Here is a 72,089-nt window from a genome sequence, read left to right as displayed (position 1 = left end):
CCGGGCCGACAACAACCCGGGCCGACAACAACCCGGGCCGACAACAACCCGGGCCGACAACAACCCGGGCCGACAACAACCCGGGCCGACAACAACCCGGGCCGACAACAACCCGGGCCGACAACAACCCGGGCCGACAACAACCCGGGCCGACAACAACCCGGGCCGACAACAACCCGGGCCGACAACAACCCGGGCCGACAACAACCCGGGCCGACAACAACCCGGGCCGACAACAACCCGGGCCGACAACAACCCGGGCCGACAACAACCCGGGCCGACAACAACCCGGGCCGACAACAACCCGGGCCGACAACAACCCGGGCCGACAACAACCCGGGCCGACAACAACCCGGGCCGACAACAACCCGGGCCGACAACAACCCGGGCCGACAACAACCCGGGCCGACAACAACCCGGGCCGACAACAACCCGGGCCGACAACAACCCGGGCCGACAACAACCCGGGCCGACAACAACCCGGGCCGACAACAACCCGGGCCGACAACAACCCGGGCCGACAACAACCCGGGCCGACAACAACCCGGGCCGACAACAACCCGGGCCGACAACAACCCGGGCCGACAACAACCCGGGCCGACAACAACCCGGGCCGACAACAACCCGGGCCGACAACAACCCGGGCCGACAACAACCCGGGCCGACAACAACCCGGGCCGACAACAACCCGGGCCGACAACAACCCGGGCCGACAACAACCCGGGCCGACAACAACCCGGGCCGACAACAACCCGGGCCGACAACAACCCGGGCCGACAACAACCCGGGCCGACAACAACCCGGGCCGACAACAACCCGGGCCGACAACAACCCGGGCCGACAACAACCCGGGCCGACAACAACCCGGGCCGACAACAACCCGGGCCGACAACAACCCGGGCCGACAACAACCCGGGCCGACAACAACCCGGGCCGACAACAACCCGGGCCGACAACAACCCGGGCCGACAACAACCCGGGCCGACAACAACCCGGGCCGACAACAACCCGGGCCGACAACAACCCGGGCCGACAACAACCCGGGCCGACAACAACCCGGGCCGACAACAACCCGGGCCGACAACAACCCGGGCCGACAACAACCCGGGCCGACAACAACCCGGGCCGACAACAACCCGGGCCGACAACAACCCGGGCCGACAACAACCCGGGCCGACAACAACCCGGGCCGACAACAACCCGGGCCGACAACAACCCGGGCCGACAACAACCCGGGCCGACAACAACCCGGGCCGACAACAACCCGGGCCGACAACAACCCGGGCCGACAACAACCCGGGCCGACAACAACCCGGGCCGACAACAACCCGGGCCGACAACAACCCGGGCCGACAACAACCCGGGCCGACAACAACCCGGGCCGACAACAACCCGGGCCGACAACAACCCGGGCCGACAACAACCCGGGCCGACAACAACCCGGGCCGACAACAACCCGGGCCGACAACAACCCGGGCCGACAACAACCCGGGCCGACAACAACCCGGGCCGACAACAACCCGGGCCGACAACAACCCGGGCCGACAACAACCCGGGCCGACAACAACCCGGGCCGACAACAACCCGGGCCGACAACAACCCGGGCCGACAACAACCCGGGCCGACAACAACCCGGGCCGACAACAACCCGGGCCGACAACAACCCGGGCCGACAACAACCCGGGCCGACAACAACCCGGGCCGACAACAACCCGGGCCGACAACAACCCGGGCCGACAACAACCCGGGCCGACAACAACCCGGGCCGACAACAACCCGGGCCGACAACAACCCGGGCCGACAACAACCCGGGCCGACAACAACCCGGGCCGACAACAACCCGGGCCGACAACAACCCGGGCCGACAACAACCCGGGCCGACAACAACCCGGGCCGACAACAACCCGGGCCGACAACAACCCGGGCCGACAACAACCCGGGCCGACAACAACCCGGGCCGACAACAACCCGGGCCGACAACAACCCGGGCCGACAACAACCCGGGCCGACAACAACCCGGGCCGACAACAACCCGGGCCGACAACAACCCGGGCCGACAACAACCCGGGCCGACAACAACCCGGGCCGACAACAACCCGGGCCGACAACAACCCGGGCCGACAACAACCCGGGCCGACAACAACCCGGGCCGACAACAACCCGGGCCGACAACAACCCGGGCCGACAACAACCCGGGCCGACAACAACCCGGGCCGACAACAACCCGGGCCGACAACAACCCGGGCCGACAACAACCCGGGCCGACAACAACCCGGGCCGACAACAACCCGGGCCGACAACAACCCGGGCCGACAACAACCCGGGCCGACAACAACCCGGGCCGACAACAACCCGGGCCGACAACAACCCGGGCCGACAACAACCCGGGCCGACAACAACCCGGGCCGACAACAACCCGGGCCGACAACAACCCGGGCCGACAACAACCCGGGCCGACAACAACCCGGGCCGACAACAACCCGGGCCGACAACAACCCGGGCCGACAACAACCCGGGCCGACAACAACCCGGGCCGACAACAACCCGGGCCGACAACAACCCGGGCCGACAACAACCCGGGCCGACAACAACCCGGGCCGACAACAACCCGGGCCGACAACAACCCGGGCCGACAACAACCCGGGCCGACAACAACCCGGGCCGACAACAACCCGGGCCGACAACAACCCGGGCCGACAACAACCCGGGCCGACAACAACCCGGGCCGACAACAACCCGGGCCGACAACAACCCGGGCCGACAACAACCCGGGCCGACAACAACCCGGGCCGACAACAACCCGGGCCGACAACAACCCGGGCCGACAACAACCCGGGCCGACAACAACCCGGGCCGACAACAACCCGGGCCGACAACAACCCGGGCCGACAACAACCCGGGCCGACAACAACCCGGGCCGACAACAACCCGGGCCGACAACAACCCGGGCCGACAACAACCCGGGCCGACAACAACCCGGGCCGACAACAACCCGGGCCGACAACAACCCGGGCCGACAACAACCCGGGCCGACAACAACCCGGGCCGACAACAACCCGGGCCGACAACAACCCGGGCCGACAACAACCCGGGCCGACAACAACCCGGGCCGACAACAACCCGGGCCGACAACAACCCGGGCCGACAACAACCCGGGCCGACAACAACCCGGGCCGACAACAACCCGGGCCGACAACAACCCGGGCCGACAACAACCCGGGCCGACAACAACCCGGGCCGACAGACAACCCGGGCCGACAACAACCCGGGCCGACAACAACCCGGGCCGACAACAACCCGGGCCGACAACAACCCGGGCCGACAACAACCCGGGCCGACAACAACCCGGGCCGACAACAACCCGGGCCGACAACAACCCGGGCCGACAACAACCCGGGCCGACAACAACCCGGGCCGACAACAACCCGGGCCGACAACAACCCGGGCCGACAACAACCCGGGCCGACAACAACCCGGGCCGACAACAACCCGGGCCGACAACAACCCGGGCCGACAACAACCCGGGCCGACAACAACCCGGGCCGACAACAACCCGGGCCGACAACAACCCGGGCCGACAACAACCCGGGCCGACAACAACCCGGGCCGACAACAACCCGGGCCGACAACAACCCGGGCCGACAACAACCCGGGCCGACAACAACCCGGGCCGACAACAACCCGGGCCGACAACAACCCGGGCCGACAACAACCCGGGCCGACAACAACCCGGGCCGACAACAACCCGGGCCGACAACAACCCGGGCCGACAACAACCCGGGCCGACAACAACCCGGGCCGACAACAACCCGGGCCGACAACAACCCGGGCCGACAACAACCCGGGCCGACAACAACCCGGGCCGACAACAACCCGGGCCGACAACAACCCGGGCCGACAACAACCCGGGCCGACAACAACCCGGGCCGACAACAACCCGGGCCGACAACAACCCGGGCCGACAACAACCCGGGCCGACAACAACCCGGGCCGACAACAACCCGGGCCGACAACAACCCGGGCCGACAACAACCCGGGCCGACAACAACCCGGGCCGACAACAACCCGGGCCGACAACAACCCGGGCCGACAACAACCCGGGCCGACAACAACCCGGGCCGACAACAACCCGGGCCGACAACAACCCGGGCCGACAACAACCCGGGCCGACAACAACCCGGGCCGACAACAACCCGGGCCGACAACAACCCGGGCCGACAACAACCCGGGCCGACAACAACCCGGGCCGACAACAACCCGGGCCGACAACAACCCGGGCCGACAACAACCCGGGCCGACAACAACCCGGGCCGACAACAACCCGGGCCGACAACAACCCGGGCCGACAACAACCCGGGCCGACAACAACCCGGGCCGACAACAACCCGGGCCGACAACAACCCGGGCCGACAACAACCCGGGCCGACAACAACCCGGGCCGACAACAACCCGGGCCGACAACAACCCGGGCCGACAACAACCCGGGCCGACAACAACCCGGGCCGACAACAACCCGGGCCGACAACAACCCGGGCCGACAACAACCCGGGCCGACAACAACCCGGGCCGACAACAACCCGGGCCGACAACAACCCGGGCCGACAACAACCCGGGCCGACAACAACCCGGGCCGACAACAACCCGGGCCGACAACAACCCGGGCCGACAACAACCCGGGCCGACAACAACCCGGGCCGACAACAACCCGGGCCGACAACAACCCGGGCCGACAACAACCCGGGCCGACAACAACCCGGGCCGACAACAACCCGGGCCGACAACAACCCGGGCCGACAACAACCCGGGCCGACAACAACCCGGGCCGACAACAACCCGGGCCGACAACAACCCGGGCCGACAACAACCCGGGCCGACAACAACCCGGGCCGACAACAACCCGGGCCGACAACAACCCGGGCCGACAACAACCCGGGCCGACAACAACCCGGGCCGACAACAACCCGGGCCGACAACAACCCGGGCCGACAACAACCCGGGCCGACAACAACCCGGGCCGACAACAACCCGGGCCGACAACAACCCGGGCCGACAACAACCCGGGCCGACAACAACCCGGGCCGACAACAACCCGGGCCGACAACAACCCGGGCCGACAACAACCCGGGCCGACAACAACCCGGGCCGACAACAACCCGGGCCGACAACAACCCGGGCCGACAACAACCCGGGCCGACAACAACCCGGGCCGACAACAACCCGGGCCGACAACAACCCGGGCCGACAACAACCCGGGCCGACAACAACCCGGGCCGACAACAACCCGGGCCGACAACAACCCGGGCCGACAACAACCCGGGCCGACAACAACCCGGGCCGACAACAACCCGGGCCGACAACAACCCGGGCCGACAACAACCCGGGCCGACAACAACCCGGGCCGACAACAACCCGGGCCGACAACAACCCGGGCCGACAACAACCCGGGCCGACAACAACCCGGGCCGACAACAACCCGGGCCGACAACAACCCGGGCCGACAACAACCCGGGCCGACAACAACCCGGGCCGACAACAACCCGGGCCGACAACAACCCGGGCCGACAACAACCCGGGCCGACAACAACCCGGGCCGACAACAACCCGGGCCGACAACAACCCGGGCCGACAACAACCCGGGCCGACAACAACCCGGGCCGACAACAACCCGGGCCGACAACAACCCGGGCCGACAACAACCCGGGCCGACAACAACCCGGGCCGACAACAACCCGGGCCGACAACAACCCGGGCCGACAACAACCCGGGCCGACAACAACCCGGGCCGACAACAACCCGGGCCGACAACAACCCGGGCCGACAACAACCCGGGCCGACAACAACCCGGGCCGACAACAACCCGGGCCGACAACAACCCGGGCCGACAACAACCCGGGCCGACAACAACCCGGGCCGACAACAACCCGGGCCGACAACAACCCGGGCCGACAACAACCCGGGCCGACAACAACCCGGGCCGACAACAACCCGGGCCGACAACAACCCGGGCCGACAACAACCCGGGCCGACAACAACCCGGGCCGACAACAACCCGGGCCGACAACAACCCGGGCCGACAACAACCCGGGCCGACAACAACCCGGGCCGACAACAACCCGGGCCGACAACAACCCGGGCCGACAACAACCCGGGCCGACAACAACCCGGGCCGACAACAACCCGGGCCGACAACAACCCGGGCCGACAACAACCCGGGCCGACAACAACCCGGGCCGACAACAACCCGGGCCGACAACAACCCGGGCCGACAACAACCCGGGCCGACAACAACCCGGGCCGACAACAACCCGGGCCGACAACAACCCGGGCCGACAACAACCCGGGCCGACAACAACCCGGGCCGACAACAACCCGGGCCGACAACAACCCGGGCCGACAACAACCCGGGCCGACAACAACCCGGGCCGACAACAACCCGGGCCGACAACAACCCGGGCCGACAACAACCCGGGCCGACAACAACCCGGGCCGACAACAACCCGGGCCGACAACAACCCGGGCCGACAACAACCCGGGCCGACAACAACCCGGGCCGACAACAACCCGGGCCGACAACAACCCGGGCCGACAACAACCCGGGCCGACAACAACCCGGGCCGACAACAACCCGGGCCGACAACAACCCGGGCCGACAACAACCCGGGCCGACAACAACCCGGGCCGACAACAACCCGGGCCGACAACAACCCGGGCCGACAACAACCCGGGCCGACAACAACCCGGGCCGACAACAACCCGGGCCGACAACAACCCGGGCCGACAACAACCCGGGCCGACAACAACCCGGGCCGACAACAACCCGGGCCGACAACAACCCGGGCCGACAACAACCCGGGCCGACAACAACCCGGGCCGACAACAACCCGGGCCGACAACAACCCGGGCCGACAACAACCCGGGCCGACAACAACCCGGGCCGACAACAACCCGGGCCGACAACAACCCGGGCCGACAACAACCCGGGCCGACAACAACCCGGGCCGACAACAACCCGGGCCGACAACAACCCGGGCCGACAACAACCCGGGCCGACAACAACCCGGGCCGACAACAACCCGGGCCGACAACAACCCGGGCCGACAACAACCCGGGCCGACAACAACCCGGGCCGACAACAACCCGGGCCGACAACAACCCGGGCCGACAACAACCCGGGCCGACAACAACCCGGGCCGACAACAACCCGGGCCGACAACAACCCGGGCCGACAACAACCCGGGCCGACAACAACCCGGGCCGACAACAACCCGGGCCGACAACAACCCGGGCCGACAACAACCCGGGCCGACAACAACCCGGGCCGACAACAACCCGGGCCGACAACAACCCGGGCCGACAACAACCCGGGCCGACAACAACCCGGGCCGACAACAACCCGGGCCGACAACAACCCGGGCCGACAACAACCCGGGCCGACAACAACCCGGGCCGACAACAACCCGGGCCGACAACAACCCGGGCCGACAACAACCCGGGCCGACAACAACCCGGGCCGACAACAACCCGGGCCGACAACAACCCGGGCCGACAACAACCCGGGCCGACAACAACCCGGGCCGACAACAACCCGGGCCGACAACAACCCGGGCCGACAACAACCCGGGCCGACAACAACCCGGGCCGACAACAACCCGGGCCGACAACAACCCGGGCCGACAACAACCCGGGCCGACAACAACCCGGGCCGACAACAACCCGGGCCGACAACAACCCGGGCCGACAACAACCCGGGCCGACAACAACCCGGGCCGACAACAACCCGGGCCGACAACAACCCGGGCCGACAACAACCCGGGCCGACAACAACCCGGGCCGACAACAACCCGGGCCGACAACAACCCGGGCCGACAACAACCCGGGCCGACAACAACCCGGGCCGACAACAACCCGGGCCGACAACAACCCGGGCCGACAACAACCCGGGCCGACAACAACCCGGGCCGACAACAACCCGGGCCGACAACAACCCGGGCCGACAACAACCCGGGCCGACAACAACCCGGGCCGACAACAACCCGGGCCGACAACAACCCGGGCCGACAACAACCCGGGCCGACAACAACCCGGGCCGACAACAACCCGGGCCGACAACAACCCGGGCCGACAACAACCCGGGCCGACAACAACCCGGGCCGACAACAACCCGGGCCGACAACAACCCGGGCCGACAACAACCCGGGCCGACAACAACCCGGGCCGACAACAACCCGGGCCGACAACAACCCGGGCCGACAACAACCCGGGCCGACAACAACCCGGGCCGACAACAACCCGGGCCGACAACAACCCGGGCCGACAACAACCCGGGCCGACAACAACCCGGGCCGACAACAACCCGGGCCGACAACAACCCGGGCCGACAACAACCCGGGCCGACAACAACCCGGGCCGACAACAACCCGGGCCGACAACAACCCGGGCCGACAACAACCCGGGCCGACAACAACCCGGGCCGACAACAACCCGGGCCGACAACAACCCGGGCCGACAACAACCCGGGCCGACAACAACCCGGGCCGACAACAACCCGGGCCGACAACAACCCGGGCCGACAACAACCCGGGCCGACAACAACCCGGGCCGACAACAACCCGGGCCGACAACAACCCGGGCCGACAACAACCCGGGCCGACAACAACCCGGGCCGACAACAACCCGGGCCGACAACAACCCGGGCCGACAACAACCCGGGCCGACAACAACCCGGGCCGACAACAACCCGGGCCGACAACAACCCGGGCCGACAACAACCCGGGCCGACAACAACCCGGGCCGACAACAACCCGGGCCGACAACAACCCGGGCCGACAACAACCCGGGCCGACAACAACCCGGGCCGACAACAACCCGGGCCGACAACAACCCGGGCCGACAACAACCCGGGCCGACAACAACCCGGGCCGACAACAACCCGGGCCGACAACAACCCGGGCCGACAACAACCCGGGCCGACAACAACCCGGGCCGACAACAACCCGGGCCGACAACAACCCGGGCCGACAACAACCCGGGCCGACAACAACCCGGGCCGACAACAACCCGGGCCGACAACAACCCGGGCCGACAACAACCCGGGCCGACAACAACCCGGGCCGACAACAACCCGGGCCGACAACAACCCGGGCCGACAACAACCCGGGCCGACAACAACCCGGGCCGACAACAACCCGGGCCGACAACAACCCGGGCCGACAACAACCCGGGCCGACAACAACCCGGGCCGACAACAACCCGGGCCGACAACAACCCGGGCCGACAACAACCCGGGCCGACAACAACCCGGGCCGACAACAACCCGGGCCGACAACAACCCGGGCCGACAACAACCCGGGCCGACAACAACCCGGGCCGACAACAACCCGGGCCGACAACAACCCGGGCCGACAACAACCCGGGCCGACAACAACCCGGGCCGACAACAACCCGGGCCGACAACAACCCGGGCCGACAACAACCCGGGCCGACAACAACCCGGGCCGACAACAACCCGGGCCGACAACAACCCGGGCCGACAACAACCCGGGCCGACAACAACCCGGGCCGACAACAACCCGGGCCGACAACAACCCGGGCCGACAACAACCCGGGCCGACAACAACCCGGGCCGACAACAACCCGGGCCGACAACAACCCGGGCCGACAACAACCCGGGCCGACAACAACCCGGGCCGACAACAACCCGGGCCGACAACAACCCGGGCCGACAACAACCCGGGCCGACAACAACCCGGGCCGACAACAACCCGGGCCGACAACAACCCGGGCCGACAACAACCCGGGCCGACAACAACCCGGGCCGACAACAACCCGGGCCGACAACAACCCGGGCCGACAACAACCCGGGCCGACAACAACCCGGGCCGACAACAACCCGGGCCGACAACAACCCGGGCCGACAACAACCCGGGCCGACAACAACCCGGGCCGACAACAACCCGGGCCGACAACAACCCGGGCCGACAACAACCCGGGCCGACAACAACCCGGGCCGACAACAACCCGGGCCGACAACAACCCGGGCCGACAACAACCCGGGCCGACAACAACCCGGGCCGACAACAACCCGGGCCGACAACAACCCGGGCCGACAACAACCCGGGCCGACAACAACCCGGGCCGACAACAACCCGGGCCGACAACAACCCGGGCCGACAACAACCCGGGCCGACAACAACCCGGGCCGACAACAACCCGGGCCGACAACAACCCGGGCCGACAACAACCCGGGCCGACAACAACCCGGGCCGACAACAACCCGGGCCGACAACAACCCGGGCCGACAACAACCCGGGCCGACAACAACCCGGGCCGACAACAACCCGGGCCGACAACAACCCGGGCCGACAACAACCCGGGCCGACAACAACCCGGGCCGACAACAACCCGGGCCGACAACAACCCGGGCCGACAACAACCCGGGCCGACAACAACCCGGGCCGACAACAACCCGGGCCGACAACAACCCGGGCCGACAACAACCCGGGCCGACAACAACCCGGGCCGACAACAACCCGGGCCGACAACAACCCGGGCCGACAACAACCCGGGCCGACAACAACCCGGGCCGACAACAACCCGGGCCGACAACAACCCGGGCCGACAACAACCCGGGCCGACAACAACCCGGGCCGACAACAACCCGGGCCGACAACAACCCGGGCCGACAACAACCCGGGCCGACAACAACCCGGGCCGACAACAACCCGGGCCGACAACAACCCGGGCCGACAACAACCCGGGCCGACAACAACCCGGGCCGACAACAACCCGGGCCGACAACAACCCGGGCCGACAACAACCCGGGCCGACAACAACCCGGGCCGACAACAACCCGGGCCGACAACAACCCGGGCCGACAACAACCCGGGCCGACAACAACCCGGGCCGACAACAACCCGGGCCGACAACAACCCGGGCCGACAACAACCCGGGCCGACAACAACCCGGGCCGACAACAACCCGGGCCGACAACAACCCGGGCCGACAACAACCCGGGCCGACAACAACCCGGGCCGACAACAACCCGGGCCGACAACAACCCGGGCCGACAACAACCCGGGCCGACAACAACCCGGGCCGACAACAACCCGGGCCGACAACAACCCGGGCCGACAACAACCCGGGCCGACAACAACCCGGGCCGACAACAACCCGGGCCGACAACAACCCGGGCCGACAACAACCCGGGCCGACAACAACCCGGGCCGACAACAACCCGGGCCGACAACAACCCGGGCCGACAACAACCCGGGCCGACAACAACCCGGGCCGACAACAACCCGGGCCGACAACAACCCGGGCCGACAACAACCCGGGCCGACAACAACCCGGGCCGACAACAACCCGGGCCGACAACAACCCGGGCCGACAACAACCCGGGCCGACAACAACCCGGGCCGACAACAACCCGGGCCGACAACAACCCGGGCCGACAACAACCCGGGCCGACAACAACCCGGGCCGACAACAACCCGGGCCGACAACAACCCGGGCCGACAACAACCCGGGCCGACAACAACCCGGGCCGACAACAACCCGGGCCGACAACAACCCGGGCCGACAACAACCCGGGCCGACAACAACCCGGGCCGACAACAACCCGGGCCGACAACAACCCGGGCCGACAACAACCCGGGCCGACAACAACCCGGGCCGACAACAACCCGGGCCGACAACAACCCGGGCCGACAACAACCCGGGCCGACAACAACCCGGGCCGACAACAACCCGGGCCGACAACAACCCGGGCCGACAACAACCCGGGCCGACAACAACCCGGGCCGACAACAACCCGGGCCGACAACAACCCGGGCCGACAACAACCCGGGCCGACAACAACCCGGGCCGACAACAACCCGGGCCGACAACAACCCGGGCCGACAACAACCCGGGCCGACAACAACCCGGGCCGACAACAACCCGGGCCGACAACAACCCGGGCCGACAACAACCCGGGCCGACAACAACCCGGGCCGACAACAACCCGGGCCGACAACAACCCGGGCCGACAACAACCCGGGCCGACAACAACCCGGGCCGACAACAACCCGGGCCGACAACAACCCGGGCCGACAACAACCCGGGCCGACAACAACCCGGGCCGACAACAACCCGGGCCGACAACAACCCGGGCCGACAACAACCCGGGCCGACAACAACCCGGGCCGACAACAACCCGGGCCGACAACAACCCGGGCCGACAACAACCCGGGCCGACAACAACCCGGGCCGACAACAACCCGGGCCGACAACAACCCGGGCCGACAACAACCCGGGCCGACAACAACCCGGGCCGACAACAACCCGGGCCGACAACAACCCGGGCCGACAACAACCCGGGCCGACAACAACCCGGGCCGACAACAACCCGGGCCGACAACAACCCGGGCCGACAACAACCCGGGCCGACAACAACCCGGGCCGACAACAACCCGGGCCGACAACAACCCGGGCCGACAACAACCCGGGCCGACAACAACCCGGGCCGACAACAACCCGGGCCGACAACAACCCGGGCCGACAACAACCCGGGCCGACAACAACCCGGGCCGACAACAACCCGGGCCGACAACAACCCGGGCCGACAACAACCCGGGCCGACAACAACCCGGGCCGACAACAACCCGGGCCGACAACAACCCGGGCCGACAACAACCCGGGCCAACAACAACCCGGGCCGACAACAACCCGGGCCGACAACAACCCGGGCCGACAACAACCCGGGCCGACAACAACCCGGGCCGACGTCATGTCACCTGCTGCCGCCTGACGTCACGAGGGACCAGGAAGTTGCCGCTCGGCCCGTGCACTGAAATCCGAGGTGAGAAATTCTCATCGCGGTTGTGGTGGTGGTTATATTCTTAGGTTTTTTCGGTAAAGTCACGTAGGTAAAACATTAAAATTAATAAAATAAAATAAAAATCACGACGTTTCGGAGGCAACACAAGCCTCCGTCTTCAGGTGGAACCGTCACAGCCACGACAGCTGTATCTAGTAAATGAGAGATTGCAGAAGCTACCACTCCGTTTATATAATGGTTGGAGAGGGGGGGAAGGGCCAAGTACAGAATAAAAAGTGTGCTGTACTTGGCCCTTCCCCGAAACGTCGTGATTTTTATTTTATTTTACTTTTATTAATTTTAATGTTTTACCTACGTGACTTTACCGAAAAAAACTAAGAATATGAATCCTTGCAGTCACGAAAGCTTCAAATCTAGAAGTGGTGGTGGTTGTTGTGGTTGTGGTGGTGGTTGTGGTGGTTGTTGTTTACCGAGGTAGAGCCTCGCTCTCTCTCTCGTAGGGATGTCAATTGAGTAGCAGCGAGCATGGAAGCGATGTCCAGGTTGGAACTTTACAACGCGGGGCCTTGCCTCCTGCCCTCGCCTGGTCGCGTTCGCTTCAATTCTCTCGCTTAAGTTGAATTTGTCTTCACCCGGCTCGCCACTTTGTAACTTTGTTTTACTTTAAACATTAACACAGTTTTTATTTTTACCAGGCCACGCCCGCTTGAGCTGCTGTACCGCTCTTGTTTTCACAAGAGACCTGCCAACAACAACAACAAGGTGAGGCTCGTCAACAGCGTGGCGGTGTTCACTCTGGACGCGTGGCGGTGTTCACTCTGGACGCGTGGCGGTGTTCACTCTGGACGCGTGGCGGTGTTCACTCTAGACGCGTGGTGGTGTTCACTCTAGACGCGTGGTGGTGTTCACTCTAGACACATGGCGGTGTTCACTCTAGACGCGTGGTGGTGTTCACTCTAGACGCGTGGTGGTGTTCACTCTAGACGCGTGGTGGTGTTCACTCTAGACGCGTGGTGGTGTTCACTCTAGACGCGTGGCGGTGTTCACTCTGGACGCGTGGCGGTGTTCACTCTGGACGCGTGGTGGTGTTCACTCTAGACGCGTGGCGGTGTTCACTCTAGACACATGGCGGTGTTCACTCTAGACGCGTGGCGGTGTTCACTCTAGACGCGTGGCGGTGTTCACTCTAGACGCGTGGTGGTGTTCACTCTAGAGGCGTGGTGGTGTTCACTCTAGACACATGGCGGTGTTCACTCTAGACGCGTGGTGGTATTCACTCTAGACGCGTGGCGGTGTTCACTCTAGACGCGTGGCGGTGTTCACTCTAGACGCGTGGCGGTGTTCACTCTAGACGCGTGGTGGTGTTCATTCTAGACACATGGCGGTGTTCACTCTAGACGCGTGGCGGTGTTCACTCTGGACGCGTGGCGGTGTTCACTCTGAACGCGTGGCGGTGTTCACTCTGGACGCGTGGCGGTGTTCACTCTAGACGCGTGGCGGTGTTCGCTCTAGACGCGTGGCGGTGTTCGCTCTAGACGTGTGGCGGTGTTCACTCTAGACGCGTGGCGGTGTTCACTCTAGACACGTGGCGGTGTTCGCTCTGGACGCGTGGTGGTGTTCACTCTAGACGCGTGGTGGTGTTCACTCTAGACGCGTGGCGGTGTTCGCTCTAGACGCGTGGCGGTGTTCACTCTAGATACGTGGCGGTGTTCACTCTAGACGCGTGGCGGTGTTCACTCTAGACACGTGGCGGTGTTCGCTCTGGACGCGTGGTGGTGTTCACTCTAGACGCGTGGCGGTGTTCGCTCTAGACGTGTGGCGGTGTTCGCTCTAGATGTGTGGCGGTGTTCACTCTAGACGCGTGGCGGTGTTCACTCTAGACACGTGGTGGTGTTCACTCTAGACGCGTGGTGGTGTTCACTCTAGACACATGGCGGTGTTCACTCTAGACGCGTGGCGGTGTTCACTCTGGACGCGTGGCGGTGTTCACTCTGAACGCGTGGCGGTGTTCACTCTGGACGCGTGGCGGTGTTCACTCTAGACGCGTGGCGGTGTTCGCTCTAGACGCGTGGCGGTGTTCGCTCTAGACGTGTGGCGGTGTTCACTCTAGACGCGTGGCGGTGTTCACTCTAGACACGTGGCGGTGTTCGCTCTGGACGCGTGGTGGTGTTCACTCTAGACGCGTGGCGGTGTTCGCTCTAGACGCGTGGCGGTGTTCACTCTAGATACGTGGCGGTGTTCACTCTAGACGCGTGGCGGTGTTCACTCTAGACACGTGGCGGTGTTCGCTCTGGACGCGTGGTGGTGTTCACTCTAGACGCTTGGCGGTGTTCGCTCTAGACGTGTGGCGGTGTTCGCTCTAGATGTGTGGCGGTGTTCACTCTAGACGCGTGGCGGTGTTCACTCTAGACACGTGGCGGTGTTCGCTCTGGACACGTGGTGGTGTTCACTCTAGACGCGTGGCGGTGTTCGCTCTAGACGTGTGGCGGTGTTCACTCTAGATACGTGGCGGTGTTCGCTCTAGACGCGTGGCGGTGTTCACTCTCTACATGTGGAGGGGAAACCCGGGGATCGGGAAGGAAATCCATGCGACCACGGGGAGAGAGAGAGACACGTAAACTACAAATATACAGCAGGCGTCAGGGTCGGGATCGAACCCACGACTTCCTGTATTCCAGGACAGGTAGTGAACATCTCACCACAGAGAGACACGCAGCCTCGGTTGTGTTGGTTGATCCTCAATGATGCTGCATGATGCTGCATGATGCTGCATGATGCTGCATGATGCTGCATGATGCTGCATGATGATGCTGCATGATGATGCTGCATGATGCTGCATGATGCTGCATGATGATGCTGCATGATGATGCTGCATGATGATGCTGCATGATGATGCTGCATGATGATGCTGCATGATGATGCTGCATGATGATGCTGCATGATGATGCTGCATGATGATGCTGCATGATGATGCTGCATGATGATGCTGCATGATGATGCTGCATGATGATGCTGCATGATGATGCTGCATGATGATGCTGCATGATGATGCTGCATGATGATGCTGCGTGATGCTGCGTGATGCTGCGTGATGCTCCGTGATGCTGCGTGATGCTGCGTGATGCTGCATGATGATGCTGCATGATGCTGCATGATGCTGCATGATGCTGCATGATGCTGCATGATGATGCTGCATGATGCTGCATGATGATGCTGCATGATGCTGCATGATGATGCTGCATGATGCTGCATGATGATGCTGCATGATGATGCTGCATGATGATGCTGCATGATGAGGCTGCATGATGATGCTGCATGATGATGCTGCATGATGATGCTGCATGATGATGCTGCATGATGATGCTGCATGATGATGCTGCATGATGCTGCATGATGATGCTGCATGATGCTGCATGATGCTGCATGATGATGCTGCATGATGCTGCATGATGCTGCATGATGATGCTGCATGATGCTGCATGATGATGCTGCATGATGATGCTGCATGATGATGCTGCATGATGATGCTGCATGATGATGCTGCATGATGATGCTGCATGATGCTGCATGATGCTGCATGATGCTGCATGATGATGCTGCATGATGATGCTGCATGATGATGCTGCATGATGCTGCATGATGCTGCATGATGATGCTGCATGATGCTGCATGATGCTGCATGATGCTGCATGATGCTGCATGATGCTGCATGATGCTGCATGATGCTGCATGATGATGCTGCATGATGATGCTGCATGATGATGCTGCATGATGATGCTGCATGATGCTGCATGATGCTGCATGATGTGAAATATGAGGAAGTGAAGGTGAAATGTGAAGAAGTGATGGTGAAGAGCAAAGACGTGAAGGTAAAATGTGAAGATGAGTCAATTCCAAAATCGGACCACAGCGATGGAGGCAACGTGAAGCAGGAGGAGAATTCTGACTGTGAGGCAGAGCAAGGCAAGTCCCAGCAGTTTGTGGAAGTGGAGGTGTGGGTGGACTTCCTCTTGAGACTACAAAGTCAAATTAAGACCTGGGAGATGTGTAAGTTTGAGACGATGTCGCTCCAATAGATGCTCCTTTGTCACAGGCCTTTAATGACAAGAATGTGAAGTTTAACACTCAATTCCTCCGTTCTACCTGCTGAGTAAGAGCGGCCAGTCTTTGTGGACCTGTGGGTTGGGTAGATCTCTAACCAGGAGCGAGAGCCAATAAGCTCCCAAGCATTCACTATGTTAGCATAATTTCATTTATATTGTGCTTGCTTAATTGCCTCGGCAATTCGGATTTTTGCATCATATCTCGTCTCAAACACTCGAAGAGCATCCCCAAGTAGCAGCTGCCCCTGTGCCACAAGCCGAGGTCGCAAACGGGTTTTGATTCTGTACCCGTACCCGGCCGCTCCAGGCTCGCAAACAGTACCCGTACCCTACCCAATACCCGGCTACCTGTACCTGGCCAGGTATCGTGTACGGTACAGAGACGGGTACCCGATTGCGACCTCTGGGATGAAGCCATGTTGCAGGCGCGGTTGGGTTTATTCTAGGAACTTGAATTGTGAGAAGAGACGAGACGTTGGGAAATGAGTGACAAACGGTTACTCGCCAGTGACTCACGGCCTACCCATAACCGGCCGCACCAGGGTCGCAAACGGGTACCCGTACCCGGCCGGGTAGACGGGTATCGGGTAGGGTACGGGAATCGGGTACCCGATTGCGACCTCTGGTCACAAGGTGGTGGCCCTGCACTGGCCTGCATGTGGACTAGAGCCGGGCAGTAGGGGGCGATGATTGATGTGGCATCTCAGTTGTGTAGTTTGTAGATAATGTTTAGAATTTGCTCAATTTTGACCCAGACGCCAGCATGCAATGGCCTACTCGTTTTGAATGGTGCATTAGTATGTTGTACATATACTGTTAAGCAGACGATGCTGTTTTTTTTAATATAGCTTGTTAATGCGATGTAACCTGATGCAGTATATTTCAGTGCAGTAATTACATTTTGTTAATATGCCTGTCACTAATTTAGAATGAATACTTGTCTGATGGTGTGCGTAAATGTAACCTTTTGTCTATAAGGGTCAAACATTGAATACGTGATGTTTTGAAAGTAACCTGGACAGATAACTCAGGTGAGACTCATTGTTCTTGTGATGCAGGTCAAAAGTAGTTGTGTTTTCAAGAAGCATCTCCATCTGGAGCAACTCATTGTCTTTGAAATAGGGAGCACACTCGATCATTCATCAATTACAAGGCATACCACTCAAAAGTTACACGTAGTGGAGATACATTCTCTACAACACGAAATATAATTTGCTATTACGTGTTGACACAAATTTCGTCTAAGACTAGAAATGCTCCTTACAGATTAACGTGTGGATGTTTGAAGCTATCGGTTGAAACAAGCCTGGCTGCTGTTGAGACTCTGTGCACCAATCGGGGTGCACATGTGGCTTGCACTGAAGCAATGATGCACTCCCAGAAGGCTGCTAGTTATAGTTTGTATAAAACATTCCTTTGCTTCGTGGAGAGATCGATAAATGAAAGATTTCGTGTCTGCTGATCTGCTTCATAGCAAGGAGGTAATTTTAAGAGCACATTTGGAATGCATTTTTGGTACAGATTTGTATTCGGTTACAAGGCAGAGCACATCTCGTATATACATTCTCCACAACAACACTCATTTGAATTTTGCATGACGTCTTATATGTTGGCGAACTAGGACAAGAAATGGTCATTGCCGATTAACGTCTGGATGTTGACAACCATGGGTTGAAGCAAGCCTGACTGCATGCAGCGCCCCTGGCAACCATTTTCGGCTTTCAGCCAGGAAAGTCACGAAAAAACTTTCAGACGAACGACGCATTCACGCCAGGACCTGATGCTCCGTTTTGAAGTTTTAAAATGAAACAACTTTGAACTGTTATTTTTTAATTAGATAAATGTATTCATTAAAAGCTTATCTCAGTGTGTGAGAAAACGTTTGCACGGTTATCTTCTCTTAAAAATCACCAGAGAACACACACGGGAGAGAAACCCTTCAAGTGCAGTGTGTGTGGGAAAACGTTTGCACGGTCATCTACTCTTGTAAAACACCAGAGAACACACGGGAGAGAAACCCTTCAAGTGCAGTGTGTGGGAAGGCGTTTGCACGTTCATCTACTCTTAAAAATCACCTGAGAACACACGGGAGAGAAACCCTTCAGTTGCAGTGTGTGTGGGAAGGCGTTTGCAGGGTCATCTACTCTTCATGTACACAAAAGAACACACACCGGAGAGAAACCCTTCAAGTGCAGTGTGTGGGAAGGCGTTTGCAAATTCATCTGCTCTTATCACACACCAGAAAACACACGGGAGAGAAACCCTTCAAGTGCAGTGTGTGTGGGAAGGCGTTTGCACATTCATCTACTCTTGTAGAACACCAGAGAACACACACAGGAGAGAAACCCTTTGAAAGCACTCCGTGCGGGATGATGTTTGCACATTCATCAAATCTTCACAGACACCAGAGAACACATGCATCAGAAGATCCACAAGGAATGGAGTCTGAAGTCAGCTTGTGAAAGCCAAAGTGCTGCAATGAGCCCATCCCTCATGAAACAAGAACTGGAAAAAAATCCCAGCTTGGACACTTAACGGTAATGAGGTGAAATATGAAGAGGTGAAGGTGAAATGTGAAGAAGTGATGGTGAAGAGTGAAGAAGTGAAGGTAAAATGTGAAGATGAAGATTCAACCCCAATATCGGACCTTCAAATCGATGGAGGCAACTTGAAGCAGGAGGAGAATTCTGACTGAGTCAGAGCGAGGCAACTCCCAGAAGTTTGTGGAAGTGAAGGTGTGGGTGGACTTCCTCCGAGACAATACAAAGTCAAATGGAGAGCCGGTACATGTGTAAGCTTGAGATGATGTTGCTCCAATAGATGCACCTTTGTCACAGTGTTGTATATGCCGGATTATGAAAATTTGATGAAAATATTATTTTAAATAAACATAGAAAAAGGCATAATTCGCATGAATTATGTTAACATATAATTATGTGCATAAATTATGCTAATCACTGATATATTCGTATTAATGTATGCAAATGCTTGTGCTTATGTTAGTGTTCAGTTATGATAACTAGGCTTAGTTTCGTTATCCAGAGTTGTATCAATCGGGATAAACGATTATCTTTGATTAAACATTTATTGATTATCTTAGTGTGTTTATGTTATGTTAGGTCTCCAAATTCACATCTCATCGCAGGTTACAGTTCTTATGATTAAGACAGTTTTGCATGGACTTGGAAAGAAGCACTCGAACACTTGGTGTTAAGCAATTTTAATTCTAAACGAACATATGACACTCTATTATGCAAAGGCAAAAGTATATGTCAATAGATTCATCGGCATGATTATGCAATTAACGAAAATAAATGACGAAAACATTTCTTATTCATGTAACTCGACGGCAGCAACTGCTTTGCACGATCAGTTGATATTGAACGCACCACCTTGAAATGGCAACCCTTTTTGAAACACAAAGATAACTTTTTGAAAGTCTTATTCGTGCGCGTGTTGTGTGTGCGTTGTCCCCTTTGTAAGATTAATTAGAAAAACTTTTTTTTATAGCCGAGAGTTGTGTCGGAGCTTGTGGGGTGGGGGAGGGGATATACAAACAGCAGCCAGAGAGGTTCTCGCTGGCTTGGGCATGGCCGCAGCGAGCCCATCCTGCTTTCTCGCTCCACTGCTAGATTGAGCGGCGTTGGCACGATGTTCCTTGAAGAAACTTGCTTGCTTGGCGCTTGATGGTTCCGGGGGCTTGGTGCTGCTCGTGCACTCTCTCTCCGCTGCTAGATTGAGTGGCGTCGGCACAACGCTTGCCGTCGTGGTGCACGATGATTCCGTTGTCGGATAGCACGCAGCTCCTCCACCGCTGGATGACGAGTCGGCACGACGTTCGCCGTCGTGGTGCGCGATTATTCCGTCGTCGCTGCTGGACGTCTTGTCTGTTCTCACTGGGTGTTGGTCGGTGTGTGTGTGTATCAAACACACGGCGCATTCGACGGCGCTCTCTCTCTTGGTGGCAGCTCCAGTCTTCTCCACTGCTGGATGATTGTTGAGTCGGCACGATGCTCGCCTTCGGCGGTGCCCAACAGCGCTTGCAGCTCATCCGCAGGTCGTCAGTGCTGACACTCTTTCTCCCTTGGCGTGCAGCTACCAGCTTCACGCGGGTACTCACTGATGCCTCTCCCGCCCTCACTTCAGGGGTTTCGTTGGTTCAGGCTCTCTCACGAGAATGATAGCTGGAATTTCGCAAGCTTCACTCGCACTTAACCACACCTCGCCACTTCGTTCTGCGAGAAGCGATACCGGCCATCGGTATCAGACTTCTGCGACTCCAACGACCCCTCCTCGTTCCATCTCTCCTCGAGGCACGACGCGCCCCAACTCCCCTTGCGAGCCCTGTCGCAACGCTGCGTCGCAAGCCGAGTCCCGAGACTGAGCGCGACTCAAATCAGACTGCTCACAGACTTCTGCGCGTTTTTGCTTAAACTCAAAAACGTGAACACCCTCTCCTCTCTTGCGAGAGAGACAACCAACCGAAAAAAAAACCAGACACCCTCCCGACCCCTCCTCGCGACCCTTTCTAACCCCCTAAGTATTTATGGTGCCATCTGTTTGTGCTGGACCGTTGGAGACAAAGGTGGCTGAGGTGATTTTTGCAATACATTTATGTGGTCCTGTGTGTTACATTTATTCTTGATATTTCTTATGAGTTCCCTCGGTCTTAGTATATCGTGGTTATTATTCGGTCTATGTTTAATGAATATTCGTAATGATCCTTGTTACATCATTATTTTGAGGGCTTTGCCAAGTTTGGTTATGCGTTTGTCTCCAGGGATTGGTGTTTTATTCTGAGTTATATTTTAATGTCCTGAGGTTAAGTGTAACTAAGTTTCCACTTAAGCTTTCTGGAATTCGTATTCTTTAGTTGTTGGTAAGGTCATGTAGATAGAAACATACAATACAAAATAATATATATGCGGTGAATACAAGTAAAATAAGGGAATTACTAATAAAAAGCCCCTATTGTAGGCTGCAGTCTTATACTGTTGGTTGATTTTTTTTTGTTAAGTTTCTACTTTTCGTTAAGGAAAACGTTAAAGAAAACGCGAGTTGCAACAGTTGTTTTTCTCTGCTCTGGACGTCTTGGGAAGGTTAGGCCATCGACCTTTTGTCCATCTGGATGTCTCTGACCTCTTTGTGCTCTGAAGTCTTACTGTTTAATGGCCCTCCCCGTTTCACAGATTCCTGGTGTGCTTGTGAGGAGTAGGGGCTGTTTTCATTATTTAATTAAAATATATAGATATAAAAAAAAAATTTGGCCTAATTATTCTTGATATTAATTTTTGGAAAACGGCATAGATACAACAATCCGCCCTTTTAAAAATTATCAGTGTCGATTTGGCGACTGGCGAATTTTTAAACAAAGTAAATGCCCCTTTTTTCCCGTTATGAACCCATCACCCGCCCTCGTGTTTCGGTAAATTTTTTTTCCAACGCGCGCGTCGTATCACAATCTTAGCATGGTTACATTTTAAATAAGCAAAGAAAAGAAAACAAAATGTTAAACATCGATGCCACATGTTACATCGGTTCTTATCCATCATAACTACGACGAATATTAATTTTTTTTGTTAAATCCTGGGAAACGCTAGATAGCGGTTTCGAACGAATTTATGCGTTATTTTCCTCCTGTTACCTCCTTGCCATATTTTTACCCAGTTATCATCTGGTGGCCAGCAGGTGGAAGCACAGAAATATATTCTTGAATGTATCCAGTGGAAGGTTTGAGTGTCACCCACCGCTATGCATTGTGGGTTTTCTCCAGTTTCCTCACACAGGAAGCCAAACTCTCATTATTGGAATTCGCCATACACCGCAATGTGGCAGTGCCACCCTGAAAACGAGTTTTGCGACTCAGTGGGTCTCCCCAAGAGAAAAAGCATCGTTATTATTTCAAAGTGCATAGAACACAAACTCTGGTTCTTTCGGCAATGTCACGTGACTTTACCGAAAGAACCAAAGAGTATGGATTCCTGCAGTCACGAAAGCTTCAAGTCAAGATTGCATATAACACATTAAGGCAATATGGCGCATTATGCATTACATGATTAGGGTTCTCAGATTGTCAATCTACCGTTGGATGCAGGCCTCCTCACGCCGTTCTGGCCATGGTGATTGTTTGAACATACGTCCCCACGCCAGGCAGTGTGGGTTGGTAAAAGCCCACATTTGTTTATCCTCCCCCCACTGGAAATTGGACACAAACCTCACCCTGATCCTACACCAACATCGCACATCAACAACACAGTCAAATTCACACCTGGCTCGCTTGCTCGCTCGCTCTGTCCATTGGCACTGTCCCTCAAGGGAAACCGGAGTGACAAATCACATTTAAGGTTAAGCTTGAAAAATATTGTTGTTTTCTTCACAGAAAAATTACATCATTCAAAAAAAAGGTTATTATGTACAAAGCTGCTCAGCACACATCGTGAACATTTACAGGCACATACACACAAACCCCTCGCGTCTGTCTAACACACATTTATTGCTGTACACTTCACAAAAACATAGATGGCATCGAGACCAAAACCCTATGTCACCTAGACACGAACACATTCCCTTTAGACTCCGTCATTAACCATCGTTAGCTCCACACGATGATACGTTAGATAAGCGAGACAGAAACATTCTTGTTTTAGTTTCCAGCTCACACGCAGAGCCCACGGCGCGAGAAGTCACCACGACTCCCGGTCACGCGGGGCTCCGCCGCACCTTCTCCACGGCGACCGCGGCACGGCCGAAGAGACCGGGCCCCAGGACACGACGACGACGAGCGATGTTAAAAGCGGCCGAACAGCCCGGCGATTGCGCCATTCACTGCGCAGAGAGGGAGAGAGCGGCGCTCGCAGCCAGGACCAGAGCCAGGCCCGCGACGGCCAGGCCCGCGACGGCCCGGGCCGGAGACTGGGGTCCGCTTGAACTGGGGTCCTCCTGGGCGTAGCTGTCACCTGCTTACGCACGCACGCACGAGATCGCACCCGGCCGGTGACCCCACGCGCCTTGCCCGGCCACGTTGGTCCTAGACGCTGTCACCCCGTGCACGCGCGATGGGCGGCCTGTATCTAGCACGGGAAGGGGGGGGGGGGGTCGGATGGGTGCGCGTCACACGGCACGTGCGCGGACGCACGTGCACCTGACTGGGACGCTCGCTCGCTTACTGACCTTGAATGGGAGTGGGGTAACTGGGAGAATGACTTCCTATGAGTGGAAGGGAGGGTGGCAGGGGAGGGAGGGCAGAGACAGGAGAACGTGAGAGATGCACACGCCGCAAGCCCCGCACTGCTACGTCCGTGCCCTCACCGCTGTTGCGTCTGGCACTGCAGCGGTATTATTTATTTATTATTCTTATTATTATTCACCGGGATATCCCTCGGGATGGGCACGTTTTTATTGCCGAGGTGGCGGCCTTGGCAACCCACCACCGTGCGGCTCTCGATGTCGACCGTTCTACCACTTTACTTAAATATATATTCTTATATTTGTTATCAATATATTTTATTATTTTCGAGCACAGGCCCAACACATCAATAAGCCAGTACCAAACAGCACCATCATCAATAATAGATAAGAGTTGACACATTGCTTGACTTGAGCCAAGTTGTAGGAGTAGTAAGAGAATCAATGGCAAACAACTGAAGAGTGACGCAGCGCGTGGGGAAAGCAGAAACAGAAGTGAGGTGACCTGCAGTGTGCTGAGTGAACCCTGTGGTAAGTGAACCCTGTGGTGGGTGAACCCTGTGGTGAGTGAACATTGTGGTGAGTGAGTGTTGTGACCTGCAGTGTGGTGAGTGAACACTGGTGAGTGAACATTGTGGTGAGTGAACACTGTGGTGAGTGAACACTGTAGTGAGTGAACATTATGGTGAGTGGACCTTGTGGTGAGTGAACACTGGTGAGTGAACCCTGTGGTAAGTGAACACTGTGGTGAGTGAACCCTGTGGTGAGTGAGTGTTGTGACCTGCAGTGCGGTGAGTGAACACTGTGGCAAGTGAAGACTGTGGTGAGTGTGGTGAGTGAACACAGTCTGGATGAGACGAAACCATCTGGTAGACCAAGTCCTCATCGATATAAAGTGATAACATGCTACACAAGCCAGATGATTGTGAAACACGTTCCACGTAACAGAGAGAGCGCTGACAAATGCCACACATTCAGCTTGTGAGCTGGTGGTCTGGACAAGGCTGAGGAGCTTGTCCATGCAGTGAGGTAGTCACATGACACGCAAGGCAAGATGGATGCGAGTTGTGCCTCTGCTGGCTGCGAGCAGCATGCGTCAAGTCGCTCGGCGGTTGTGAGGAGCGTTCTCAGTGAGCACACGGAGAGAGCTCCTTTGCTGCTGTTGTGCGGTTCTCATCCGGCAGGTCAACCCTTGTTAACGCCGCAGTCTGGTTTGGCCGTCAACGCGACGCGCCGTCTGCTTCGTTTACTGCATCGTTAATTAAGCCACGAGGCCATTCATCGCAGCCCTCGAGCGTGCACCGGCATCACGGTGCAAATTTGTCGAGATTGGAAAGTAACAACGCTAATTACTGCAATCGTCACAGCATTTGCGATTGCTATACACGAAGCAATCGTCTTGCTCCACTTTAAAAGCTTTGCAGGACAAAACTGAAAAAGTTGAGGTTTTTCTAGCTAAGAAAGCATCATAATAATGATGATAATCGTGAAAGCATCATAGGGAGTGCACGCACGTGTGGCCAGCAGACTGACGGTGCTGAGCCCCAGGGGATTGTTGGCCTGGCAGGTGTAGTTGCCATAGTGGAGCTCGGTGACGTTGTGGAAGGAGAGAGTGGATCGGCGGCCCTCCGTGCGGATGCTCACCCCGCTAACGCCATCTTGCAGCCTGCACGAGACTCACAGGGCCAGGCGGCTGGTTACTCCACTCGCTCCCATGACAACCACTCGCTCCCATGACAACCACTCGCTCCCATGACAACCACTCGCTCCCATGACAACCACTCGCCTGCTATGTCCCCTTCCTGACTCCTGCATTGCTGCTGCTGAGATGGTACACGTGGTCACAATGTGGTGCAGAGAAAGGGGCTGGGAGTGGAGATGGGGCTGGGAGTGGAGTCGAGGCTGGGAGTGGAGATGGGGCTGGGAGTGCAGATGGGGCTGGGAGTGGAGATGGGGCTGGGAGTGGAGTCGGCTGTGAGTGGAGTCGGGGCTGGGAGTGGAGATGGGGCTGGGAGTGGAGATGGGGCTGGGAGTGGAGTCGGGGCTGGGAGTGGAGTCGGGGCTGGGAGTGGAGTCGGGGCTGGGAGTGGAGTCGGGGCTGGGAGTGGAGATGGGGCTGGGAGGGAGGATGGGGCTGGGAGTGGAGTCGGGGCTGGGAGTGGAGTCGGGGCTGGGAGTGGAGATGGGGCTGGGAGGGAGGATGGGGCTGGGAGTGGAGTCGAGGCTGGGAGTGGAGATGGGGCTGGGAGTGCAGATGGGGCTGGGAGTGGAGATAGGGCTGGGAGTGGACTCGGCTGTGAGTGGAGTCGGGGCTGGGAGTGGAGATGGGGCTGGGAGTGGAGATGGGGCTGGGAGTGGAGTCGGGGCTGGGAGTGGAGTCGGGGCTGGGAGTGGAGTCGGGGCTGGGAGTGGAGATGGGGCTGGGAGGGAGGATGGGGCTGGGAGTGGAGTCGGGGCTGGGAGTGGAGTCGGGGCTGGGAGTGGAGATGGGGCTGGGAGTGGAGTCAGGGCTAGGAGTGGAGATGGGGCTGGGCGGGGGGTTTCATCACCTCTTGTTCTCCTTGAACCACAGAAACGATGGCAGGGGCACGGCAGCGGCCTCACATCGCAGAGAACCCAAGCGGCCCACCAACATGCCATTGCTGCGCACCTCCAGTCCCGACGGGGGATCTGTAAAGACAACGATCCCTGTGTAGCCTCAACAGATTGTTGGGGCAAGTGCAGTTCGCAAGTGATCACCTGAGTGGATGAATGAGTGAATAGGTTCCAGAGGCGGCCACTCACAGTTGACGGTGACGCGCACTTTGCGCGTGTCTGTGGACGCGATGTCGTTGGTGGCGCTGCACTGGTATTCGCCGGCCTGGTCGCGCGAGATGCCCTCGATCTCCAGGAACTCGCCCTCATACTCGTCATCCTTGGCTGCAGGAGGCGACACGGACGCACTCTCTATAGCCGGGCGGTGGTGGTGGTGGTGGCTACGCTGCACATGGCCTGTAATCCAGCACTGTGGAGGTGGTGAGCGTTGGGGGATCACTGCACATATGTTGTGAAACTGCCTGGTTCACCAGGAGAAGGCAGCACGGCAAGTTGACTAATCGGCACCTGTTTCCATCTGTATGGGGATATCGTGTAGCCCTCTCATATGCTTGGGTTTTCTCTGGGTGCTCCAGTTTACTCTCACGTGCATAATAAAGACAACTCAAACAGCTTAAAATGAAAACCCAATGCAGCTGCACTCACTTGAAAATGAGTCCTACGACTCAGTGTGGCTTTCCTCGATATTTCAATAAATTATAATAATGTATTATTATACACTCACTCCACACTCACGATACACACTACAAGAGGTCCCCGATATACGTCGCCATAATATACGTCGTTTTGCACTCACGTTGCCGACTTTGAGGAAGCGAACGTTACATTGCTCCACACCTGCACCGTTATGTCGTTACGGCGACAAGGCGCTTTCGAGTCAGTTCAGCTTCGTATATAAACACTGCTGTGAGTCGTATTTCGTGCATGACCCGCCATCTCAGCACCTATCCCCAGCATCCTGTCTCTCTCACGGTGTACATTGCGAGTGCTCATTGTAATCGGCCTAATCCTCTCCAAACACCTTCTCCAATTAAGCCAATCAAGGGCCACTCATCCACTCAAGGTAAGATTGTAGCAATTATAGTTCAAGGTAAAATATATATTTTTTTAATGTTGTTTAAAATCCTGGGGTTTTTTTATACTAAAAATAGTTTTTCTGTTTGTGGCATTGCTTAAAAATGTCACGAAAACTTTTATTTAAAAAAAGGAAACATTTTAAAGTGCACAGGGCTGCTTCGAAATGCTCATAAAGTGGTTTTCAATTAAGCATTTGGTAAGAAGATCATAATGAGCCAGGCTATGCGTCAACTGTGTTAGCCGACTCTCTGTGCTGCATTGCCTATTTCTCTCTCTAAAGTTCACCAGGCTCTCATAGGGCCAGCCATTCGATCTTCTTTCCCTCGGTCGCTTCGGGGTGGATTCATTGACATGCTAATTTCCTCATTATACATAATTTCATTTTAATTAGCAATTTTCTGGTCCTTAACTCCAACATATATCAGCGACCCCCGTATCATAACACACTACAACACCACACTCACTATATACGGCACGCTACGACAACACACTACGACACCACAAGCACTAAACACACACAACAACAACAACACGCACTACACAACAACAACACGCACTGCACACACAACACACTCACTCAACATTACACACTCACTCTGGTAATACACCACACACACGACACACACTACACAACAACAACACGCACTGCACACACAACACACTCACTCAACATTACACACTCACTCTGGTAATACACCACACATACAAGACACACACTACACAACAACAACATGCACTACACACACACCACGCTAACTCAACATTACACACTCACTCTGGTAATACACCACACACACGACACACACTACACAACAACAACAACACGCACTACACACACTACACACACTACACACAACACGGCCATCGTGGTGACACACCCTCACGGGACACGGGACACAGCATGGTGCCCGCTCAGTCGCTCACCGGCGGGAGATAGGTGCCTCCAGGTGATGCTGGGCTCAGGCTGCCCCATTCCCCAGCACGAGATGGTCACGTTGGCACCTTCGTTCACCGTCACGTCCCCCGAGATGTTCGTGATCCTGGGCGGCACTGCAGCAGAGTCGTAGAGAGTGGGCGCGGCACGATGGCACGTTTACCCCCCCACCCGGATAAGGGATTCAGAATGTGCAATGCCAGGGCTGAGCCTAGGTCATGCTGGAGTAGGAGGCTGCTTGGAGTGCCAGGTGGCATTGGGTTGGGGCCAGCCGTGAGGTGGCCAACATGTGGAAGCACATCAATGGATTCTTGAATCTATCCACGCGGATATTTGAGTGTCACCTCTTCCCGTGCATTGTGGATTTCCTCCAGGGTCTCCAGTTTCCTCCCACAAGAAGCCAAACTCTGATTATTGGAATTCGCCATACACCCCAATGTGGCAGTGCCATTCTGAAAAGAGTATTCGATTCAGGAAAAACGTCTCTGCCACAGTTATGGCCTCCTATCTGTATGATTGCAAAAGGTGGAGTCCTTTAAAGGAACATATGCACCATTTTGAAAGATTCAGGCTGGCCTACCCACGATCCATCCTGGGTTTAACCAGACTGGATCGTGTGAGGAGCTCACAAATCCTTGAAAAATCTGGACACGATCCCTTCAACAGTGCGCTCCTCCAGCAGGCAAGGCTGCATTAGCTGGGTCATGTAGCCCGCATGCCCAGCCACAGCATTACCAAGCAGCTTCTGTATGACCGGATAGAGGGGACTAAACGGGCATGGCTCGGCCTGGAGAAGAGATGGAGTGATGCGGTACAGGAGGATGTGGAGCTGATTGGACTTGTCGATGACCGGTACCAGCGGTGTCGAGATCGGCCTCTGTGGAGAAGGCTCGTGAAGGATGCTACTGGGCAGTTGGAGGCAGTCGCCCTCCAGCAACAACGGAGGGCGCAGCAATAATGCTCACGAGTGAATCGCCAGACACTAAAACGCATTAAGTTGGCACAGTGGAAAGCACAGTTTGTGTACAGGATTCAATAATCTCAGTCAACCCATAGCACCTGGGTCTGTCCCGTGACCTGACAGCAGGCTTTCCACACTTCATATAGTCTCAAAGTGCACCTAGCCTGGCACAAGAGGCATGGTGACATCACCACCACTTAGCGGTGAATGACAGTTGTCGTTGTGTATGTGTAAAAGTGTGTAGGTGCGAGTGTAAATGTGTGCGAGTGTGTACGAGTTGGGGCGTGTGCGAGCCTGGGCCACGGAGCCGAGGTTGAGCCGCACAATTGCGTGACGAATGCAGCTGTGAATCCCAAGCGACGCTGATGAATGGAGCGGGATGGAGAGGGCAGTCCCTCTACCCTCTCTCTCTCTCCCACCTCTCCCCCCTCTCTTCCTGGGGCACAGCAAGAAGGACCCCTGCCCTTGGCGCCACGATGTGTCATCAGAGAGCACAAGGACGGTGCTGCTAACGGGGCAAATCCCGGCTCTGCGCCCTACATATACATCATCATCAAGATGTCATCACGGACAAAGCCTTTGATGTCACCTTCACCACACCTCACTACCAACGCTCTCTACCCTCCCGAAAGATTCAGCAGCTGCTGCACAAGAGAAACACACCAACCTTCAAGATCTCCCCTGACAGTCTCCCACCACCATCTGCTCTTTACTCACAGAGACACCCATAGACTCGCACAGAGATCCACAGACTCACAGAGTACAGTTAAGCCTGTTAAGTCAGGTGAGATCTACGGAGACCCATAGATCTGCCCTCACAGTATCCAACCATCTGGCCGTAGGTCTTCCCCAGTCTCTGTCTCAGCAATCGGCCCTCCCCATGCTGCCTAACCTCACATCTGTAATAAACGACTGGACCACGATGTCTGGCTCAGTGTCCTTTATTATTCGGTTCGTGCTGTACACCCACACGGCTGTCTTTACTCTGTAGCTTCTCCACGGTGCTGACTCCAATGTCGGCCCGATCCACAACAGCAGCTCCGCTGCTGTTTCTCTCACACAGCCCCCCTTGGCTGTACTCGCTGCTGCTCTTCTCCCTCCGCAGCTCTCACAGCTTCTTGCTCTCTCTCTCTCTCTCCGCAGCTCCTCCTGGCAGCCACACCGCTGCCTCTAACACGCAGCCCTCCTGGCTGTCTCCTCCCCAGCTGCACACCACTCCGCAGCTTCCTCTTATCTTCGGGGTTGGCTCCCGATGGCCGTCGGCGCCCCCCCCTCTCCACACTTGCCCGCGTGGCCTCACTCTTTTTCCGCTCACACCCCGACTGACTTCCCCTTCCGGTTTACCCGCTTAAGGCCCCCGAACCTTCCCCCCACGTCACATGACTCCACCCCCCGTGACGTCACCTCCGGAAGGTCGCTTACGCCCGCATTACACCACCCTCCCCCGTAGAAAAATCCCAGCCGACCTCGGCTGACCAATAGCAAATCGTAATGCGGCGAACCGAGCTTCCCCCCCTAAAGGACACTAAGCATATAATGTAACAGCAAGAACAACAACAACGCAATTCACATCAACGAACGTACAAAAGCATGCAATAAATACAACTGTAAGAAAAAAATAACAAGACAGCAACAATCAACGAAACGTAAGCGATTTGGAACGTGTGCGGGTCGCCGGCCCGTCCCGGACGGTCGGCGGCCCACTCGCAGAACGGGAACGCGATGAAAGTCGAGGAATGACAGGGGGTAATCCCCCTGTCGCAGCTGGAAGTCCACCGACGTCCCGTGTCCCTAAAGAGTTAGTCTTGGGCTTGTCCTGTGACCGTGCCCGCAGCTGGGTCGGAAGAGCTGCAGGGCTCGAAGGTCCCGCAGACCTGGCAGGCGTCCTCCGAGCAGGGCCCCTCGTCCCCCGCAATGTCACGGCCGGCCTGTCTGGAACAGGTACGACAGGCGCTCTAGCGAGATCAATGGACGCAGGCAGGGGAGAGTCAGCAGCAACAGACCCCGGCAAGGCAACATTGGGGGATGACGCATCATGTAAGGGAGCAACATATGGTTTCAAGCGCGACGTATGCACAACCCAGCGACGAGACCCAATCTGGACGCGTGCTGACTGTGGGTTGGGAACCGCAATGAGGCGTACGGGACCATGCCAGGGTTTGTGCAATTTCGGCGAGGTCCCCGGACGTACCTGTGGACAATGAAGCCAGGCTAGGTCCCCAACCTTCCAAGGGCACTCCCCCTCAGACCGTCGCGCATATCGCTCGTTCCGGGCCTGGGCTTTGGCCGTAGCCACGCGGGCATTCTCCCGCGCCTCCGTGACTCGGCGAACCGTGTCCTGAATGTATTCAGGAAGTGGTTTACGAGGTCCCTTCACCCCAGTTCCCAATTGCACATCCACCGGCGGCACGTTTTCCCGACCATACATAAGGTAAAACGGCGAATATCCTGTAGCCGCATGAGGCGTCATCCTGTACGCCGAAAGCACCCCGGGGATGTGCAGATCCCAATCTGATTGTTGTTCACTCACGGTATGGCAAAGCATGGCAGACAATGTCCTGTTCAGCCGTTCAACCATACCATCCGTCTGCGGATGGTATGGGGATGTCCGTACCTTCTTAGTCCCAAGGCCCGCGCACACTTCCGCCAATAATTTAGAAGAGAAATTCCTGCCCTGGTCCGTGAGGAGTCTCTCAGGCGCCCCCTTATCCATAATATACCCAAACAAAAAGGCGTCGGTAATGGCCGCGGCCGACTGATCGGGCAACGGCCAGGCCATCGGCCAACGGGAGAGGTACTCAACCCCTACCAGCAAATATTTATTACCCCTCGCCGATGGTGGAAAAGGTCCCAATATGTCCAGCGCCACCAATTCATTGACTCGAGACACCTGAATCGACTGGAGAGGCGGCACGTAAGGATGTTTCGGCGGCTTACATTGTGCACACGCAGGGCACGCGCGCACGTGCCCTACGACATCTGTCGCCATGCCGTGCCAAAAATAATGACGTTGCAACGTCAACAAGGTCTTCTGCACCCCTAAATGTAAGAGAGTGTCACAATGGAGGGTTCTAATCAACTCGAACCGCAAGGACGTTGGTACCACCAGGCGCCAACGTTCCTGGAACCCCTCCCGCCACATAAGCAGACCATCTCGGAGAGCGGTTTGCGGCCCCACAGCCGTACTCGGACTCCCATTGTCCTTAGCAGACCGCTTCCGCAAGGACACCAATGACTCATCCATCATCTGTTCCCGGATCCAGACAGACCGCGGCAGATTCAAAACCCCGTCAGCCGGTCCCGGTTCCATCGGAGTGTCCGACTTCTCGACGGCCAACGTGAGCGGCTGAGGGGGGTTTGGAATCGGCGAACACCTATGCGTCCCCGACTCACATTTACAAGGGGCGCGCCGCGGTAATCTGGAAAGTGCGTCCGCGTTCGCATGGCGCACTCCCTTCCGATGTTGAATTTGGAAGGAAAATTCCTGTAGCGTGTCCAACCAACGTGCCAACTGTCCGGATGGCTGGTCAATTTTAAGGGCATATTGCAAGGCCGCATGATCCGTACGCACAATAAAAGAACGACCATAAAGGTATGGTCGAAATTGCCGTAGGAAAAAAACAACCGCCAATAGTTCTCTGCGAGTGACACAGTAGCGGGTTTCCGCAGGAGACAAGACTCGGCTACCATACGCCACGACACGCTCTACACCCCCTTTAGACTGTGATAACACCGCCCCAATACCTGTGTCACTCGCGTCCGTATCAAGAATGAATGGGTGATCGAAATCGGGATAATCCAATGTTGGGGCCGTGGCCAATAGATCACGCAGACTCCAAAAGGCCGCCTCCTCCGGCTGTCCCCAAACAAACTTCCGTCCTTTACCCGTAAGGAGATGCAAAGGCCTCGCAATCGTCGCAAAACCCGGCACGAATCTTCGGTAATACGAGGCAAATCCCAAAAACCGCCGAACATCCCCCACGGTGGCCGGAGTCGGCCAATCCCGGACGCACGCCGTCTTTTCCGGATCCGTGGACACTCCCTCAGCGCTCACAATGTGCCCCAAATAGCGGACGGACCGTTGCAGTAGGTGACATTTCTTTGGTTTGAATTTCAATTTGGCAGAACGCATCCTCGTGAACACTGTCTCCAGCCGCGTCAAATGTTCATCAAATGTGCGGCTGAAGACAATGATATCGTCCAAATATATAAGACATGTCTCCCACTGCAACCCCGTCAAAACGAGCTCCATCAATCTTTGAAATGTAGCAGGGGCCGCATTCAATCCCATCGGGAGACAGTTGAATTGAAATAACCCCTGCGGCGTACGGAATGCGGTTTTCTCCCGTGAGGACTCGTCAAGGGGAAGCTGCCAAAATCCCGAAGAGAGGTCCAGTGTGGAAAAGAACTTAGCCCCCGACAATGCGTCGAGGGAGTCATCCATACGCGGCAGGGGGTACGCATCTGCCACCGATATCTTATTCAATTTGCGGAAATCAACACAAAATCGCAATTTGCCATCCTTCTTCTTAACCAAGACGACTGGAGCGCCCCATGGGCTGTTAGATGGCGATATAATGTCCGCAGCCAACATGTCTTCCACTGCCCCCCGTACGTGTTCTCGCTCCGCAGGACTCATCCGATGCGAATTTAATCGAATAGGGGCAGCATCGCCCGTCTCAATGTGATGGTAAAGTAAGGAAGTGCGGCCCAAATCCAAATCATCGGAGCTGAACACATCGGAATATGTCAACAACAATTTACGCAGCGCACCACGTTGCTCCATGGACAGGGAAGAATTTTCGTCACACAAATGAGCAACCCAACGATCATCCGAACTCCTTGGCTCGGAAACCCCAGCAACAACTCCCCGGCTATGTGGACAATCATGAGTCGCAAACGCCGTAGTGGCATGTGCCACAACCGTACCGGCCGGGACACGGACGTTTTCTCCCCCCGCATTAAGCACCTGTAAAAACGGTAATTGATCCGGCCGGACGATGGTCTGTGCCCCCACTAACGCCAACCCGGTTGTTATCGTGGCGGACGGTGACAACAAGACCCCTACTGCTCCTAGCCGATCAGGCAGGGGCTTCCGATACCGCAAGGGTATAAGCATCTGTGTACCAGGTGGGATGTCCACAGATGCGACGGACAGCGCCTGCACTTGTACGGCCGAAGCAGGTCGCCCCCAGGGCGACGGCAGAAACGAGATTTGACGGCCCCCCGGCAGTCCAATACAATTCTCATTGATTTTGATCAAAATGGGCATCTTAGCCAAAAAATCGGTGCCTAACAAACAAGGAACCGCCAAAGATCTCGATATCAACACAACACCCGAGGCCGACACATCCCCAATAGATATCTTAGCATCCACCTGACCCACGATACCCATGCTACCCCCGTTCGCAGCGACGCACGACCCATAAACCGGACGCACAGCCCCCGACGGAATGCCCAACAGATGGAAAATGACATCCGATATAATAGTCGCAGACGCCCCCGAGTCAACCAAAATGCGCACGTCCACACCTTGTATGGACCCCGGTACAGTGGACGAACCCGTAGCGGCCGCGACAACTCTCCGTGCCAATTTGCGCCACTGCGTAACTGAATGAAAAGGCCCCGTCGATGGCCTTTCTTTAACAACAACAATAGGATCGCGCAACACAGGTGGTGGGTGAGGTGGAAAGCCTTGCCGAGTGTCTGGTGCGTGCCGACATGCCTGTTTCGGAGGATCTTTAGCCGACTTGACCGGTGCCGAGGCCTCCTGCTGCGGCGGAGCCGGGAAGCGGGCCCAGCAGTCTCTGGCGTAGTGGCCCCTACGCCCGCAGCGGAAACATTCGGCCTCGTTGCGCCGAAGCGCAGGCCTCGCCTCCTGACGGCCCCGTTCTGGTAGCACCGCGCGCGGTCTCGGCCCGCCGCGTCCCGTCCATGGAGCGGAGGCGGCCGTCAGTTGTTGAGGGCCCCGGTCATCCGGAACATAGACGGCCTGCGCAGGGTTCCACCCCAGCGCCTCCCCTTCTTTGACGGGCCCCCCCGTCCACGCCGTCACTTGTTTCCAGCGACGGAGGTTGAATTGCGCATCGAGACACTTAGCAGCCATCCGGGAAGTTAGCTTCTCATGCCCACACACAGGCATGGGGATCCCTAGATCCCGAGACAGCTCCAACATTTTCCCTAATATGAGAGGCTCAAGCAGGTCCTGTGGCGTCTCAGGATAAGCTGCCATGGCCAGCTCCAGCACCGCACCCCTGAACGCCACGGGCGACTCCTCTGGTGCTCGTTGTCGTTGAGCGAATCGCCGATGCGCATCATCTGGTGGCTCATAAGCATCGGCCATTTCTTGAAAAACACCACATAAAGTTGCCTTCTTATCGGTCGCTATGGAACGGAAGAATCGGACAGATTCGTCGTCCAGGAGAGTCGGCAACACCTCCAAAGCCTCCGCATCGGTCCATCTTGCTGTGCGTACCGCCGCCAAGAAGCGGCAGGCGAACGCGCTCCAGTCCCCACCGACGGAAAATTCTTTAACCGTTGTAAGGTGGCGACTCCGACTCCTCTTCCCGCCGTCTTCCAATGGTGGTGGTTGTGATGGCAAATTCAAAATGGCGTCGGCCCGCGGCGTGGCCAAGATGGCGGTTTGGCGCCACGGAGCGCGCAAAATGGCGGCCTCATGCCGCGTGGGCAATGGCGGCGGCAGGACAGGCAACGTGGCGGGCCGCGGAGCACCACTTGCATCCTCCATCGTCCCTGGCGCGACGAGATGGCATAGATGCGCCAGGACGTCCTTAAGTGCCTCCAGTTGTACCGCCATCGCTTGCCATCGTTGATCCGCGTCTGATGATGTCGACGGACCCGCCACCGCGCCAACATCCTCCACTCCCGTTCCCGTGGTCGCCTCAGCCGGGCTCTCCTCCACCACCCCAACAGGATCCGTGGTTGGGGGGAGTTCGTCGTCGTCGGACGAAGAAGCCGATGCAGGCGCCGGATTAACTTTCTTCCTCACTTGTTTCGACATGCCGTTGCACTTCCGACACCAGTGTAATAAACGACTGGACCACGATGTCTGGCTCAGTGTCCTTTATTATTCGGTTCGTGCTGTACACCCACACGGCTGTCTTTACTCTGTAGCTTCTCCACGGTGCTGACTCCAATGTCGGCCCGATCCACAACAGCAGCTCCGCTGCTGTTTCTCTCACATAGCCCCCCTTGGCTGTACTCGCTGCTGCTCTTCTCCCTCCGCAGCTCTCACAGCTTCTTGCTCTCTCTCTCTCTCTCCGCAGCTCCTCCTGGCAGCCACACCGCTGCCTCTAACACGCAGCCCTCCTGGCTGTCTCCTCCCCAGCTGCACACCACTCCGCAGCTTCCTCTTATCTTCGGGGTTGGCTCCCGATGGCCGTCGGCGCCCCCCCCTCTCCACACTTGCCCGCGTGGCCTCACTCTTTTCCGCTCACACCCCGACTGACTTCCCATTCCGGTTTACCCGCTTAAGGCCCCCGAACCTTCCCCCCACGTCACATGACTCCACCCCCCGTGACGTCACCTCCGGAAGGTCGCTTACGCCCGCATTACACATCCACAACACTCAGCTGCCGATTGCTTTTCACAACCTCCAATTCCCGTGCCCCACCCTCCCCCATCCTGCACGCGCACGCTCCTCCAGCGTGCGCACGCAGCGAGCGGGGTGAGTCTGTAGGCGGGGGAGCTCACCCTGCACGATGAGGTGGTAGTGAGTGGTATGGGGGCCGCTGCTGGGCGTCTGCACGGAGCAGGTGTAGGTCCCCTCGTCACGGGGGGTCAACTGGGCGACCCTCAGGCTGTACTCGCCCCCGCCAGCGACCCCCACCAGCGTGACACGCGGATCGCTCGACCACTTGTCAGAGCCGGCAAACACGATGATAGAGCGGTTGAGCCACGCGGCGCGGCCCACGTGGCCCTCCAGGTAGCACCTGCGTGACGACACGGAGACACCGTGACACACACACAGAGACACCGTGTCACACACAGAGACACAGTGTACACACAAAGACATCGTGCACACACAGAGACATCGTGCACACACAGAGACACCGTGTACACACAGAGACACAGTGTACACACAAAGAGACACCGTGACACACGGTGATGTACACACGATGATGTACACGCAGTGTACACACAGAGACACAGTGTACACACACAGAGACACCGTGACACACGGTGATGTACACGCAGTGTACACACAGAGACACAGTGTACACACGGTGATGTACACACAGTGTCACACAGAGACACTGTACACACGGTGATGTACACGCAATGTCACACAGAGATATAGGTAGCACCTGTGTGATGTGGTTATTGTAGTTATGGTTGTAATGTGGTTATGATGCAGTTGTGGCTTTGGTTGTGGTTGTTTTAGTTGTGGTTATATTGTGGCTGCCATGGTTGTGGTCACGTGGTTGGGGAGCGGGAATGTAGCGTGGTGCTGGCCACCCACCCCCTTGGTGTGCCGTGTTCGCTAACACCACTTGCTCTAACAGTCTGTTAAGGCTACACGGGGGATCTTTGTGGGAATATTACTCCAAGTCTGTGTATTACCCTACACCAGGGGTCGGCAACCTACGGCTCCGGAGCCGCATGCGGCTCTTTACGGACTGCTTCTTGACGATATGTACGTATGTACAGTATGTACTCAGATGCATTGCGGCTCTTGAAATACTGAATTTTGTACCGAATTGGAAAGAAATGGCTCTTCTTGTTATTTTGGTTGCCGACCCCTGCCCTACACTGAACCCTCTCTCCTCGTCACAGATGCTTAGATGATCACGTATTTCTACCACTGCCTGCCCATTTGCGTTGGATGTAGCTGGTTTCAATCAGTGCGCCCCCCCTCCCCTCTTTATAAAAATGCGGACTACCAGGGCATCCTTCCAATCCTGTGGACCCATTCTCAGCCTGCATACAAATGCCACCATCCATCAGCAGTTCGCCTGAGTGATCTCTCGCTCTGGATCGACTTTCGCGTTTCCTCAACAGATGGTACGCCATCTATACATACTGTACATTAGCGTGAGTACATCAGCAGGCGTACAGGAGGAGGAACAGGCACGCACGGAGACATGGACTCCTCCCACCTCAGAATCGCCGTCTCCCCGAGTCTCAGCGTCACGTTGTTGCCAGTCCGCGTTGCCCCCTCCGCAGGACGCGACGCAAACCCTGCGAGGAGAATAAACAGCAGGGGGCAGCCCCCCAACAAAGTTGTCTATCCCGCCCCTCCACTCCCCCCATGCTGCCCCCCCCCCTCCACCAGAGTTGTCTACCCCGCCCCTCCACCCCCCATGCTGCCCCCCCCCAGAGTTGTCTACCCCGCCCCTCCACCCCCCATGCTGCCCCCCCCCCAGAGTTGTCTACCCCGCCCCTCCACCCCCCATGCTGCCCCCCCCCCCACCAGAGTTGTCTACCCCGCCCCTCCACCCCCCATGCTGCCCCCCCCCCACCAGAGTTGTCTACCCCGCCCCTCCACCCCCCATGCTGCCCCCCCCCCCACCAGAGTTGTCTACCCCGCCCCTCCACTCCCCACATGCTGCCCCCCCACCAGAGTTGTCTACCCCGCCCCTCCACCCCCCATGCTGCCCCCCCCCCCAGAGTTGTCTACCCCGCCCCTCCACCCCCCATGCTGCCCCCCCCCCCACCAGAGTTGTCTACCCCGCCCCTCCACCCCCCATGCTGCCCCCCCCCCCCCACCAGAGTTGTCTACCCCGCCCCTCCACTTTCCCATGCAGCCCCCCCCACCAGAGTTGTCTACCCCGCCCCTCCACTCCCCACATGCTGCCTCCCCCCCCCCACCAGAGTTGTCTACCCCGCCCCTCCACCCCCCATGCTGCCCCCCCCCAGAGTTGTCTACCCCGCCCCTCCACTCCCCACATGCTGCCCCCCCCCCCCCCAGAGTTGTCTACCCCGCCCCTCCACTCCCCACATGCTGCCCCCCCCCCCCCCCCCAGAGTTGTCTACCCCGCCCCTCCACCCCCCATGCTGCCCCCCCCCAGAGTTGTCTACCCCGCCCCTCCACCCCCCATGCTGCCCCCCCCCAGAGTTGTCTACCCCGCCCCTCCACCCCCCATGCTGCCCCCCCCCCCAGAGTTGTCTACCCCGCCCCTCCACCCCCCATGCTGCCCCCCACCAGAGTTGTCTACCTCGCCCCTCCACTCCCCACATGCTGCCTCCCCCCCCCCACCAGAATTGTCTACCCCGCCCCTCCACCCCCCATGCTGCCCCCCCCCCCCACCAGAGTTGTCTACCCCGCCCCTCCACCCCCCATGCAGCCCCCCCCCCAGAGTTGTCTACCCCGCCCCTCCACTCCCCACATGCTGCCCCCCCCCCCCCACCAGAGTTGTCTATCTCGCCCCTCCACTCCATTGGGTGCACGACCGTCACCACCAACGGTACGCAGCACAACACCACGGCAACTACAATTCACAGCCTGCGCGGGTTCTTTTCCAGTTAACTCCCAATGGATTCATCATTGACGTGTGGGTCAGATCGTCTCAGTGAAATGACTGCCGTAAACCCTCCTTCACCCAGCACAGCCAATTAACAAGTCTGTCACGTGAACAAGTGCCAACTACTGCTTCAGCACCACAATGTATTGGAGAGCAACGTCACAACAATTGATAATTGGTTACGAGGTTTCACTCAAAGTTGTTGTTTTTTTCTCTCAGCAATGGAATCCATGGCCAAGCATCCTAATGTAGTAGGCCCCCCTCCTGACACACAGTTCTCAGGCTCAGTGAGAATTTCCTGGGTAAAAGAAGAGCGTTGTTATGATTTTTACACTGCCACCATTTCCCCATGGGAGATAGGATTTGGCGGCATTCCACATTCAGGAATGTCACAGCACCGCATCGTCTGTCTTTAAGAAAACCAGCCTCAGTTAAAGGAGGCGAGACCCATTCACATCCACAGCGCGACTCGGCTCTGTGGATAGCACGCACACTGTACACATACAGAACACACACAGTACACGCACAGCCCATACAATACACACAGTACACACACAGCACACATACAATACACACAGTACACACACAGCACACATACAATACACAGCCTACATAGTACACACGTACACACAGTACACACACAGCACACGTACAAAACACACAGCCCACACAGTACACACACAGCACACGTACAATACACACAGTACACACAGCACACATACAATACAAACAATATACAGAATACACACAACAGAACAACGTATTCAACATACACCCAACACACACACACATATCACTGTGCAGAACACAGCACACATCACAATGCACTTCACTGCACACACACACACAATGCACTCAATGCAGCACACACACACACACCATGCATTCACTGCTGCACACACACACATCACTGTGCAGAACACAGCACACACACACACATCACTGTGCAGAACACAGCACACACACACATCACAATGCACTCACTGCTGCACCCACACACACACGACTCCTCTGTCTGTGTTCGCCCACACACCCTCGGCCTCCTCTCCCACTCGACCTGACCCCCCACGATGTCACCATGGCAACCCCTGCACCCTCTCCCCTCCTCCCCCCACCCCACCCCGCCCGCCTCCCTCCCCCCTAGCCCCGCCCGCCGATCCCCGTCGTGAATCCGCAGCCACCCGGCGAGTGAGCGCTGCGTGGGGAGCGGTGGCGCAGTGGTTGGCGCTGCGCTACGAACCCGGCCCCTCCCGCTCACGGCCAACATCGGTGACGTGTCAATTCCCATCCGGTTATGGGCACCCTCTGGGTAGACTCAACCTTAAAACAGAACCTATTTTGCAGCGTATTAATAAACATCAGCACTGGTGAGACAAAGGTGGCCGGGTGTAGTTCAGGGCACATCAACCGCTCTTACGCCGTGATGACCGTAATAGGTGCTCGCTAACAGCACTCGCCCCAACCGCACACTTCGGCTTCGCAGGCGCCGTTGTTGTGCGCTGTGTCGTCAGGCTCACCACCGGGGGACCTCGTCTTGTGTTGAAGATTCGCGCCCCACCCCCGCCTGATTAACGGCCCCAATTAGCGCGCTCGTAATGGGCCGTGATTAATTAGCGCCCGCGTCCCGCAGCCGCGGAGTTGCACGGGGAGTCTCCTCCACGCTCCCCTCTCCAATCAACACCAATTAAGCTCCAATTAATTCATTACGCCGTGCCCGTATGCTCTGCATTAACAAACGCGCATGTGATTACTTCCACCTCATATCTCGGTCTGCACACAACAAACAGTTGCCGCCGTATCACTCTTCTATCGCCATGGCCATGGCCAGAATCTGTGTTGAGACTGGAGGAATCGGACGAGTTCTGACGCTCTTCGAGATTCACAGTTGTTTAGTGCGAGTCTCTCTCCTTGAGTCCTCTCGTTGACTCGGTCAATTTCAGACATCGTCACCGAATCCACGACACCGAAGGTTACTACAACAGCGCACTCAAGCGCCCACTCACTCACTCGACCACTCATCACACTGTGTGGTCTCATCGACACTCTTCAACCACCACACGAGAGGTCACAACAACTCTACAAATCTCAGATTCACCCAACCCCACCCAGTGAACCACTCACCCGCTCACCGCAGTGCAGGTCACCTCACTTCTACTTCTTCTCTCGCACTGCTCCACACTGGAAACATTCCCTCCTCCTCCCATCATCATCACCGTCTCCTTTTCCCAACCTCATTCAAAAACAACTTCGCTCAATTCACAAACCGCGTTACACTCTTGTCGAGTACCAAGTCGAGAGGGCCGCTTGTGTTTTGCCACTCGGCGATTTGGGTCCGCGCTAAGCCACTTCGTTGACATGTATATAGAGGTTAGTAATCTTTGCGAGTAACGATGTCATCGATTAATATAATATCAAATTCTAACCTTGGAATCGCGCATTTTAAGTTTGATACGCAAATGAGCTGCCACTGTTAACATTAAACAAATAAAACTGTGCCGAGTCAGCACACATCGGAACACAAACGAGGCGATTAAAAATAAGACGAAATAATCAAATATTGACTTGAATCGTGACCTCCAATCGTGACGAATCGATCAGTGGGGGGTGAGGAGGTTGGAAGAGCGGGAAGATGATGCGGCCAATGAGTGTCGCTGATGAATACTCGAGCTGCCAAGGGTCGCCCATGGCAACCGAGTTAATGACGCACAGCTCCACCGCCGCCTCAACCCACCCACATCTCGCACCACCTCTCACTTCACCTCACCCCCCACTCACCTCTTAACCTTCCACCCCTCCCCTCACCTCACGTTCACCATTTTCTCTCCCTCATTTCTCCCCGCTCCCCACTCTCCCGTTCCGATCCCGAGCCCTTCCCTCGGGGGACGCACATTTACATTTAGTACCTGGTGCGGTGTTTCCATACCTGGGCAGTGCACAATGCCTATGGCCAGTTCCGGTTTGGCTGCAAAGGTCTCACTTTGAATTCGCCAATGGGTATTGTCCTTTGATTAGCTGCATATTGCTGTGGAAATGTACTGGCCTATCACGCCATACAAAACTCCGCGTCTTCTCAACCACCATTGTCCTCCCATATATCTATGGTTGCAAAACATGGACCCCTTCAGAGGAACATCTGCATTGTTTTGAAACAGACTGGCCTGCCTACGATCCATTCTAGGTTTAATATTTTGACTGTGTGTTGAGCTCACAGACCTTTGTAAGATTTGAACGCAGTCCAGATTTCGCAGCGGCTTTTGGCTAACCATTCAATGATCCCTCAATCACTCAATTCAGTGCACAGAAATTCACAAGCCACTCAATACAGAGACGTACATTCACTAGTCACCCAATGCAATGATCGCCTATAGGATCGTGACCACAGTCATGACAGCAGAGCACCTATATGACGTATTGTTTTAATTCAGCACCCCCGCTGCATGGAGAGCTCCTTCAGAAATACACGATCTGCAGATGGCCTTCTTCAGAAGATAGCGCCCCCCTCACTGGACGGCCACTGCAGTTAGAAAGACCCTTCAGAGAAACATATTTTAAAAATAATTGATTCTTGAATAGAATCGGGGGTGTGGCGAGGAGAGGGCAAGGGTTGATAAGTCGCACTCCCACTGCCCCCTCCCCCCAAAAAAATGAATACCCTATTTTACACCCCCCCAACCTCATCACCACGAGGGAGACAAAGGCGACCGAGCATAGTCCTGGCTGCCCACCCTCTCGTGTACTGTGCCGGCCTTCATAGGTGCTTACCAATATCACTTACCACAACAGTTGGTTAAGGCTATACGGGGCATATTTTTGTCTTTGTGGTTCCTGTGGGGAGTGTGTGTGCGATTTGTGAAAGATCTGTACAGTCACATTCGTCAACTTCTCCGGTAGGCGAGGTTGCGTTGGTTGGGTTATGTAGCCTGCATGCCCAGCCACCGCATAACCAAGCAGCTTTTGTTTGGCCGGACAGAGGGGGCTTAAATGGGTGCAGCACGGGCAAGAGAAGAGTTGGAGATGATGAGGTAGAGGAGAATGTGCAACTGAATGGAATTGCCGATAACCGGTACCAGCGGTGTCAAGATCGGCCTCTATGGAGGAGGCTCATGAAGGACGCTATTGGGCAGTTGGGAGGCAATCGCCCTCCAGCAACAACGGAGGGTGGAGGAGCGTTGCTCACAACAACAAGCGGAGCGCCGGGCGGATAAAACAAAGTTTGTGCAGTGGGGAGCGCAAACGGTGCATCGACCGGTCATTTCAGTGAGTCAACCCTTGGCACCTGGGCGTCCCACGACCTCCTGCCAGTGAGCCTTCGACACTTCACGCAATTGCCTTAAAGTACACCTAGTTTGGCACAATGTGGTGACGCCTCTTGTGCAGGCATTGAACTGCCCATATAGGACCCACCACCGCAATCTCTACATTGGGTCAAACTTAACATCTCTTAAGGATCGATGGCTGGTGCATCAGATCTGATTTATTTTATTAAAAAATCAGCAGACTACCTGCTGGATCTCCTCACGGTGTCGAAGAACAAATGTGACCTAAGGTCTTCGCTCATTTACAGCTTCACATTCCCTATTGCCGTACAAATTCTGGAGGAAGGGTCTTTGCTATTGCTGCCCCCAGGGTCTGGAATGCTAAACTGCAACTTGGATCACTACCTGTGGGATCTTCACTCAAAACTGCTCTGGAGGAGTTGTACACCCCTAGCTGCCACTGCTATTCAGTGGCCTGTAATCAAATGTATCGCTCCGGATGACCGCTGCAAAGTATGATCTTGAGTTTTGATTAATGTGTGCTTATCTTTAAAGGTGCATTGAAAACTTTTGATACTCCTACTGATACTCCTGCTGTTATGGAGTGACTCATGCTGCCAGCTATGGCTGCAAAGTTTGGTCGTACATGTTTTGTATATCGTTTATTGTTAAATTTGAATCACAGTTCCTATGATCACTGTTACATTGTTTTTATCGCTTTATTTTGGTGATTTCGAAAACGTTTTGGTTTAGCCATATTTGTTTGTTGTAGTACAGAGTTAGACTGATAACTTTAATCTAAATTGTCTTGTGGTTGTTATTGTTTTGACTTGCATCCCACTGGGATTTTTGCACACAGCATTCATATACGGTGCTTTTTCTGGAAGATTTTGCTGTTTTTTTCCTTGATTTTTCTGTTGCGTGTAGCCACTTTAAGATGTTTCTTGTTCATGTTTTTGTTTGTTGCGGTTGCACCCGAGTCAAGAGCCGCATGGCTCACAGGGCTATCCCTAATAAATGGACTGAAATGAACTTACCTGAGGTATGACGTGTACACATGTGGTGTACGTTATGTATGATATAGTTTGTTTGTGATGTTTATTTATTTTTTATTTATTCGTGAGGCTTTTTGAGCTATGTAGCTCTTTTTCAGAAGCGACTTGGCTATAAATGATAGCTCAATAAAGTGGCGTATCGTGTGGAAATGCATTGCAGCCATGTTTCTAAATGTGGGTGGGAAACCCGGAGGACCCAGCAGAATATCCAAGCGGACACGGCGAGAACATGTAAATTACAAATATACAGCCGCATATATGCACACACGGTGTGTGCGTATGTGTATGTGTGGTGCAACGTGTGGGTTTGATGTATGTTTGATTTATTGGTACACGCATGTGTTACCTTTGTAATGTCTTCATAGATGTGTGTGTGTGTGATGTATTTATACTCGCATTTGATGCATACGTTTGCGTGTGATGTATGTATGATCAAGAGGACCATCCATGTACCTCACCTGGGCATCAATCAGCTTCCCATTGCGTCTGTAGAGAAATTCCTTTGGTACAGACATAAGAAAGTGTCTATAACGACTTGGCAAAAATGGATGTTAAATAGTGTAGGAGCCAGCAGACATCCCTGTCGCACCCAAAAGTGAACAGGGGACGGTTACAAATCTCAGCTACGCAGCTATACCTGGACCTGTAGGTCCTGCTGAAATTCCCGACACCTCTGCTGTAGCAGATGGACAGAGAATATGGCATCAATGAAGGACCGTCCTGGCCTGAAACCACATTGGGGCTCTGCCAGCCTCTTCTCGGCGTGCCTGGCTAGCAATGTTCAACAATCCTTGCTAGCGTCTTTTCCTGTCTAACATTGAGGAGAGAGATGTCCCGGTAGTTGTTGCAATCGGTGCGGTCTCCCTTCCAAGAAGGTGAAGCCACCAGGCCATCGTCGCAATCCTGCGGAACTCGTCCCGTGGACCAGGCAGTTGTAAGGACATCACATAGGGCAGCGTGCATGTCATGCAGACACTCACAGGGGGTGGGTGTCTCGATGATCTACAGTATTTGACTTGCAGCAGCCCCAACGGGGTCAACACCAACTTGCCCCATGATGTGGTCTGGACCAAGGGGTTTCCCACCCCCAAGACCGCACAGAAATGTTAAACAAATCTGTAGGCCTGTTCCTGGGGTCGGTTTGACATTCGTACCCGGGTCAGCGACCCATCCAAGACTCTTTCTCCGCTCGGCAAATCAACATCCAGCCGATCTCCCACCATAGCTATGGTGACGAGTCACATGCCTCATCCAGTCTGCCGCAACCATGAAATATTCCACGAGGAATGCATCCCCCTATGTGTAACGGATAACCCATGTTATTAATTGAAAAACACAATCAATAGGGTCATTTCATTATCAATATGATAAATCTGATAGGAAATAGGGTCATCTGGTTTAAGCAAGCCTAACTGCGGACGAGACATTGAATGTCATTGTACTGTATTAAACTAATGCTGTTTAAACATTCACGCGCAGACGTCGGCGTGTCAGATGATGCGGAGAGACGCAGGAAGGGGTATCGTTGAGTATTTACTTTGATACGTAGCGAGGCTCTCTGATCGTCAGTGAGGTTATCAGATAATTAAATTGGGTAACCTCTTCTTCAATGCGATGTCATTGAAGCGAAATTAGCTCATCTTCACAACAAGATCCCATCATCGTCACTCTCAACATCATCACCGTGGCAAGACACCACACCCGCGCATGTGGCTCAGCGGTTTCGGTGAGCGACGTCCAGTCAGAAGGTTGCGAGTTCAAATTCTGGTTGTGGGTGAATGAGTCGATCGCGCCCATCTCCCAGCCTCTGCCGCTGTGCCATAAAAATACGGAATGTCCGCCACTGGCTCTGCAGGGCTGCAAGCAGATGAGCAACTCCTGAATGCTCGTTTGAGCAGGAAACCTATTTGACCCTCATCACGAACAATTGTCATCAGGAGCATCATCATCTGGTGTCGAGTGCTGCTCAAGTATATCCGATAGGAGAGATCGGTGGAATCTGTGGAAACGGTGGATTAGGAGGGAACATCAGAGCGAAGGGGGTGGAGGAGGGAATAGGAAGATGGAGGAAAGCACGGGGTGTAGGAGGGGCGAAGATGGATTCGTAGACCGACTCACCCGTCGCGCACACGAGAATCAAGGAGAAACTGGGCAGCAGCAGCAGAAGCAGCGGATTCATGGCCGAGTAGAGAGAGGCTCCTCCTGGGCAGGAGTGTGTCTACAGCCTGACTGTGCCACTCTGCGTGACAGCCTGCGTGCTACAGCCTGACTGTGCCACTCTGCGTGACGAGCTACGCGCTGTAGTCCGTGTGCAGCATTCTCGACCGTAGCAATAATGGACGCCGCTTTCAGTTTGCACACCCTCGGGTCCGCGACTCCCTCTTCCCTCCTCTTCCCTCCCTCTCTCCTCCCCTCCCCTCTCTCTCCTCCCCTCTCTCCCCTTCCCCCACCTCCTCGCTTCATGCTCTCCCTGCTCTTTCAGTGGCCCCAGCCTCCCCCTCCCCATTCCTCCACCCTCCTCTCACTCCTCACATTGCTCCGCTTCCTCTGATTATGCTGGTCATCTTCCTTTTCTCATCTCTTCCATAACGACAGCTTCAATAACGCTCATCTATTCCCCCACCCCTCCACCCACCTCTCACCCCACCTCTCCCCCCCTTCCCCCACCTCTCCCCCCCTTCCCCCACCTCTTCCTCCCTTCCCCCACCTCTTCCTCCACCTCTTCCCCCTTCCTCCACCTCTCCCCCCACCCCCTCCTTCCCCCCCTTCCCCCCCTTCCCCACCCCTCCCCCCACCTCTCCCCCCACCCCTCCCCCCACCTCTCCCCCACCTCTCCCTCTCCCCCCACCCCTTCCCCCACCTCCCCCACCCCTTCCCCCACCTAACTCCACCTCTCCCCCACCCCTTCCCCCACCTCTCCCCCACCCCTTCCCCCCCCCACCTCTCCCCCCCTTCCCCCACCCCTTTCCCCACCTCTCCCCACCTCTCCCCCCACCCCTCCCCCCACCTCTCCTCCCCCTTCCCCCCACCTCTCCACCCCTTCCCCCCCCCCACCTCTTCCCCCCCTTCCCCCCCACCTCTCCTCCCCCTTCCCCCCACCTCTCCCCCCCTTCCCCCCCCACCTCTTCCCCCCCTTCCCCCCCCACTTCTTCCCCCCCCCACCTCTCCCCCCCTTCCCCCCCACCTCACCCCCCCTTTCCCCCCCTTCCCCACCCCTTCCTCTTCCCTTCCCCACCCCTTCCCCCACCTCTCCCCCCTCCCCTCCCCCCACCTCTCCTCCCCCTTCCCCCCACCTCTCCCCCCCTTCCCCCCCACCTCTTCCCCCCCTTCCCCCCCATCTCTTCCCCCCCTTCCCCCCCACCTCTTCCCCCCCTTCCCCCCCACCTCTCCCACCCCTTTCTTCCCCACCTCTCCCCCCCTTCCCCCCCACCTCTCCCCCCCCCTTCCCCCCCACCTCTCCCCCCTACCTCTCCCCCCTTTCCCCCCCCCCATCCCCACCCCTTACCCACCCCTTCCCCACCCCTTCCCCCCCTTCCCCCACCTCCCCCCCATAGCACTGGAGGCGAGAGTTCGTGAATCGCACAGATGTCGTGAAACTCCCTTCCCGTGGGCGTCGAGAATGAGCCATCACCTGACTCTACCACGAGAAGGCGTTGCAGCAAGTGAACTCACCGCCCATCTGTTAATAAACACAACCCATCATTTGCTGAAAACATCTTAAAATAAAAAAGACAAATACAGCAGCAGCAGCAGACCCCTGCTGAAATCAGTCCTCGGACTCCGTGTGGCTCTCCTGGATAGATAAGAAATAACATCCTGGATATAAAAGTAAGTTTATTATTCATTATTATTATTACGGAGTCAGAGCAAGCAATGCGTTGCTTGGTAAACGCGGGGAGCCGAGACGGAAGGAGGCGGGCGCTTACGAGGAAAGGATGGGAGTCAAGTTTATTAGCGGGTCAGAGCTGAGATCATCAGGGACGTCGCGTCTGGCACGGTCCGATCGCGAGCACGGGAACCCGATTGCCTCCGATGCAAATCACAACAATGTACAACCCGAGTGAAAGCACACGACACAGATCGTGCAGACACTGCAAACGAGACGGACGAGCAGACGAGGCAGGCAAGGGCTGACTGGTTGGCTCCAAGGAGATCGCGCGGTGCGATCCGGGGAGCTGCCTGTGATGAGACTGCAAGTGCAGTGAGTTGATGGTCTCAGCCGAGTTAACAAAGACTCACACAGAGACCCATAGACGTATACAAAGACCCATAGACTTATACAGAGACCCATAGACTTACATAGAGACCCATAGACTCACACAGAGACCCATAGACTTACACAGAGACCCATAGACTCACACAGAGACCCATAGACTTACATAGAGACCCATAGACTTATACAGAGACCCATAGACTTACATAGAGACCCATAGACTCACACAGAGACCCATAGACTTATACAGAGACCCATAGACTTTTACAGAGACCCATAGACTTATACAGAGACCCATAGACTTATACAGAGACCCATAGACTCACACAGAGACCCATATACTTATATAGAGACCCATAGACTTATACAGAGACCCATAGACTTATACAGAAACCCATAAACCCACGTGGAGACCCATACGCTTATGTGGAGTCCCACAAATTCACAATGCGACACAGAGTTGCATAGACACCCATGAACTGACAAAGTGTTCACGAAAGCAATGAACCTGCATCTCACTCTTCCAACACAAACACCTCGTCTTCCTCCTCCTCCTCCTCTTCCACCTCTTCATTCCCAGAGGTTGCCACCCCATGCCCCATTTTCCCTGTGTCTCCTGCTTCCTCTCCCACTTTTTCTTCCTCATCCCCACCTCCGGCACCTCCCCCACCTCCTTCACCTCCTGCACCGCCGTCGCACTCAACCCCAGTTGCAGTTTCTTCGCTCGTCTGCTCCGCACCCTCGCGGAGACCAAGGCTACTCCGCTCCCCCTCCTCGTTCTCCTCGTCATCCGCTTGCTCCTCCTGCTCCTCCTTCTTCTCTGCATCGTCCCCCTGACCCCGGCTCTCGCCCCCATTGCTTCTCATCGCCACTTCCACTGCCACCGCCTTCAGCGAGGAGCGGCTGGGGAGACGCCGCTTACCGGAGTGGCGTGGGCGACCCTGGGAGGAAGAGAGCAGAGCGAGACATCTTTTGTTTAATGTTTCATTAAAAAAGGGGGGGGGGGGGGTTACATGAAGCAAAGCATTACAAAAAAACCGAAATGATGAACGAAGCAAAGTGCCGACTACACCGAGCATCTTCTTGTTTCCTCTGATCGTAAAAAAGAGAGGGAGGGAAGAGAGGGAGGGGGGGGAGGTAAGGGATATTAACCCTGCGCCTGGGTGCGGGTGATCGCTGGCTCCCAGTGGCGATGTGGGGAGCAGTGCCCAGTGGGATTCGCAAGCTGCTCCCGATGACGTTTGGGGTTGTAGAGTAAATTTCCCCCCCAGCGCCAGGTTTGGCTCGGAGCAATTTCCTGAGCAGCGCCAGTGTCTCAACAACGAGCATCGGGCACTGGCGCTCGCTCCGGCGTACATCTCTGGGCCAGCGGCGGGAATCCCACGTTCATATGGCGGGGGTCGAGTCTTTCCAGAGGACAACAACTACGTTGTGAATACCGTGCAGGGAGTCATGTGCATTGCAGGTGTGAAGCCGCGAGCAGCTTTGACGGCGTGTGAACACGACCGGGCGGCACTGCCACTCTTTCATTGGACGTGTGTCGTGGTCGTCATCTCCTGCTTTGCCGGGGCATGGCAGTACAGCAAGTGTGTTGATTTTAATTGAGTGTAACCACCCGCCCTTGCACGGCTGGGTTCACCACCACCACCACCACCCACTCAGCTACCACCCAAAGCACTTACTCAGCACCCACCCACCACCACCAAACCACCACCCCCCACCACCCACCCAGGGAGAGAGGAAGCTAGAGAGGACGCAAGGGGGAGGCGCAGGCCGTCACTGACCTTGTTGAGACTGGGCAGTGTCTCTCGACCGGCCGTCTCGGGCCCGAGACTCTCTGTGCCTGTTGGGACCTCGGGGCCCGCTGGGGCCTCGGGACCCGGCCGAGGGGAGAGGGGCCGTATCCCCAGGTGGAAACGGCGCACGGGGGAGCAAGGGGAGAGGGACGCGGAGGGGGAGAGGGGGGCGAGCGGGGAGAGTTGAGTGGTGGAGCCCGCGGGGGCCGACCACCGCTTCACCGCGGGGTTGCAGGAGGGTGGGGAGAGCGCCGAGGGGGGGAGCACCAGGCTTGCCTGGGGGGAGGGGGGGGCAGAGTTTTAGGGTTAGGGCCACATGACTGATGCCACATCCCCATGACCACTTACAGCTGAGCCGGCGTGTAGGTGTCCGAGTGGCTCAGAGGTCAGGCTGTGGAGCCCGCACCGCTGGGATCCGAGATTCCAGCCCCAACTACCGTCATTACACCGGGGTCTCATAGACTCACGCAGAGTTCGATTGACTCAAACAGAAACCCATACACTCACACAGACACCCATAGACTCACACAGAGACCCAAAGACTCACACAGAGACCCATACACTCACACAGACACCCATAGACTCACACATAGACCCAAAGACTCGCATAGAGTCCCATAGACACAAACAGAGACCCTAGACTCGCACCCATAAACTCGCACATAGAACCATAGACTCGCACAGAGACCCATAGACTCACACAGAGAGCCATAGACTCGCAATGAGATCCATAGACTAACACAGACTGAACTTTCTTAAACCGGGTTCTTCAGTGTAGTGAAATGATGTTCTCAGCCCAGTCACCATAGACCGCATGAAGGAAACTTTGAAGTTAGTTCTGCACTTAATTTGTCAAAAATTCTCGGTCTGAGATTGAAAATATCAGTCACACCATCACGTAACGAACCCTCCTCTCATGGGCAGAGCAGTAGCCAGAGCGCTGCGCTCGACTGGGTGTGGGCTCGAGATCTTCCGTGGGCCGCTCTCTAACACGGAGGGTTTTCCCTTCTCCGCGAGACTCCCGACTGGATTCATCGTCCCGTGGGATGAAATTGGGGAAATAACGACAAAGTATGAACCGGCCAAGCGGTCCAAGCGAGCTGGGCGGGGTGGGGGTCACGGCGTGCTGGGCTCCTGGGCCGCGTGGCCCTCTCTGCAGCGGCACTCCACGCAGTCGAGGTCGCGTGGTTAACGCGGAACAGACGAGCTCCCTCGAAGCTCGGTCGAGCTGAGGTGTCGGCGTCGGAGCGTGGCTTTGTTTAGCTCAAAATGGGAGCAGAAAACGACGGATTACGGGGTTGGGAACGTCGACCGAAGCCAGAGCCACTCACCTGGAGCTTCCCGATGAAGCTGGAGGGAGGTTTGGGTCGAGTGCGCAGGGGAGAGGTCACCTTGAGGTCAGGGGTGTCCTGCGGGATCAGACAGGGGGCACATGAAGGGAATAGGAGAGGAGGGCGATGAGAAGAACGGATGGAGGGAGGACAGAGCAGCGTCCCTTGAGACGCTCGATGTGAACACTCCGCCACGTTGCATTCAATCTGGTTGAGTCCCAGCTGAGAGACGGGGACACATTCGCGATGTGAGGGTCACGTGGGGACACTGCGCCCAGGGCCCATGACGTCCTCCTCACGAGCGTGTCGAGAGAGAGGCCCCCGCCTTGTTCACCCATTCACGAGTCCCAACGTCCACCACGTCACCCAGCGCTCCAGACCGCACGCTCTGGGCGGCCGCTCTCAATCACAAACGCCGCAGGAGGAGGAGGAAGAGTGGTGGAAGACAGGACGACTCTGTTGAAGTGACCTCAGGAGTCCTTCTGTCGATCTTCTGGGGCTTGGACCGCGACGCCGGCGAGCGGCGTTCCACGGTGACAACACCCACGGTGTTGACCAGGGCGGGGTGAGGTGGTGGTGGCGGTGTGAGGAGTGGCAGTCGAGGGGAGAGTTGAGTGATGAGGGGAGAAGAATGAGAGAGAGGCTCGTGTCGCTCTGTCCCCCGTCCCAGTGAAGCCCTCTCTGTGTGGTGGTGGTGGCATCGTGTGCCACTCGTGGTCACTCGCCTGTTCCGTGGACTGAGTTGGGATGGCATTGTGTGTTGGGCCCGCCCATCCCCCCTCCTCCTCCCATCCCTCCTCCTCCTCCCACCATGACTCATGAATCCCAATCTCTACGCTGATCTCGTTACGCGCTCCAACTTCCTCTGAGCAAAACGCAACGCGTCTGAGTTTGGGTCTCGGTTCTTATCTGCGGCTCACACACACAGCGCCTGTGCCAAGATAGGTGCACTGAGAGGCCGTCACGTGAGGTGAGAAGGGCTTGCTGCTGCCACGAGTTCACGGGACAGATCAGTCCGCGGGGAGAGCCACCTGGGCTCCTCGCGGAGTCACTTCGCAGCCTGTCCGACGATTCGAATCGACACGCACACAAAGACAAATACCCCCCGTATAGCCTTAACAGACCGTAGGTGCAAGTGCTGTTAGCGCGCACCTATGAAAGCCGGTATGGCACACGAGGGGGTGGGTGGCCAGAAGCACACACTGCCGCCTTTGTCTCTCCAAATGACGATGTTTACACACCGCACCAGGTACTCATTTGAGGCTGAATCGACCTCGGGGAGGCCCAGGACTCGGGAAAACCGCTACACCACCGCTCCCCACAACATCGAGGGACACACAAAGACAGACACATAGACAGACACACAGATACACAGACAGACACACAGACAGACACACAGACAGACACATAGACACACACACAGACACACACACAGACACACAAACAGATACACAGACCCACAGACGGACAGACACACACAGACACACACACACAGACACACACAGACAGACACACAGACACACACAGACAGAGACACACACAGACACACACACAGACAGACACACAGACAAACAGACACACACAGACACACACACAGACACACAGACAAACACACAGCCAGACACACAGACACACAGACAGACACACAGACACACAGACACACATACAGACAGACACACACACAGACAGACACACACACAGACACACACACAGACACACAAACAGACACACAGCCACACAGACAGACAGACACACAGACACACACACAGACAGACACACATGTAGGGGTGTTAGAGAGAGAGCCGTTATGCATGGCAGCTTATGGGAAACAAACACAGTGGGCGGGGGTACGTGAGTGCACGGGGGGGGGGGGTGCTCTCAACGACGTCCGCACCAGGCAGCCCGGGGCCCCACCCCTCAGCGGGGGTGGAGTATAAAGGGGGATGTGTCAGAGGGCTCGGGGCAGAATGTTAAAGCTAAACCAGTGAAGACCGAAGATCGTCTAGCTAGAGCCCTGGACTCCCCTGGGACGCCGCCCTTGTCAGGGCCGCGCAGGACCGAGCCAGCGGCGTGGTCCCGAGAACCAGAGCTAGTGCTCTGGGACTCCGGGTACCGTAGCCCGACTTACCAGTGTCGGGCCAGACAGCCTCCCCTAGCCCGTTAGTGGAGGACTAGGAGGTAGGTCAGAGATAGCTAGCAGTGTATTCCCAGATAGCCGGGTGAGGGGGCCGATGCCCCCTCTAGTATTGTATGTCCACAGTTGTGACTACTTGTACGGAATAAATACATGTGCCTCACCAACGGTGTCCAAGAGTCATCAACGGTACTTCATCTGGTGTCAGAACAACTACGAACATGGACACGCGCCGGACAGCTCGAGCCGGAGTACCGCAGGTGGAGGACACCGCTGAAATTGTCGAGCCCGAGACGGCTCAACAAGACATCGTGCAGCCGGGGCCGGACGCATTCTTTCCGGGGCATCAGGATGAAGAGGAGCCACCATCAGAAGGGCTGAGGCTGGCTCACGCGAGGCTGGCGGAGCTGCTTTACGCCGCTGCCGCCACACTCGAACACATCACGCGGCTGGGGGCTGGTGGACCACCACGGGGCGAGGAGAACCGACGTCCGATGCGCCTTCCCGCCATCTCAACGGATTCAAACTTTGAATCTCCCGCCATCGCCGTAGCAGCTGCTGAGGGCGTGGCCGGCCTGAACCTCGGGTCCAACATCACTCTCGCTGGGGCTGCCGCGTCACCGCCAGCGGAGGGAGCGTCATCACGGCTGCGACAGGCGATACCATCTGCCGTTCGCGCCGAAGCGCAGCCGAGTTACGGGGACAGCAGCCTGCGAGCTTCCATGGCGACTGCTGCGCTGCACCAACGGCTGCCTCCGCTCAAAGAGTTTGTTGGCGCGGAGGGCGACTGGGGCGGCTTCCAGCGACGCTTCCTCGCCCACCAAGAAATGGCACGGTGGTCGGATGCTGAGGCTCTCTGCGCGCTGCCGGCGCTCCTCGACAGCGACGCACTCGCCGCCCTTACATCGGCGCCGAGGGAGAAGCGCTCCACGCTACAGATGGCGCTGCAGTTGCTGGCCGGGGTCTACGGACCTTCAGCGGAATGCAGGCAGCAGTTTTACGATCGCCAGCGGGGTGCAAAGGAGTCGCCCCTGGCGTACAGGACGAGTCTCCTGGCACTGGCGAAGACGGCCTTCCCTCGAATGGACGACGACGGCGTGGACGCCATGGTCACAGAAAAAATCCTCCTGCTGGCAGACGACCTGGACATCGCCGTCGTTGCACAGGAGGACAAGGAGATGAGTTCCCTCCAGGATGCGCGGCTCCTCCACGCCAACCTGCTGTCACAGCGTCTGAAAGCCAGCAGGGCAGCGGCCGGGCGTGCGGTGGCTGCAGCCACCCTCCCGGCGGAGGAGGTTTACGCCGTCGACCGTCGACGGCAGCAGGGGACGGGAGCACGGTCGGGCCGGGATGGGTCGAGCCGCTTCGACCGTCCGTCATCGCCGCTGGCGCTCCCGCGTTGCTTCAACTGCGGCGTCCGGGGCCATGTCGCCTCGGGGTGCCGCTCTCCTCGGCAGCGCGGGACGACGCCTCGACAGGACGCCAGCCCTCCTCCTCCCAAGCTCCATCAACATAATCCGGCGAGTCGCGGCACCCCTCATGTTTGGCCCAAGCACACACTCGTCACACACTCGCACACCGCAACGAACGGGGGGCCGACATTGCGCTGCGATGGGCCAACACGCACCACTATGGGGACTCAAATCGAACCCAGGCAGTGGTCCATGTTGGCCCATCGCGTTGTGGCCGCGTCGTCGGGGTCGTCGGCCGTGGTGGGACACATTGACGGGGTGGAGGTACGCATCCTGGTCGATACGGGGGCATCGGCGACCATCATTTCCGAACTCATTTACAATATTCTACCTGTCCAGAGCCGTCCTTTACTGCCGGTTAACGTCCCATTCTATGCTGCTAACGGGGGCTCTCTTGGCATCATTGGACAGATTCGAGCGCAAATTTGTATCGGGGATATCAAATTGTCGGGCCCGATTTTTGTTTCCTCCTCGCTGGCAGTTCCGTGCCTGCTGGGGACGGACTTCTTGGGAAAAATGCCGATTCGTATTTTAATAGACCAGGGATGCATTGAGCTCCCGTCGGGACAACGCATGGCGTTCCTGCCTTCCCCTACTGCGGCTCGGACGGCGTTCGTAACAGTACCAGCGTTCGTCGTTAAAACAGTTCGTGTGCCGCCGGGAGCTCAAATGTTGGTGCCTCTAAAACTTCGTCGGCCCTTCGCTGAGGGCATTGGGGACCAGGGAATTCTGCTGGGATCATCTAGGGCCGGGGTTAGTGGACCTCATTTGATTCCGGCCCAGACCGTCGTAAGAGAGGACGGGGACCCTTTCATCGCGGTCCTCAATGTGGGGTCGCAGACAGTGGTAGTTCCTCAAGGGACGGTGCTTGCTCACGCGACGCCGGTGCCCTGCGAGGAACCTGTTGCGAATCACGTCGGCACTGCTCCCCGGCCGCACCCACATTCGGACAGCGATGGAGGGTGGCTCGATGCGCTTTGTGCAGGATCGACGGACCTGTCAAATTCAGAGCGCTAACAGCTTAGAATGCTACTGCGGGAATTTTCCGACGTTTTCAGTCGGGACAAACACGATTTGGGTTGCACTCATCTGCTGCGTCACCATATTGACACGGGTGACAGCGCGCCAATACGCCAGAATCCGTTTCGGTTAAGTCCCGCCGAAAAGGACCATGTCAAATCGGCTATTGATGAAATGTTAGCCGCCGACATCATTTCTCCTTCCACCAGCCCTTGGGGAGCGCCGATCGTCCTGGTTAAAAAGCAGGACGGCTCGTTGCGGTTTTGCGTTGATTTTCGGCGCCTTAACAAAATTTCGGTTGCCGACGCATACCCGCTCCCACGGATGGACGAATCGCTGGACGCCTTGGTGGGAGCGCGATTCTTCTCCACACTGGATTTACTTTCGGGATTCTGGCAGCTTCCTCTGGACGATGATTCAAAGCCTAAAACTGCTTTCCGTACACCGCACGGCCTGTTCCAATTCAACCGGTTACCGATGGGCTTACACTCAGCGCCGGCAACTTTCCAGCGTTTGATGAAATTGGTTTTGGCTGGATTGCAATGGGAGTCGTGCCTGATTTATTTGGATGACGTTATCGTCTTTAGTAAAACTTTTGACGAACATCTCCAGAGGTTGCGGGCAGTTTTCCTAAAGATGCGGGCTGCTAATTTGAAATTCAAACCCCAAAAATGTCATTTGTTACGCGATTCGGTGCGTTATTTGGGGCACATCATGGGGCGCTCAGGTATTGCTACCGATCCCGCCAAAACGCAGTGTGTCAGCTCCTGGCCGACTCCCACCTCGGTGGGAGAGGTCAGGAGTTTCATTGGCTTCGCGTCGTATTACCGACGGTTCGTCGCTGATTTTGCGACGATTGCCAAACCCCTACACGCTTTAACATCAAAAGGGGTTCGGTTCCACTGGGGTCAGGAGGAGGAGGCTGCTTTCTGCTCCCTTCGGGACGCCCTGGTAAAAGCTCCTCCCTTGATTTACCCCGATTTTTCGGAACCATTTTTGCTCGACACCGATGCGAGCAACACGGGTATTGGGGGCGTGCTTTCCCAGGTGGTTGACGGCGTGGAACGGGTGGTTGCGTACGGCAGTCGGGTGTTGTCTCCAGCGGAGCAAAGATATTGTGTCACCCGTAGGGAACTGTTGGCAATTGTCTATTTCATCCAACAGTATCACCCATATCTGTACGGTCGGCATTTCACCGTCCGCACAGATCATGCGGCACTGCAGTATGCCCTGCGAGTTCAACAGCCATCGGGACAATTGTCCCGATGGTTGGAGATCCTCCAGGATTTTGATTTCGAAACCACCTACCGTAAGGGCGTTCGCCACACCAACGCGGACGCTCTGTCGCGCATGCCAACCACCTCCGAATGTGCATGCCTCCTGGGGTCGGGACGTTGCAAGCCAGCAGGGGACATGCCGGTTCCGGTCCTGGCGGCCGCCGCCGACGACGAAACATTGCTTCCAAATTCTATCGCACAACAGGGAAAAGATTCCCTGCTGGGTTTGCCTGTTAATGAATGGGGGCGCCTCCAGATGGAGGATACCTCCCTCCTCGCGTCGCGTCGTCGCGCCGGGGAGGCGGGGCGGGGGGACGGGTGATGCCGACGCATAGGAAATGCACGCGGGGTTGCTGATGCATTGGGACGGGAAATCCCATCGACACCGGCTGGTGGTCCCTTCTGGGTTACGGGGTAGGGTGGTGTGGGCTGCTCATGAGCGCCTCCTCCACCTGGGTACCCAAAAGACCCTCGCCTTGCTCCAGCTTGATTTTTTTTGGCCAGGCATGACGAGGGATGTCGCAGATCTGTTGGCATCATGCCCTCAGTGTGCGCAGCGAAAACCACCAGCACGGGAGTCAAACCCGCCTTTGCAGTCTATCAGAGTCTCCAGAGTGAACGAACTTGTCGCGCTGGATATTCTGGGGCCATTTCCCGCCACCCCTAGGGGCAATAGATATTTGTTGACCGGGGTGGAATACTTTACGCGCTGGCCTATGGCCTGGCCCCTGGCCAACCAGTCGGCAGCAGCCATCGTGGAGGCCTTTGTCCAAGGTTACGTCATGGACAAAGGTGCTCCGGAGCGGCTGCTGACCGACCAGGGAAAAAGTTTTTTCCGGCAAACTCCTCCAACAGGTCTGTGAGCTCCTGGGAACGAAAAAAAATTCGTACCTCTCCCTATCACCCGCAAACTGACGGGATGGTCGAGCGTCTGCATCGAACCATCACGTCTATGTTGTCGCAGCAGGTTTCGGACTCACAGACCGATTGGGACTTGCAAATTCAAGGGGTCCTGGCAGCATACAGATTGGCCCCCCATGCTGCGACGGGATTTTCACCCTTCTTCCTCATGTATGGCCGCGAACCTGACCCACCTGTTCGGGCACAGCTGCAGATCCCCGCGCCGCTGGGAAAAGCTAAATTGGCCGACCATGTTAAATTTAACCTTGCGAAATTGACTGAGGCACGGGATGCTGCCATGCTAAATTCCGACAGGCGTCAGAAAGCGAATGAGCGCCTCAGACTGGGTCGCGCGCACGTGCTACAGTGGAAGCCGGGGGATAGGGCATGGCTGCACTGTCCCCAGGTACCACTCGCGACCTCCTCAAAACTGGTGCGGCCGTGGCGGGGCCCCGTCGAGGTGGTCGAGGTTTTGCGGCCTCAGTGCGTTCGCATCAAATGGGGAAAGCGCCGGTGGTTTGTGCACCCCTCTAGGCTGAAACCCTTCATTGCGGTGCGAGGCCCCACTCCACACACGCGTGGCCAAACATGTGGGGGGTCGGCCGACTCAAAGGGTCCGTCTCTGCTGCTCTCGCCTGACGTGTTGCCGGCTGTCCCGCCCCCAGGTGCACCAGGAATGACGGGCTCCCGCCCAACAACCCCTACGGGGGATGCCGAGGGTCTCGCGACATCAAGCGCAGACTCACTTCGAAATGGACAGCTGCCACCGGATGGTCCACCATCCGGGGTTGCCCCGTGTGACGGGCCTGCGGCAAGGACGCGCGCAAGAATGCGCAGACTCTTGTGATGCACAAAAAGAAGAATTTGTTTTTATTTTTTATTTTCACGTGTATGGTTACTGTGCGCTGCGTTGGTGGTGTGCTCCTGGCACATTGTGTTGTGTGTGTGTTGGGGGTTCCTTGCGATTTGTATATACGTTGCTTTTACGGAATTCGTATTTATTCGGGGGGGTGCGTCGGGTTGTTTTACCTTCGGAGTTTTCTGGTTCTTGTTGTTGTTCTCTTCGCGTTATGTTGAAAAATAGTGAGGCACACTCGCGGTCAGGGGGTAAATGCGCTTTTATTGTCGTTTTTTTTGTATGTTGGCAGCCGGGACGGCTGCAAGCTATGCGGGGGGGGGGGGGTGATGTAGGGGTGTTAGAGAGAGAGCCGTTATGCATGGCAGCTTATGGGAAACAAACACAGTGGGCGGGGCTACGTGAGTGCACGGGGGGGGGTGCTCTCAACGACGTCCGCACCAGGCAGCCCGGGGCCCCACCCCTCAGCGGGGATGGAGTATAAAGGGGGATGTGTCAGAGGGCTCGGGGCAGAATGTTAAAGCTAAACCAGTGAAGACCGAAGATCGTCTAGCTAGAGCCCTGGACTCCCCTGGGACGCCGCCCTTGTCAGGGCCGCGCAGGACCGAGCCAGCGGCGTGGTCCCGAGAACCAGAGCTAGTGCTCTGGGACTCCGGGTACCGTAGCCCGACTTACCAGTGTCGGGCCAGACAGCCTCCCCTAGCCCGTTAGTGGAGGACTAGGAGGTAGGTCAGAGATAGCTAGCAGTGTATTCCCAGCTAGCCGGGTGAGGGGGCCGATACCCCCTCTAGTATTGTATGTCCACAGTTGTGACTACTTGTACGGAATAAATACGTGTGCCTCATCAACGGTGTCCAAGAGTCATCAACGGTACTTCACACAGAGAGACACACACAGACACACAGACACACAGACACAGACACACACACAGACACACACACAGACACACACACACAGACACACACACACATTAGCGCACCTGTGCGTGGGCAGGGGGCTGTTGGCCTCGGGAGCCGCTCATGTCGACGCTGCGAGTTGGAATCCAGTTCCCAGCAAGAGCCAATTTCATCTGCCGGGCGAGACCACGAGAGGGAGAGGGACCCCCCCCCCCCTTAGCGGCCAATATAACTGCAGACAGTTGAGTCAATCACTCGCTCAATCGCTCTCTCCAGCACCACCACTTATCACAATCAGCTCACCACCACTCATCACAATAAATTCACCACCATACTCAATAGCTCGCTCACCAATTCACTCACTCACCCATTCCCCCCACCACTACACACCCCAAAAGCGGTGAGATGAGTCTACTCACCCTTTTGCTCACGCTCACTTTACCCACCGCTCACCGCACAACTCCTTCTACCATTCACCGATGCCACCACTCATTTCGAAACTCACTCACCCACCAATCACTTTCCCCATCATTCACTCGTTCGCCCTCTTCACTCAATCACTCAATACACCACTCACTCTGCCGCTTATTCACTCACCCCACCGCTTATTCACTCACCCAAACACTCACCCAAACACTCACCCCACCACTCACCCAAACACTCACCCCACCACTCACCCCACCACTCACCCAAACTCACCCCACCACTCACCCAAACACTCACCCCACCACTCAACCCACCACTCACCCCACCAAACACTCACCCCACCGCTCACCCTCTCTCCTCTTGGCGCCCTCTCTCCCCCGTTGCGCGCGGACCGAGGAACAGCGCTCACCCCCAGTGAATCAACAACAGCAGCAAGCAGCAGCAGTGGGAACTCGGGGAGGGAGGAGGGAGAGCGTGGTGGGGGTGGGGGGGAGTTTGCAGGAAATGTGGAGCGAGGGGACCCGAAGCTCCCGTCTCGGGGCCGCTCTTCCCTCCCGCGGCGGCCACCGCGGCCGCTGCTGCTGCTGCCGCTGGTGTCATTTGTGTTGTTGCTGTGGTAGTGGCGGTGGTGGTTGTTGCTGGGGTGGTGGTGGTGGTGGTGATGCAGTTGTTGTTCTTGTTGTGGTGGTGGTTGTTTTGGCACGTTGTCATATTGTGGTGGCAGTTATTGGTAGTTTTGTTGTTGTTGTGATGGTTGTTGTGATGGTTGTTGACTTGGTTGTTGTGATGGTTGTTGCCGTTGCTTTTTCAGTTTCCTGTGATGGTGGTGATTGCTGATGAGGTAGTTTTGGTTGTAGGATTGTAGTTGGAGCTGTGGTGGTAGTTTTTGGATTGCTTTGGTTTTTTTTATGATGGTGGTGTTAGTTGATATTTGGCTGGTTTTTGTGGTTGTAGATGTTAGACCTGGTTCCGGCATCAATGTAAGCTAAAATCCTGGGTTCCTGGAGTAATAGATTCCTGGATCTTGGATTTCTGAATCCCTAAGCCACGAGTTATGGATACGTGATACCTCGATCCCGGAGTCTGGGTCCACAGATGCTGGAGCCAGGAGCCAGAGATCCAGGTTCATGTTTTCCGAGTTCCTGGAGCGAGAAAGCCTAAAACCCGGATCCTGGAGTCATACATTCTGGATTCCGGATCGTTGAGTGAGCTGGGGGAAGTGAAGAGGTCGCGGTGCAGAAGCGGAGACCGCGGGGCGCGGGCTCCCACGCGTGTGCGCAGCGATAAGAGAAGAAAACAACACGCGGCTAGGATTGCACACACACACAAACAGATATACACAGAGAGACATACATAGAGATATACACAGAGAGATAAACACAAACAGATATACACAGAGAGATATACACACATAAAGATATACACAGAGAGATACACACATAGAGACCAATACCCGCCATTCGCCGCTGTGCCAGGCCAGGTGCACTTTGAGGCCACGTGAAGTATCGAACGCCCGCTGGCAGGAGGTCACGGGGCAGACCCAGGTGCCACGGGTCGACTGACTGAGATGACCGAGATGAGTAGCTGATGCACCACCTGTACCCTCTACTGTGCCAACTTGCTGGATTTTAGCCGCCCGGCGCTCCGCTCGTTGTTGTGAGCGTCGCTCCTCCGCCCTCCGTTGTTGTTGGAGGGCGACTGCCTCCCGCTGCCCATGAGCAGCGTCCTTCACTGGGGGCACAGCCCGACTGCTGCCTGGCGGGTCCACAGGTGGCGAACCGAGAATTGCCCTTCAGTGAGCGTGGAGCTGTGAGACGAGCAGCGTCAGTCTGATCATTAACAAAGCAGCAGCAGCAGCAGCGCCAGGATGTGGTAGCGATGTCAGCGCTGTTCCTCTTGAAAAGCCACAAACGCCCTCGCGCATTGCTGTGCCATGCAGAGCGTGGGCCGCCATCGCAACGAGCGTGCCCAGCCCACAGCAAAGCGGGCGGAAGAAGACGTCAGAATGGCAAGAGCAGCTGCGAAGATGAACGAGGGCTGCAGCGCCATGATATCCCCAAACAACTGTATGTATGTTGAACCTCGTTCGTACCGTACGTAGCCAACCCTGCAATCAGACGTGCCGGATCTGCGTTGGACGAAGGCCCCATTCTGTCAAGAACCGCGCGGTAGGCTGGCGTGCAACGACTTCTCCACACTATGGGAACCTCATTTGCCAGTAAAAATATGATAATTTGTTTTTTACCCTTTTATCTGGCAACAAAACTGACACCTTTTGAGTCACGTAGATAGAAAAATTATAAAAAAATATCCATTTTTAATTTTTATTAGAATATGAATTCTTTAAAAAAAAATGTTTTTACCAGGCTTGCTGGGCCTTTCTCTCCCCCTGACGCCGCGGGGTGGATTTCCACACAGCTCTCTCATTGCCATGCTAACTTCTCTGCTCCAGCAGAGCCACCTCTCTCTCTTTATTTCAGGCCACGACACAGAGGCATTGGGTCTCTGTGTGTCTATGTTGTGTGTCTCTCTCTGTGTGTCTCTGTGTTGTCTCTCTCTGCTTGTGTGTCTGTCTGTGTTTTGTTCTCCATCTAAACCTTAGTTCTACCTGATGACGACTGCTTGTGTTGCAAGTGAAACGTCGTATTTTATTTCATTGATTTTCTTTCTACGTGACTTTACCGAAAGAACCTCAGCGTAATTCCTGCAGTGATGAAAGCTTCAAATCACGTATGAATTCCTGCAGTCACGAAAGCTTTAAGTCAATCATCAATAAATGTTGGTCATGAGCAGGAATCGAACTCGAGTCGCCGTGTTTTATAGTACAGCGCGCTAACCACTGTGCCACCGCTCCCCACAGTTACACACCTATTAACAGCCACGCACGCAACTCTGCCAGTACTGTCGAAACTAGACCACGACACGAGGATGGATCTGAGCTTGGTTAAACCCCCGATGAATAATAGGCAGGCCAGCCTGAATGTTTAAAGCCAGCGCAGGTGTTTCTGTGAAGGTGTCCAGGTTGCGTTAGCACAAGGAAAAGAGACGGGGGGGGGGTATGACTGTGGCCGACAAGACCCCAGAGCCTCATGTGGAGCGACGGACCAGGTAGCTCTCACACAGCATTACACAGCCGATGAAGAGATAATAGCGCTCGACGGATTCGGAGCGAGACCTCCGCTGCCAATCCGCAGCTCGGCATAAGCACACACAACTGCCCAATCACTCCTGGGGAGTGGAGGGAGGGGAGTTTTTGATTACATAACATACCCAGGCAGTGAGAATCAATAACCAGATCAGAGCATACAGAACATGGTTGACCAATAAGAAGCGACCCATTTACCGCACCCGGGCATCGATCATTGTATCTGTACCAGATGATTGATGACACAATACCCAGGCACACACACACACGCTCACACTGACAATATTACTACTTTACTGAGGTGCATGACACAGCATAATCGGGAGAATACGGTCATATAATGGACACGCGGAGCAGTAACGCGCTCATGCGCTCGTTGTTGCAGAGCTTCGCGGTTCGACTCTGGCAGGGCGCCCGAGTTAATAATGCGGGAAGTCTGCCTCACTCACAGTGGACGCTCAAGCTCCTGTGATGTCATTCGAAGAAGAGGAGGCCGCGTGTCACGGTCCAAATTTGGGGACTGTTGGAATTTTTACTCCGCAAGTTAATCAATTTGGAAGAGCTACGCAGCAACGTCGCCCGCTAGCGGCTGACTGATGCGCTCGTGCAGGCCGACGCTCAGTCAGCTGGTGCCACACAGAGGCAGCCACCACCGGGGGGGGGGTCCCCTTTGAAGGACTGCAATGAGGTGGGAGGTAAGGCGCTTCGAGTGTCTGAATCACTCAAGTAAGCGCCAGATAAGCGCAAATATGAACATGAACATGCGTGTCAAAAGCTGCGCTGGATCGCTTTGTCGCTGGGAGCATGGAAAGGAGGCTGGCAGTAAGCGGAGTCGATAAAATGAGTTCCACTTTGAGGGAATGTCAACAGTGGTTACCTGAAGAGTACACGGATACTTACCCCTGTCATAGGAATGTGGAATTTATACCACTGGCTGTGCAGGACTGTAAACGGAAGATGCGCACGAATCCCTCAATGCAGGAGATCGCTTTGACGTTTGAATTGCGATGGAGATGAGGGCACCTGGTAGAACCAGGAGCTGGTGGAATCAGGAGCTGGTGGAACCAGGAGCTGGTGGAACCAGGAGCTGGTGGAACCAGGAGCTGGTGGAACCAGGAGTTGATGGAATCAGGAGCTGGTGGAACCAGGAGTTGGTGGAACCAGGAGCTGGTGGAACCAGGAGCTGGTGGAACCAGGAGTTGATGGAATCAGGAGCTGGTGGAACCAGGAGCTGGTGGAACCAGGAGCTGGTGGAACCAGGAGCTGGTGGAACCAGGAGTTGGTGGAATCAGGAGCTGGTGGAACCAGGAGCTGGTGGAATCAGGAGTTGGTGGAACCAGGAGCTGGTGGAACCAGGAGTTGGTGGAATCAGGAGCTGGTGGAACCAGGAGTTGGTGGAATCAGGAGCTGGTGGAACCAGGAGCTGGTGGAACCAGGAGCTGGTGGAACCAGGAGTTGGTGGAATCAGGAGCTGGTGGAACCAGGAGTTGGTGGAATCAGGAGCTGGTGGAACCAGGAGCTGGTGGAACCAGGAGCTGGTGGAACCAGGAGTTGGTGGAATCAGGAGCTGGTGGAACCAGGAGCTGGTGGAACCAGGAGTTGGTGGAACCAGGAGCTGGTGGAATCAGGAGTTGGTGGAATCAGGAGCTGGTGGAACCAGGAGTTGGTGGAACCAGGAGCTGGTGGAACCAGGAGCTGGTGGAACCAGGAGTTGGTGGAATCAGGAGTTGGTGGAATCAGGAGCTGGTGGAACCAGGAGCTGGTGGAATCAGGAGTTGGTGGAACCAGGAGCTGGTGGAACCAGGAGTTGGTGGAATCAGGAGCTGGTGGAACCAGGAGTTGGTGGAACCAGGAGCTGGTGGAATCAGGAGTTGGTGGAATCAGGAGCTGGTGGAACCAGGAGTTGGTGGAACCAGGAGTTGGTGGAATCAGGAGTTGGTGGAATCAGGAGCTGGTGGAACCAGGAGCTGAGGACTTTACTTGAAGCCGCAGGGAGTAAGGGAGCTGAGCCCTGGGGGACCCACGGTTGGCCCCACGTTGAGCGTCTCCGCCTCAAGCCGGTCTCCAGGGACCCGCGCGGAGATGGGGGCACGACGGTGGTGGTGGTGGTGGTGACGGCGGGCATGACGTAGGGGGGTGTGCTGGTGATGGCGATGATAATGGTGGTGGTGGCGAGGTGCCAGAGGCGTCGATGTATCGGCTGCAATGGGGGTCTCCTCGCGAGCAGCTGGGCGGGAGAGGAGGCGGAAGAAGGGAGACGAGGTGGGAGGGGAGTCGTCCTCCCTGGGGCACGGGAGACAAAGGTGGACGTTATGGGTTACATCTAGAGATGGGGTGTAGAGGTGAAATCTTGAGTGTAGAGGTGGACGCTCACAGGATGTCGTTGGGGCAGTCGTCCTCCCGGACTCGTCGCCGGTGGACGTGAAGTCTCAGAGCGAGGAGGAGGAAGAGGAGGAGGAGGAGGCTCCCCACGCCCCCTACCACCGCGGCCACCACCAAGGGGCGGCTTGGGTGCACTGTAGAATATCACCATCATCAATCATCATCATCAACATCACCACCCCACGAAGGTCTTCATCGTGAGCAGCGTCGCGATCACCACCACGACAATCATCAACATCGTAAAAGGAGTCCCACCACGCCTTGAAGAATCGCGGTATCGTGAAAGGCGTCGTGTGAACACGCGTCGGGCGAGGAGCTGACGTACAGTCAACAATTCCCGCTCCTCCGATTACGTGCGGTGTGAAAGAAGTTCAACATACATCACCACCACCGATCACCACGACTACCACCACCACGGCATCACTACTACCACCAATCATCACGAGTGTGGAAGGCTCGCTGCTGGCAGGAGGCCACATGGCAGAGACCCAGGCGCTGTGGGTTTAGGGAGTTGCTTTGCAGTCTCACCACGCGCCCCCCCGCTCCTCGCCCCCCCCCCGCTCCTCGCCCCCCCCGCTCCTCGCCCCCCCCCCGCTCCTTGCGCCCCCCGCTCCTCCTCCTCACCGCCGCCGCGCTGGCGCCGCGCTGCAGGGGAGCGGCTCACGTGGAGGCGGAGTGAGCACGTGGCCGCGCCGATGGCGTTGGACGCGGTGCAGGAGTAGGAGCCTCCGTGGCGAGCGCTCACGTTCCCCAGCCACAGCGTGGCCCCAGTGGGGGCTACGGGGTCACGATGGGGAGGAGGGGAGGGTTGGTGAGGGGGGGGATGGAGAAGAAGGCGTTCGTGTTATGAAGGGGAGGAGATGGAGGAAGCGAGAGGGGAGTGGGAGAGTAGAATGAGGTTGGGAGGAGGGGAAGGGGAGAGGCACGTGGTCATCACGAACCTTGCGGAACAAAAACTGAAAAGTGCGCAAAGATGCAGGAACAGAGACGGCGCGCTCGGAATGCCTCTGAGGGTCAGCAAGAGGAGCACGCGGCCTGGAGAACGGACGCAGGTCAGTGGGCAGCAGCAGCAGCAGGGCGGTGGTGGTGGTGGACGATGGTCGAGACTAACAAGGAATGGAATGCCAAGAATGGAATGCGTTACGAGTGGATGGTCATCGAGTAGATGGAGCGATGAGATCAGCTTATGTGTAGCAGCAGGTGCAGCAGATGCAGCAGGTGCAGCAGGTGCAGCAGGTGCAGCAGGTGCAGCAGGTGCAGCAGGTGCAGCAGGTGCAGCAGGTGCAGCAGGTGCAGCAGGTGCAGCAGGTGCAGCAGGTGCAGCAGGTGCAGCAGGTGCAGCAGGTGCAGGCTGGATCGTTACTTTGCACGATGATGAGGAAGTGGTGGCCGCTCGGGGAGGCCTTCATCCAGCAGTGGATCGACTATGGCCGATGATGAATCATCACCATGCGCCCATCATCATCGCCATCATCACCATCATCGCCATCATCATCGCCATCATCACCATCATCATCGCCATCATCACCATCATCATCGCCATCATCACCATCATCGCCATCATCACCATGCGCCCATCATCATCGCCATCATCGCCATCATCGCCATCATCACCATCATCTCCATCATCGCCATCATCGCCATCATCACCATCATCGCCATCATCACCATGCGCCCATCATCATCGCCATCATCGCCATCATCGCCATCATCACCATCATCGCCATCATCACCATCATCACCATGCGCCCATCATCATCGCCATTATCACCATCATCATCGCCATCATCACCATCATCACCATGCGCCCATCATCATCGCCATCATCACCATCATCATCGCCATCATCACCATCATCACCATCATCATCGCCATCATCACCATCATCATCGCCATCATCACCATCATCATCGCCATCATCACCATGCGCCCATCATCATCGCCATCATCACCATCATCGCCATCATCACCATCATCGCCATCATCACCATCATCGCCATCATCGCCATCATCACCATGCGCCCATCATCATCGCCATCATCACCATCATCGCCATCATCACCATCATCGCCATCATCACCATCATCGCCATCATCACCATCATCACCATGCGCCCATCATCATCGCCATCATCACCATCATCATCGCCATCATCACCATCATCACCATGCGCCCATCATCATCGCCATCATCACCATCATCGCCATCATCACCATCATCGCCATCATCACCATCATCGCCATCATCACCATCATCGCCATCATCACCATGCGCCCATCATCATCACCATCATCGCCATCATCACCATCATCGCCATCATCGCCATCATCACCATCATCGCCATCATCACCATCATCGCCATCATCACCATCATTGCCATCATCACCATGCGCCCATCATCATCGCCATCATCACCATCATCGCCATCATCACCATCATCGCCATCATCACCATCATCACCATGCGCCCATCATCATCGCCATCATCACCATCATCATCGCCATCATCACCATCATCGCCATCATCACCATCATCACCATGCGCCCATCATCATCGCCATCATCACCATCATCATCGCCATCATCACCATCATCACCATGCGCCCATCATCATCGCCATCATCACCATCATCGCCATCATCACCATCATCGCCATCATCACCATCATCGCCATCATCACCATCATCGCCATCATCACCATCATCGCCATCATCACCATGCGCCCATCATCATCGCCATCATCACCATCATCGCCATCATCACCATCATCGCCAGCACCCCAAGCCCCCATCATTATAACCTTTACATGAAATAGGTTTGTGTCACCGCGGCCTTACTAACTGCACACGAATCGATGCGATGAATATCACCTCGAGGTCTGTGCTTTTCGCTTGCAAGTTTCAGATTTACTGCAATACACCCGTCCTTGGACGGGCAAAAGGCGAGTTTAACCACAATCATCGCCATCATCGCCATCCTCCTTGTCACCCCAAGCCCCCATCACCGTGCCCGTGATGTCGAGGACTCACAGGTCGATGCCAGGGGGGGCAAACCCCCCGCGGGCCCGGGCCCCCCCCATGAGTAAGTGGGCGTGGGGGTCCCCTCGTCCGAGCTGCAGCTCAGGGTCGCGTTGCCCCCCCCCAGCGCGGGGGGCACCAGCACGCGGCACTCCGGCTGGGACGGCGGCACTGCACACAGACAAAGGTGCCCCATGTAAACAAACAGGCTGTTGAGACAAGTGCTCTTATTGAGCGTGTATTAAGGGCATTGTGGCACATGACAGGGCGGTGTGGCCAAAACCACGCCCGGCCGTCTTTGTCTCCCACAGCGCTTATGTTTGCGCACCGCACTAGGTAGGGGTCATTTGAGGATAAGTTGACATCTCGTGGAGCCCGGGAGCGGTCCAGATATTCGACGGCGATGTTCGCCGCAGCGCTTGTGCCGGGCACCTTCAGGCCGTCACGTCAACTGTGGAAGGCTCGCTGCTAGCAGGAGGTCACGGGACAGACTCAGGTGCTATGGGTTGACTCAGATGACTGGCAGATGCACCACCTGTGCTCCGCACTCAGAATGAACATGAGCGACGCAGCATTCATTGGTCCGCATCTCCTGTGTATAACCCTGAAGCACCAGGGATAACCATTCCACATTCACATGGCGGGGATCAGCCCAGAACAAATCGCTCTCCATTTCCCCAAATAGCGCGCTCATTTTCATCGAATCCGGAGGGGCGACGGACCGAGTGAACCTCCAACCAGGACCACAACTCTCGACCCCTCCTCCTCCCACTGCGAGTCGACCGCTGTCTGCACAATGGCACTCACACACGAGACACTACATAGTGCACACGACCCCCGGGTAGCCCACGCAGGCTGTCGGGGAAAGTGCTGTTAGCGAGAAGCGCTCTGAAGGCCGACATGACACACAAGGCCAACACCACGCCAGTCCATCTTTGTCTTCATAGCTGCGATGCTTACACATCGCACCAGGTACTGATTTGAGGCTGAGTCGACCTAGGGGAGGGCCAGGACCGGTTCAGATAATCGTCACCGGTGTAGGAGGCCATGAGCGGGAATCAAAGTCGGGTGGCCGTGGTTCGTAGCGCAGCGCTAACCACAACAACCGCCATTCTCCACTTGTGCCAGGCCATGTGCACCTTGAGGCCACGTGAAGTGTCAAACGCCCGCTGGCAGGAGGTCACGGGGCAGACCCAGCAGGTGCCACGGGTCGACTGACTGAGATGACCGAGATGACTGGCTGATGCACCAATTGTGCCCCCTACTGTACCAACTTGCTGTGCTTTAGCCACCCGGTGCTCCGCTCGTTGTTGTGAGCGTCGCTCCTCCGCCCTCCGTTGTTGTTGGAGGGCGACTGCCTCCAACTGCCCAGTAGCGTCCTTCACGAGCCTCCTCCACAGAGGCCGATCTTGACACCGCTGGTACCAGTCATCGGCAAGTCCACTCAGCTCCACGTCCTCCTGTACCACATCACTCCATCTCTTCTCTAGCCCGTGCCGCACCCGTTTATCCTCCTCGATCGGGCCAAACAAAACCTGTTTAGGCATGCGGTGGCTGGGCATGCGGGCTACATGGCCCAGCCAATGACGCCTTGCCTGCCGGAGGAGCTCACAGTGACACACACAGTGACACACACAGTGAGTGACACACACAGTGACACACACACAGTGAGTGACACACACAGTGACACACACACTGAGTGACACACACAGAGAGTGACACACACAGAGAGTGACACACACAGAGAGTGACACACAC

General features: G+C 56.9%; 2 protein-coding genes across 4 annotated transcripts; both read right to left on the bottom strand.

Annotated features, from left to right (window-relative positions):
* Nucleotides 1–20,124: 20,124 nt before the first annotated feature.
* On the bottom strand, nt 20,125–47,889 carry LOC144737211 (limbic system-associated membrane protein-like). Of its 2 annotated transcripts, XM_078619936.1 has the most exons (9): nt 47,586–47,847; nt 38,792–38,873; nt 37,386–37,624; nt 28,702–28,827; nt 26,890–27,024; nt 26,655–26,775; nt 25,620–25,771; nt 24,091–24,126; nt 20,125–23,876 (listed from the first exon to the last, which is right to left on the bottom strand). In XM_078619936.1, the coding sequence occupies exons 1-9, from the start codon at nt 47,644–47,646 to the stop codon at nt 23,743–23,745; spliced, it is 1,086 nt and encodes a 361-aa protein (XP_078476062.1). In that variant the 5' UTR covers nt 47,647–47,847; the 3' UTR covers nt 20,125–23,742. The 2 variants fall into 2 exon arrangements, with proteins under 2 accessions (XP_078476062.1, XP_078476063.1); XM_078619937.1 differs by lacking the exon at nt 24,091–24,126 and having other exon boundaries at nt 47,586–47,889.
* A 1,507-nt stretch (nt 47,890–49,396) lies between these two features.
* On the bottom strand, nt 49,397–67,761 carry LOC144737130 (uncharacterized). Of its 2 annotated transcripts, none has more exons than XM_078619826.1 (6): nt 67,308–67,761; nt 62,126–67,216; nt 61,446–61,535; nt 52,808–52,885; nt 51,465–51,752; nt 49,397–50,621 (listed from the first exon to the last, which is right to left on the bottom strand). In XM_078619826.1, exons 3-6 carry the CDS (start codon nt 61,533–61,535, stop codon nt 50,196–50,198), a joined length of 882 nt encoding a protein of 293 aa, XP_078475952.1. In that variant the 5' UTR covers nt 62,126–67,216; nt 67,308–67,761; the 3' UTR covers nt 49,397–50,195. The 2 variants fall into 2 exon arrangements, with proteins under 2 accessions (XP_078475952.1, XP_078475951.1); XM_078619825.1 differs by having other exon boundaries at nt 62,138–67,216.
* Nucleotides 67,762–72,089: the final 4,328 nt, after the last annotated feature.

Source organism: Lampetra planeri, chromosome 65, assembly GCF_965212315.1.
Source record: "Lampetra planeri chromosome 65, kcLamPlan1.2.h2, whole genome shotgun sequence".
Lineage (NCBI taxonomy): Eukaryota > Metazoa > Chordata > Hyperoartia > Petromyzontiformes > Petromyzontidae > Lampetra > Lampetra planeri.
This window is presented reverse-complemented; position numbering and strand designations above follow the sequence as displayed.

Bases quoted from the DNA above. Each gene is read 5' to 3' on its own strand.
- LOC144737211 (XM_078619936.1), bottom strand. From the start codon at position 47,646: ATGAATCCGCTGCTTCTGCTGCTGCTGCCCAGTTTCTCCTTGATTCTC. The intron at 37,625-38,791 runs GTGGGAGGAGTC...GTCGTCACGCAG, and splicing joins GGGGAGACGGCGATTCTGAG to GTGCTACCTGGAGGGCCACG. The intron at 28,828-37,385 runs GTGAGCTCCCCC...ACTCTGCTGCAG, and splicing joins CTACCACCTCATCGTGCAGG to TGCCGCCCAGGATCACGAAC.
- LOC144737130 (XM_078619826.1), bottom strand. From the start codon at position 61,535: ATGAAATTGGCTCTTGCTGGGAACTGGATTCCAACTCGCAGCGTCGAC. The intron at 51,753-52,807 runs GTGAGTGGCTCT...CCCTCCCCCCAG, and splicing joins GCTTCATCGGGAAGCTCCAG to GCAAGCCTGGTGCTCCCCCC. The intron at 50,622-51,464 runs GTCAGTGACGGC...TCTTCCTCCCAG, and splicing joins CACTGCCCAGTCTCAACAAG to GGTCGCCCACGCCACTCCGG.